General features: G+C 43.7%; 4 protein-coding genes across 9 annotated transcripts in view; 2 read left to right on the top strand and 2 right to left on the bottom strand.

Moving 5' to 3' along the window:
* mpped2a (metallophosphoesterase domain containing 2a) overlaps positions 1–8,339 on the top strand; it is a 52,812-nt gene extending 44,473 nt beyond the window's left edge. For all 5 annotated transcript variants that reach the window (XM_012827011.3, XM_031569142.2, XM_042708036.1 and 2 more), the window contains 3 exons: positions 4,539–4,654; positions 5,379–5,492; positions 7,010–8,339. In XM_012827011.3, coding sequence (XP_012682465.1) covers positions 4,539–4,654; positions 5,379–5,492; positions 7,010–7,128 — 349 coding nt within the window. In that variant the 3' untranslated portion in view covers positions 7,129–8,339. The remainder of the gene's footprint in view (positions 1–4,538; positions 4,655–5,378; positions 5,493–7,009) is intronic.
* An 18,853-nt stretch (positions 8,340–27,192) lies between these two features.
* Positions 27,193–37,585, top strand: zdhhc13 (zinc finger DHHC-type palmitoyltransferase 13). Its single transcript, XM_031569140.2, has 17 exons — positions 27,193–27,391; positions 28,151–28,371; positions 28,679–28,801; positions 29,150–29,227; positions 29,556–29,700; positions 29,812–29,876; positions 30,111–30,273; positions 31,890–32,015; positions 32,902–33,035; positions 33,386–33,486; positions 34,481–34,605; positions 34,776–34,838; positions 35,070–35,163; positions 35,270–35,353; positions 35,541–35,698; positions 36,348–36,445; positions 36,646–37,585. The coding sequence occupies exons 1-17, from the start codon at positions 27,368–27,370 to the stop codon at positions 36,788–36,790; spliced, it is 1,947 nt and encodes a 648-aa protein (XP_031425000.1). The 5' UTR covers positions 27,193–27,367; the 3' UTR covers positions 36,791–37,585.
* Positions 37,586–38,537: 952 nt separating this feature from the next.
* On the bottom strand, positions 38,538–47,727 carry csrp3 (cysteine and glycine-rich protein 3 (cardiac LIM protein)). Its single transcript, XM_012826995.3, has 6 exons — positions 47,573–47,727; positions 46,757–46,888; positions 40,890–41,061; positions 40,234–40,363; positions 39,765–39,858; positions 38,538–39,063 (listed from the first exon to the last, which is right to left on the bottom strand). Exons 2-6 carry the CDS (start codon positions 46,866–46,868, stop codon positions 38,990–38,992), a joined length of 582 nt encoding a protein of 193 aa, XP_012682449.1. The 5' UTR covers positions 46,869–46,888; positions 47,573–47,727; the 3' UTR covers positions 38,538–38,989.
* Positions 47,728–47,996: 269 nt separating this feature from the next.
* e2f8 (E2F transcription factor 8) lies at positions 47,997–55,412 on the bottom strand. 2 transcript variants are annotated; one of them, XM_031569139.1, is made up of 14 exons: positions 55,020–55,412; positions 53,628–53,712; positions 53,219–53,470; positions 52,929–53,094; positions 52,502–52,828; positions 52,168–52,329; positions 51,918–52,055; positions 51,566–51,778; positions 51,384–51,468; positions 50,723–51,239; positions 50,245–50,565; positions 49,962–50,094; positions 49,438–49,769; positions 47,997–49,039 (listed from the first exon to the last, which is right to left on the bottom strand). In XM_031569139.1, the coding sequence occupies exons 2-14, from the start codon at positions 53,703–53,705 to the stop codon at positions 48,887–48,889; spliced, it is 2,877 nt and encodes a 958-aa protein (XP_031424999.1). In that variant the 5' UTR covers positions 53,706–53,712; positions 55,020–55,412; the 3' UTR covers positions 47,997–48,886. The 2 variants fall into 2 exon arrangements, with proteins under 2 accessions (XP_031424999.1, XP_042563969.1); XM_042708035.1 differs by having other exon boundaries at positions 52,505–52,828.
* Positions 55,413–71,037: the final 15,625 nt, after the last annotated feature.

Below are 71,037 nucleotides of genomic sequence, written 5' to 3'. Positions count from 1 at the left end.
AGCTGTCTGCTTGGCACAGATAGTAGTGAGAGTCCACAGCATCCTCTCCCTCTTCCTCTCCTGCCCACTCCTAAGCCTTTTTCACATATGAAGCCCATTAACGTATCAGGTAAAAACAACATGGGATAGATAACACATTTTCATTCCCACTCAGTCTTCCATAACGGTAAAGTCATGGGAGTGGTGTATTCCCACCTGACTGTATTTGACACGATGCTACGGAGCGTGAAACCTCTACCAGACGTGTGAAACATGCATGGTCTCATACTAGTTAACCTAGCTATGAACTATCCTAGTTATCTCTAGCTTATGCCTGGTGCACATTAGATGATTTTCAAATCTTTTTACACAGATTTAACAGATTTTTAATATGTTAATCGTAAGAAAGCACACAACAGACAATTCCACGCTTGCTGTTTATTCTAAACAATTTCAGAGTGGGGATTCCAAGGACTTGGGATCTCACAAAAACTTGCATGATCAAATGGGACTTGGGGACCATCGTCGTCAGCTGGTTACACTAAATATGTGAATAAAAAAACGTGGATGAAGTCATGGCTGAGAAAACGGAATTAGCATTAAACATTAAATGCTATAAATGCATTAAATATTAAATGCTTAAACATTTTACAGTTGGAGCTGGGATGGTTTAATTGTTAGTCTCAAACAGGGCTACAGCAAACTACTGCTACTACTGCAACTACAAGCTAACATTATTGTTATTTGTACACAGGTGGAGGGGAGAGTGAGACCTGTGATCATTAGAAATGTGGTAATTTGTATATACTCTGACCTTCCACTGCCAGGGATATGACGTTCCATATTCATATTTTTTGGGCTCCGCTTCCCGTTCAGCTCGCTCTCCTTGGCAATTGCGGGTTTTTGATCAATATGCCATTGCTGTTCCTTTCACACTACATGATTTTAAGTCGTAAATATCGAACTTGTTTTCTACCGATCAAGTCAGTAACATTTAAGATCGTGTCTGTTAACCCCTTAAATTAAAGGATCATTTGAGCCGGGAACGCCCTTGGGATTGTTGTGAGGAGCGAATCAGACTCAAGATCTGTGCAAAAATCCTCAAGTGTGGGGCAAACACACAGTTGGTAGTTGCTAGGGTGTGTTAATAGTTCATGGAATTTTGTAATGTCTCTATGGGTGCGAATTTTGCCATTAATTACATGGCCCATAGTGTAAACGCATCAGGAGCTTTAACCCTGGTGCATGTTTCTGGGCTGAAGGCCAACCGTGTAAACGAAGCTATTATGAACTAATTAGCTGCTAAGTTAAATGTATATATTTGGGGGCCAAGCAGTGAAGCTGCACATGCACCCTGAGGGTTTCTACCTTTTTTCTATTATAATTTAAAACTTACAAGCTTCTGTATTTACCAGACTATAAACCGCACCGTATAAACCGCATTACAGTATTTTATGTACCTTTTATAAAACAAACCCGCGTCAATGTTAAATCGTCCTGTCACGTAAAACTAAATTCCATGTAGTTGTGGTGTGATCGCTACTGGCCATTTAAAAGTTGAAGCCATTTAACATTATCACTCTGATCTTAACCACAACCATGTAATGTGAACTGATGTTAATATGAAGAGAATATGAACTCATGTAAATATGAAGCTACACAGGCACCCAGAGTGTTTCTACCTATCGTAGCTTTTTAACTATCCTAGCTATCTCGTACTTGGGGAACCATCTTCACACTTGGCAGCTGCTAGAGTGTGTTAATATGAACTCATGTTGATATGAATTTGACTTCAAAGCTGCAAAGGCATCCTGAGGGTTTTGCGGAGACTGTAGCATCAACTAGATAACTAGCTATCATGTCATGCAAATTGCACTCTAGCATTCTCATAGCGGTTAGCTAGCATACCAACTAGGCAACCAACCCACTGGAGGAGCCATGATAGAAAAGATTATCGTTAATGTAACTACGTCACCGGGGATAAGGCTATAACTTTACCGTTTTCCTCCCATTCCCACACGACACCGCAACAGTAGAATTGTTATAAATAAATGAGTCAGTGTGAGTGAGAATAAGGTACTACTAGGGTCGTCGTCCCCCCCCCCCCCTCCACCACCTCTGTCCTCTCTGCCTCGCCACGAGCCCAGTTCTCTCACTAATGATCAAGATTACCCTGCATCATTAGAAGGTGCAGAGAGGTGTGTGTGTCTGTCTCCCTCTCTCTCTTTCTCTTTCTCTTTCTCTCTCTGTGTGTGAGTGTGAGTGTGTGTGTGTGTGTGTGTGTGTGTGTGTGTGTGTGTGTGGACGGGGTGTTGAGGATGTGGTGAATATGCGCTGCTCTAATTGAATATTGACATTCTGCATAGGAGGCTAAATGGGTTCTGTCAAACACATAACTCGCAGGCAAAGTGCTTCTTTTAACCCACTCTGCCAGCAACTTCAAGCTATTTGCCGGAATCTGTCGCCATGGCAGCAAGGTCTGCTCCGATGTTTGTTTGTTTGTTTATTTATTTATTATTATTTATTTTCTCTCCTTACTAATTCCCCCTGCCCTGCACAGACAGCATTTCCTATAACTTTGGGACCCTGTGATGCGGTGTGGCCATTAAGTTCCTGGGCTGACACAAGGTGTGTGTTTAATGGCTGGTTAATAGGGTCGCTCTCCCCTGCCCTGCCCTGCCCTGCCCCGGCACAGCCCGGCTACTACACGGTGCTTCCCTACGACACTGTCCAGATGGCCGGGGAGTCAGCCCGTTATCTAATCTGGCTCCGAGGCCGAGGGGCTGGGGGCGATTGCCAGTGAGCATCACACACACACACACACACACACACACACACACACACACACACGCACACACACTCACAGTCCAGGCTGCAGCACCAGAGCTGGATAATAAGACCTGTGTGTGTGTGTGCACACAGACCCTTGGAGGAAACAAGCCTTCCTTTATGTGACGGGGATGTCATTAATCTTTATGGAGGTTAACAAATGCACTCGCATGGAAGGTATATTTCATACACAGACACCGACAATGGCGCCTTTGTACCAGACGGCCACAGCTCCCCATCCCCCTCACCTCCCCTCAGCTCGTACACCACTGCCGCCGAATTCCAGCCGCATTGCACACTAGGGGTTGTGTTCTGTTTATTTTCCTCAGGTGTGTGTGTGTGTGTGTGTGTGTCTGTGTCTGTGTGTGGACGTGAGATTGTATATGAAAATGTTGTCTTGTGCCCCCCCCCCCCTTTCACTCACAACAGTACTGTGTATTTGCACAGTCTTTAAAATATTTTTGTCCAGATAGATTGGATGTAGTGCTTTTTCATTCCAATATTGCTGAAGGTTTTATTTTTTGTGAGGTCCAATAAAATGGAATATCCATGTATAACAAATCGCTAGCGTAGGGCTCTTGATTTATGAACCCTTCCACAGATATAGACTAGAACCTTCTCTTTCTATTCCTCAAATGCTGGCACCTGCACTGAATCATTTTCCCATACAGGGGATCACTGTAATTAACCAGTTATCAATGGCCCCGGTCCAAGAATATTCCATTTCTGTCCACCGATTGTACTGGTTGCAATTGTTTATTTATATATTTGTTTGTTTGGCTCGGTATATATATATTTTTTTCTTTTTCTCACTTCCTTCCCCAGGCTGATCGAAGGGCCTGCAGGAACCGTTTTATTTGTGTCAGAACTCACCTCCGCTCGGCACCGCTCGATACTTCATTCGTCGCTGTCGTCGTGGCAATTCCTCACTGTAACAAACCCTATTGATGTTTCTGAGCCTCGAATCCACCCCCTCCTCCGCCTCTACCCTTCTCACACACACACACACACACACACACTCACAGAGGCGCACACACACACACACACACACACACACACACACACACACACATTCTCAGTCAAGCCCGCTACAAAATACTGTGACTAAATGACTAAGAATAGCATCCCAGTGCCTCCTCACCAGCCAACCAGCCATCTATTTCACTTTCTGTCAGAGAGGCTGTGCTGCGTCTAGCTTTATCCACATGGCCTTAGGTCAGAGGCCAAAGTCCCTGAAGTCAGCATCTTTTGTAATTTCTACCATTGAACGGTCAAAGTGTTCATCATCCCCCCCCCCCTCTCTCTCTCTCTCGCGCGCTCTGTTTCTTCACCGCTCCCTCCGTTCATTTACTATGCAGAAGCCCCTGCAGTTTCCCTCCAGCACAGGGCTTGTCGTTTCTCTTGGTGTGTCCCCCGTTGCCAGCAGGAGGGCTGCGGGGTTGTGTTGTTTCTGTTAAACTCCCCATCAGAGACGAGCAGCAGTGTTAACCTGCAACTACCTGCAGTGCCTTCCCCTCCAGTCACATGTGAAGGATGGACTCTGTGGGGGGTGGAGGGAGGAAGGAAGGGAGGAAGGAAGGGAGGAAGGAAGGAAGGAAGGGAGGGAGAGAGAGAGGGAGGGAGGAAGAGAGGGAGAGAGAGGCTATCATTTTGATAGGATGAGACTGTCTCCACGTCTACTGTCAGCTGTCTATTCTAAGCGTGTGTGTGTGTTTTGTTTTCTCCCTCAGGACCCCCTGGTTTAATGGCTGGGGCTTTAACCTGCCGCGGGGACAGTCCCTGCTTGATAAATGGAACCTCATACCTGAGGGCATCGACATCCTCATGACCCACAACCCGCCCCTCGGTGAGTCTAACTAGACAGAAACATCCCACCATTAGCATACCTAATGAGGTACTGGCTCATGTAAATGTTGTGTGAATATAAATCACGTGTCCTCTCTCAGGAGAGGTCTAGTTTTTATTGTGGTTTGGCTTGAAGTCAAACAAACTCAGAAGTAAAGTGTGTCTTCTCATTTTAAAACTCAAATATTGAATTTGAATTGAAAATAAATATAAATTGAAATGTGAAAAATTCACAAAACCAACGTAACAGTGTCTTGATGTAATTGTATTATAAGTAGTGTGCCTTTACTGATTGCCACATTTTACCCAACCCATTTGCCATGCTTGCAATGGTCTTGGCTATGGCATAAAGGCATTAAACACTCTTTTTCCTGTTTAAATCCTTTTTTTCCTATTATTGGACCATAATATTGACACTTTAAGGTCTTTAGTGTCAAACTCCTGCTCTCCACTGAAGTACTGAGATTAATCGTCCTTTTAGCAGCATTCGTGTTGTGTTGTTTTGTTTTGTGGGCTCCATGATGTTCTCTCTCTGGTTCGCGTGATTGCTTTTCTTTTCCTTTCTGCAGGTTGTTACACACTTTTTTTTTTTATCTGGGATGTGAATCGAATCGAATGTGAACGTCATCTACTGAGCTGTTGATTTTCTAGGGAAAAGATTGATTTTCTAAAGGGTGACAGATTTTGATGTTTGTGTGTGCGTTTGTGTGTGTGTGTGTTTGCAGGGTTTCGGGACTGGGTTCCTAAAGAGCTCCAGAGGGTGGGTTGCGTGGAGCTGCTGAACACGGTGCAGAGGAGGGTCCGGCCCAAACTGCACGCCTTCGGGGGCATCCATGAAGGTAGAGCCTCCAGACTGCATCAGACACACCACAGACAGTAGTCATGCTCTACCACTCCAGATTCTCCTGTTGGTTTATATGCATTAGTAGCTTTGTTGTGATGGACGTGGAGCTGTGCTGTGAGGAGACATCAAGTTGAATCATTAGCAAAGTCACACCAGTTGCTGAAAATAATTGAAAAAGATCACTAACTAAAAAATATAATTGTGACAGTATAATATAATTGGGCAAGTATAAAAAAAAATTATCATTTAAATAAGACTGTTGGCTTATAGTTGAGTGTGTAACATAAGCCCTAAAAGTTGGATGTCACTAACTGAAACATGATTACAAGAATTTAAATGATAATGTGCCGCACTCCACTGAGCGAGTTTAATATGAATGAGAGCGTTGAGTTGCCGTTTTGTAGATACGTGCAGGCTCGGGAAGGAAAGTGGGCACCCATGGGTAGCAGTTGAAAGTTTGAGTTGACACACTGTCTTTTTTTATGTATCACTCACACAATGGACATGGCACGAGGGCTAGGGGTTAGTCATTTTATCTGTCCCTTATCTGTCCTCAGGGCTACAGTCTCTAGCATCTCTGCTCAGCAGATGTGGGCATGCCATTTGTCCTCCATCCCCCTAGATTTTTTTTTTTAATTAAACATGTTGAAGGAGAGGGGGAAAAACGATCTAGTTTCCAGCCTGAGGCTAATTAGACCAAGTATTCTCCGAGACGCGGGGGCTTGCAGTGTTCCGAGTGTTTATCGTGTATGGAGGGGGTTTTGTTTGTACAGCAGACTGGAGGTTTTTTTGCTGAACATGGTACAGCAAATGGGCAGAGCCATGGCACCAGCTTTCTCTACGAGAAAATAATATTCCTGGAGCCGGTTCCCTCCCTGGCTATAAAGAGGCATTGTGGGAAAGGGAAACTGCTTTACATTTAGTTATGTAGCAGATGTTTTCACCCCAACCCCACTCGCACTATGGGGAAGTAAACGTTTTTAGATGGTATCAGCATTTGTGGCCTGTGCGGATCAGAACACATGGCCCTGTCATCAGAGGCGCTGTTCTCTACCAAATGTACAAGAGTAGGAGCAAAGGTTCTTTTTTACTCATCATGTCATCTCAGGTTTGTTTTTTGGGGGGGGGTTTTGGTGTGGGGGGTCGCGTGTTATATGTTAGATTCACTCATGTCAGTAGTAATTCTACACAGCTGCAAATCTGCTGAAAAACAGCTTTCATTCATATTTTCTGAGTGACATTCGCGTTTTAGTTCCTGTGGTCTTATCATACTCAATCATTCCACATGATTATATTCTGTCATTGCTCTCTCCTGTTCCAGCTGCCCTACATGGCAGTTCCGTCTGTTTCGGTGACGTGTTGCCTATGCCACGTCCGCTACCAGCAGGCCTTGTCTTTAGCTCAATGTCACCGTCTCAATCAGAACACGTGTCCCTCCTGGTGCCTTTCTCTCTGCATCCTTGTAACGTTGACCATCCATCCATCCGTCCATCCTTTCCCCCATCTCCCCAGGTTACGGCCTCATGACGGACGGCTACACGACCTTCGTCAACGCCTCCGTCTGCACGGTCAGCTTCCAGCCCACCAACCCCCCCATCGTGTTCGACCTGCCCAACCCGAGCAGCTCGTGAGGGGCTCGTCGGAGCCAAGGACACCCTCCGTTTCTTTTAGTTTTTTTTAACAGTAATTCTTTTCTTGTGTTTTCTCTTTTCCAAAATATTAGTCTTTTTGTATACTGTCGTTGGAGGGTGGATAGTTTTTGGGAGTTATTGGGGATTGGGTCGGGGCAGGGGGGTGATATTGGAGAGGAGGAGAAGCTAAAACCTGAATCTGTAAGATAAAGAAGCATTGTGAATTTGTACAATTTGTTTGCTTTGCAACTTTTTTGCTGAATACATGAATAGTGGATGACGTTTGTTTTTATTAAATATGTTATTTCCTTTTTTTTCTTTTTTTTTTAAGGACAATTAAGCTTCCTTTTGGCTGACAGGGATACTGCCTTAAACTAGCTTTACATTTCCTAGCTAGAGCCCCCTTCTTTCTGCTAGCACAAAGAAAGCCTCGTATTTATTACCCGTGATTGATCCAAAAGGACTCGCATATAAGAGCAGTGAAGAACTCGAACGAATCTCACTCATCTGTGCTATAGTGTTTCACTCTGCAGATTTAATTGGACAAAAAAAATGTCTTAAAAAGTATAAATGTGTGTATTCTGTAAATTGTCTACTAAAATGTTTGTTCTGAACGTCTCCTAAATGAGAGATGGTTTTTCATTTTGCTTGTAAGTGATATATTATATATTATGTGCAAAATGCACAGGTGGTCTTTTTTGTTCTCATCAAAGTTTCCTCTAATGTTGATATAATGTAAGCCACCTCAATACCTGCCTGGCATTAATGCCGTTGTGTAAGACAGAATCAGCTCTTGGAATATAAGGTATTGGCAATCTGAAAGATTATGTTCTTCTATATAATTTTCCTCTCTTTCGCTCTTTCTCTCTCTCGCTCTCTGTCTGTCTATCCATATATCTCTGCAAGCCTGCCTAAAAAAGGTTTAGTTGTCCATCGGTATGTTAAATATGATAGTTTTTGTGTTTTTATTCCTTTGGTTTCTAATTTTTTGCACTGTGTGTAAATGCAATCTTGCTAGCACAAAAAAATGTTGCCAATAGTTTCAACTCCGCCATTGTAAATTGTCCCATGGCTCTCTGAGTTAGATTGTCTTGTTCAACATTGAAAGTTTAGAGCCGCTGTTTTTTTTTCCTCTTCTTCTTCTTCTTCCAGGTCATTGTGATATATCTAGCTGCCTTTATATGCAAATAAAATTGCAAGATTTTTACTTATTTTCAGTTTCATATAATTGTATCATTGAACACCTCAACCTACATTTGTTATCCAACATTTAACTCTTAAAATCACTTCAAATATGTGTTACCTTGCCCCTTAAATTCCCTTCCTGAGGCTTACTGCTATATCAGTAGTATTAGTGCCTCTCTTTGATTGGTTGTCCATTGGGGGCCAATCTAAAGGCTGTTTTGATCATGTCATTTGCACCCCCTGTGCTTATGGAGGGAACCAATCATCCAGGCACCTGAGTCTGTCGCCAGTTTTAAAACAGCCTTCCCTTTAGCCTATTGTAAGTAGACCCATATGCACGTTGTTGGCGGTATCAGTGATGTTCCGTTCGCCATGGAATTAATCACACCAAACATCTCCAAGTGGATGTGGGGGGAAAATGCATTGCTTAGTTAAACACAGGTTATAAAGTCTGTTATAACCTATATCTCACAGCCATCTTCATTCTGTTTGACAGAGGTGACTACCTATAATGCCTCGGAAATTGTAAAAACAAAAATGCAGAATAGGGGGAAAATATAATTTTCAGTTTCGTGTACCTTCATCCTTTCCATTTGACTACCTCCCAAGCCCCAAAATAAAATACATCTCACTGGGCGCCCCCTCTCTATCACACACACACACACAGATATACACATTCACATTCAACCTCCTTCGCTAAGCTGAGACATCAAAGGCACCAAACCAATTAACTCTCCCCCAAATGAGAGCAGAAAATATGGCTCCGAACCTGGCAGATTCTCTCTCCACATTATCATAATCCACACTAATCATATTAGCATAACCCCTCGAATCAATGTCAGCACAGCTACTTCTTCTCTCAAAAACATGCATGCAGAAGGGCGCACACGTGTGTGTGTGTGTATATCTGTACAGCATCATACCAGTTCGCCACAGAATAAAGAATATGCAAACATTTTTAGCTGTAAGCAGTGACACAAACATAAATACGTTTGGTGTATCACAACCTCGGGGATGAAGGCAACTTTTAAAGGCGGATCATTTTCCCCCAGATGTAGATCAGTCAATTTGTTGTTGACAAAAAATGAGCTTTTTTGGACTGCACCCATTTTTGGCTAGGTGGTGCGGAACGAGCCACCCGACGTCCCTGAACCCTCAAGCAACTGGTTCAGTGGATCACGTGTTGATGCTCCTATGCTGGCACTCAATCAAAGAGCTCCTCGCTCGCCCCACCCCTACTCACTCCCTATCACTCTGAAGCACCCACTGCAGTTCTTCCCAAACCTAATTTCACCAGACGGATGGAAAATGCTTCAGCACACATACACACACACACACGTGCGCGCACCCCCACTTTGCCAGCCTGTGGAGTGAATTTATCTGTGTATTAATGAAAAGAGCCCGGATGCTTGAGTTAGTGACAAGGTTCCCACTCTCTTCCATTTGTCTTTATTTCTCTCCCCCCATCTCTGTCTCTCCGCCCCCCCGCCATCTCTTTCTTCCTCTCCCTCGCCATCTCTTTCTTCCTCTCCCTCGCCCTTCTCATTTCTGTCCCTGTCACCATCTCTCCCCATCTCCCTCCCTTTTTTCCGATGCATGGCACGCGGACAGGGAGGGGAGGTGAAGCTGTCTGTCTGTCTGCGAAACCACTCCTCTTGCAGCACAGTGCAGTTGTGGCGGAGAGGGCGGGGGGGGGGCTTTATTGCTGTTCCAGATTGCAAAGTCTATTAATTACCCCTGCTCTGACACCAGCAGGCATTAATAGGTGCTCTTGACAGGGACGGCTATTACCCTCCAGTGCCCTGACAGCTGCTATTGATATTGGATATTTGTCAACTTAGCCTTCGCCTGGCTGTGATGGATGCCACATGGTTCGCTCTGAAGGCTAATACCCTCCGTCACCACCGGCTGTGTGTGTGTGTGTGTGTGTGTGTGTGTCTGAGTGTGTGAGTGTGTGTCGGTCTGTATGTGTAACGTTTAAATATGCAGATGGTGTGTTTGTGCTACAAATGTGCATGTGTACCATGGCGTGGTGGGGAGGATGAGAGCCTGTGCGTGCATACCTAGACTGGTGACTGTGTGTGTGTGTGTGTGTGTGAGTGTCTGTGTGAGGCTTAGTCTGGTGCCAGCAGCTCAGTGTGGAGTGTTTATGCTGTCTTAATTGCACCCAGCGTCAGTATTATTGTAATCTGGAGTTCATTTGGCCCCAGTTGAGTCGCAATGAAATAATGCAGGGAGGTGGTGCCAGGGAGAAAGTGTTGCTCTTTGCTTTCCATCTTCTCATCATTCCCATATGTTAGACATTATACCCCTTTATTAGCTGTATTATTTTATTACTTCAATTAAGATTAAGGGATTATCCGAGAGCAGTTTGGAAAAAAGGAGTAGCGAAAGCATTGTACTGTGATGTTAAAGCGCTCTTCAAACTTTCAATCCAGTGTTTTTTTTTTCTTTCATCAGTACAGTCCATGACCCCACAGCTTTTCAGAAGCAACAGTTTCTCCACTCATCATTTCATCATTTGGACTCAGTATATACCCCCTCGAAATGTTCTGTTTTTCTTTTGAGCATTAGGGTTAGATGGGACTAATTCAATTGTGTTTTGGAAGAAGTAGGCCATCTGGTTTTGAGTCACCAGACGTTTAGCCAGACATCTGAAAACTCCATAGCCCAGTGTCAAAAATACTACTAAATGATACAAACTCTGTCTTTTTTAATCAAATGACATTATTAAACTGTAATTTGCTCTTACTCAGCAACATTTAGAAAGAATAGATTAGTTTATGGCTTTCTTAATTAGGTACACACATGGCTTTTACGAATTAGGCTTTCAATATGGGATATTATTATAAGGCAACGATAGTACGAGCGTTCTGACATGTAATGGTCATGCCTCTCGCGTATCGCCCGCTCAGGGGCCTCAGTGTGAGAAGACTTGAGAAGACTTGAGAGGCGGCCACATCGCCGACTTTTGATTTTGCAAAGGAGAGAAAAATGGCATATAATAAACAACATACTAACCTCGACCGTTTTAATATTTCCCGGCATGACCTCATTCTCGCTTAGGAAGTAGTAAGTAGTTAGTATTATACCAGTACATAAAAATGATAAGAGCTGGTAGCCTCCATCCCCACAAATGTGTGCAGGCCTGAGGGGCACTGATATATCTATCAACATTTGATGCCACACTCCTTCAGAGATCAGGTCCCTTTTAAATATCAAATTTTCCTTAAAGTATATAATATCATATAATACTAAAGGTAGAACATGAAGTCAATATGGAATGCAAGCAGTCAGACTGATCTTTCCAAACAATTCTTTCATTTCCATAATTGTATATCTGGATCTGCCAGGTGAACTCCTACCCATCTGTTCAGTACCAGAATATTCAGTTATACATTAACCTTCTCTAGACTTGACTCGTCCAAGTGTGGCATGCCGCATACAACTCTCTCCCTAACCCTTACTGGGTCAGAACTCTATTGTGTGGATCATCAATCCCTCACTTCTTATCATCAACACCCTTCACGTTCTCTGTAAAACATACGTTTCTAGATCTTATCTAGAACTTTCAAAGCCCAACCCAAACCCTTTATCTGGATCACTCTCTCTTCCTCTCCCCATCTCTTTTATGGACTCCACACCTTTAAAAGAAACAGAAAACCCATCTTAACTTCAGGCGGACATTTTAACGATTAGTAGTTCTCTCTCCCCTTGCTTCTTTCTCGGCTCTTGTCTGTTTCCTACTCATATCTGACTGACTTTAAACCTGACATCGATATTCTCTGCGTGGTTCTTAGCAGGAGGTCGAATGTAACATTCAGTTGCTCTATGAAACTCAAACACTTCCTCCAGCGGCTGTCTGATACGCTGGATTCAAATCAATTCCCTTTCAGAGTAAAGTATTCATATTCAACTTTCAAATTTCAATGTCATTTTTTGTCCATATTTCTTTGATTGATATCTTTTCCCTCAATAGCTTAGGCATTTTTGTCACATTTTCACAATTCTTTCTTACCAATCACCATTAGTTTTTGCTGTACTTTCTCCCCGCCGAGTGCTTATTAATGCACTATAACATTGAAATACTGTACATACTTGCCCAGTCTTGTTTCGACACATCCGGCTGGGTTTCTGTGAGAAACAGTAAAGACGGAGGAGCATAAAACCTACACGTGGACCTGACCGTGAAGCTCCAGCACACAGGGGCAGCAGCCCAGAGCATTAGAGGCCTCAGCAGCTTTATCAGCGTACTGACACTTACTGCTTGAACTCTTCCCACCTGCTTCTTTTTTTACAAGCACAATCAATGGCAGAGAGAGGAAGCAGCGCTGCTGTCCACGGGGCCGGTGCTCCTCAAGAGGGAGAAGAGGGCAGGATGGACACCGCTTTGTGTTGGGTTCACTGGAGGGAGGAAGATCGTGATGACAGCCCGCCGCTCTCCCGCGGCGGTTGTCTCATGGTCGTGTAGAGGTCGCCCTGAGGTCGCCGAGAGGGGCCAACGGGTGCATGTCTCAGCAGCCCCCCGCTCATGAATCCAAACATGGCTTGGCCTCTCAAACATGCGCACACACTTAAATGCACACATGCAGGGACACAGGTCACACACGCACACGCGCACACACGCACACACACACACACACACACACACACACACACACACACACACACACACACACACACACACACACAGAACTCCACATACAAAAGGCTGCGTGCCTGAATTATTGACATCTCTATCTCTGTCTCTCTCTCTCTTCTTTTCCATCTTTCTTTCTCTTTCCCTCTTCTCTCTCCTCAGACAAGGACAAGCTGTACACATAACCAACTAAATGAAGACCACCGGGTTTTTAGGAATAACAAATGGGGGCCTCACACTGAGCCATCGTTTTGAAGCGTGTGTTTTCCTCATCTGTTGGCTATAGCCTAGCACATAGCCAACCATCCTCCTTGAACCCGCATGCATAGAAATCAACACCACCCACACATTCTCTCCAACATGCATGCCCTCACATGTAACAAAACATAATTTTCAATGTCTTAGTTTAAACAGGTATAATTAGAGCCTTAATTGTGTCTTTGAAACAGGACTGACTGAGCTTTACTTGAATTTGCCCTCATTCACTCTAAACTTGTTTTCACAACCTTGTTTTTTTCCCCCACTGATCAGTTTATTACAAGTTGATTACAAAGGTTGCGAGGTTGTACACTTTGTAATTATTCTATTCTGCTGCCTGGTTATCTCTGTCATGTGCAAGCTGTGTGCTAAACACCTTCCTCCTCAAGTGACAATTAAGAACATGGCTGAAGAATGGTTTCTGATGGCTTCCTGAATGTAGCAATCACACAATATCTGCAATAGAGAATGACTAAAGATTGACACTCTGAGGTGTCAAATGATGATTTACACGCAATTAACATTGTCAAAGATGATTCTAATCATAGGTTACATCAGTGATGCATTAGCAATACATTCTGAAAATCACAAACAAATATACTTATCAGATTCCCAATCAGACTCATCGTTAAATTCAATTAGTACTAGCAAATGCACACATTTTAACAACTTTTATCCTTAAACTTTATATTGTTCAATTTGTTTAGATGGGCTAACATGTATCCTTGTCTAAGAGATATTCAAGTTAATAAAATGTAGAATGTATGTTTACATTCACAAATAAGCTATATATCTATATCTATATATCACAAAAGGTATTTTTTGCAGATAAAATATTGTTTCTTTTAGATTACAAGTAAACATAAGGGGCGAGTTCATTGGTACCCTAATCATGGGAGGGTGTAAGTGATGGTACGGCCTACTGTAAAATTCAATACTGGATTTTTTCCCCCAATGTATTATTCAGTTGGTCTAAGCATGAACATTCATGACGTGAAAGTGAAGGATCCACAGGTGTTAGTCTGTATGCCAACAACTTTTTCAGCTCACCCGCTGTTAGCGTCCATCAGACACAAAATCATCTGTGGGATTCATTATTATGTTAGGCTCCTGAACAGGGGATTGGGGATGGGTCGCTTGTTCATTGGCAACAGCTTGTCCAATTTGCATCAAATAAATCAAAGTAAAGTCTGCAAATTTAGTGCAGTTCCTGTCTGTGTTGACAATTGCTGCGGCAGATAATGTAGCGATTTCCCCCCGTCTTGTGAATTATGGCAGTATATGGCGCCGGAGGCCCAATCCACTCTCTAGACTCAACAGCTGTACTTTCAGAACAAGATTTATAACATTAGAATAGTTGGTGCATCAGCTGCGTAGACTTCCGCAACAATATGCTTACCATGACCAGATGTGTCCTCATCCATGTATAGGTCGACTCGATGAGAACGCGCAGTAACGCATTATTGTGTCAGTTTCAGTTATTTCATAGTGACATGAAAATTGGGCACGGTGTCTGACTTGTTTTGTGCAGGCCAAATCTTCATAGGAGAGATCATTTACCATTGGTTTTCATTTGATAAAAAAAAAGATTAACATGCCATGTAGGCTTACCCAATATTGATCAGCAAGGGCATTGGCCCTTGGAGTTTTTGCCGAGGTTTAAGAGATGCCAATACATTTATCTTAGGCGCTTGTAAGTAGAATTGCATTCAGATACAAGCAATAGCCAGAAAACATAGCACGCCTCAATTTCAGTGCTCAGAATTAGGTCTGTCTAACAGTGGATCATTTGAGTAGCTATTACATTTTAAAAACAATTTAAACAACCTTATCTTTCACACTGATGGAGACCTCGAAATAAACAAATGTGTACAAATATGAAATGTCAACAGTAAAATGCTAAAGTTTTAATTAATAAATCATTAGGTCATGTTTTGTGTCAATAGTTCTAATTATGACAATGTTCCATTCAAGATGAGAGGTGACAATGCTATCGGAAGAGCTCAGTTACGACATGGTGATAGGGTTTTAATTGCCTCCGAATGCTCAGTCTCTTGCTGACCTTGTGGTGTCTTACCATTAGGAACCATGAAAGGTTACTGCACACGCTGAGTCCTACCGCTCTGTGTGCACCTGTCTGTTCCGCGTTCCAGCCAGTCAGCTCTTCGCACTCCCTCCCCTCTCCTACCTCTCCCTCTCATTCTGTCGCTGTCTTTGTTGACAGGTTGAAGGTTGATTCGTTTAATTAGCTGTAATTTATTTTCGCCGTGGTAGCGGATAGGTATGGAGGCCTCCTTTAATTGAATGACCTTCTCTGTAATTACAGTCATTGTGAACGTGTAGGGACAGCATACTGACTATCTTCTCGTTTCTTTTCTCAGGTTTTTTTTTTCAAGTCTTTCTCGTCCCTTTTTATAGGATAGAGTTTGAGCGCCTTTTTTGCGGTGCCTTTTTGTAGCTCCACCTGAGCTCATGAATATATTCAGCTATACACAGCAACAACCTGACGTCTCCTGGCACTTTCCTTCCGTGGATGCGACGGGCCCCTTTGAGTTCTCCCCCTCTCGGCGATTCCTGTCTCTCTGGAGGAATGGATTTTTAGTTTATGTGCTAGGTGCTCGAATGGCAGCAGTTAAACACTGCCACAATGCTGGTGTGTCATTCTGTTCCGTAGTCATTGTATGTGTATTTTTTCGCATGGTATGTGAAGGCTGGTGATGGTGTTGGTGCCGCAGCATTAGAAGTCAGTTGTCTGTCAGGAGAGCGGTGGCGGTGTTCTGGGTGGCAGAGGGGGTGGGGGAGGTGATTGTAATCTCCCTGCAGATGGATGTCACGTTCTCTTTGTTCTCCGACTAATTAAATCATTGCTAATCACATTGTGCCTGATGAAGCGTGGAGGGAGAGAGGAGGAGGAGGGCTGACCGGGAAGGAGCCCAGTGTTACCTGTACTTCCCACCGATAGCTCAAGTCCCCCCTCACAACCACCAATCAGGAGGATGTGATTACTCTGTTGGTGTCTCACTGAATAGTTTACAGATTTTTGTTTATGTTACGTTAGGGAAGTTGGTTCAAAAAACTACAACTGAGATTATTACGTCCGCCAAGGAGGTTACGGTTTCGGTTCGTTTTGTTTAGTCTGTCAGCAGGATTACAAAAAACATACTGGCCGATTTTCACGAAACTTGGTGGAGGGATGTAGCATGGGCCAAAGAAGAACCCGTTACATTTTGGGGCGGATCCGAATCACGTTCCAGATTCAGGAATTTATTTTCACTTTTGTTAGCATTACAAGATAATGCATTTGGCCTGGGCGGAGGTCTGCACTCTCTAAGTTCCTTTCTAATTGTTGTTGTAAACCTTATATTTACACTTTCTTAAAACCATCTTATGGCCATTGTATTTAAAAGAGTTTGTATTAAACTGTGATTGTATACTACCAGTAGGCCTCCTTGAGCAGTGTTATTTTATGACAACCCTCCTGCCAAAAATGGCCTTTATTTAGGGCAAAGACTGAACCCTTTGGTGTCTGTGAATGGCAACCCATCTCATCGCTGGGTGGAAGGAAGGAGGATGAGAGTAGGCGTGAATCTCTCTCACAAACGCCAGTGCCGTGTGTCAGCCCCCATAATCCTGTTGGTTTTGGCTCTTTCTCTCTCTCATCTCACTCTCTCTCTCTCTCTCTCTCTCTCTCTCTCTCTGTCTGTCTCTCGGGCCCTGCGAGTCCACATGTGGAGCATGCAGCACATGCAGACACTCTCCGTGTCCTAGCCTCACTCGCTCGGACTCCCCCGCCCCCAACCCTGCAGCCTCTCCCGTTCCAGCGGATCACCGTAATCAGAGTGAGACTCCGAGAGACAGCGGTGTACATAAAATCGCCTGATCCGGAGTGAGAGAGGGAGAAGGAGGGAAAAAGAGAGAGGCAGGGGGGCTTGATGAAATATGTACCCACATAAACTTTGAGGGCGCATCAGAAATGCTCAAGCTGTTCTGCGACATGCCAGGGAAGAAAAAAAAAGCGGCAGGCGTGGGCTGATCTCAAAGCAGTAATCCGCAGTCTGGGGGCTGAGGCAGACAAAGGCTACACGACGCCACCACCCTCACAGTCTTCAGTGAGAAAGACTGAAACATGGATTATCAGACACCTTAGGGTATGGAGTGTGGATGTGTCACACTTAAAGGTGGAGACAGCTTTTTCTCGGCACTGAAGTAAGTGCAACATTTAGAGAGTGCGACATGGTGGCTTGCAAGACTTTAAGTCTTACTTGACAAGCCCCCTGTAACCACAGATATGCTATGAGTGAGCGCAGCTCTGGGTAGCACTGTCAATCTCTCATAGCTGGTCTTAAAGCATGGCTAGGTCAAACTTAGACTACAGTTTCTCTAACATAATATCAGTATGTATCAACGCAGTGTATGGCAGCCGAGGTATTTTGCTCCCTGTAAACACTGAGGAAATGCTAATCCTCAGGTCTGGCCAGTCATTTCTGCGTCTGCTCTGTCTCTTGAATGGGGTGGTGGAGTTTTTTGGGTGAAGTAGGCTTGTCCCTCCAGCTGTTGCCATCCACCTGTTCCTCACGTTAACATCAGGGGGCAAGGTTAAGCAGCAGGATAGCCGGGCACAGCGTGAGACAGACTCATGTTTCAATTTGGATGCCAGATGCAGCGAAAATGGAGGTGCTGCGAATGTGTCTAATGCCACAGTCACATTACTAACCACATATGAAAAAAAGCATTTCAGAAGAATGTAATCATAATATCAAAGCCTTGTTCTTTATCAGTACATCCAGTGAACCCCATGATGCCAAGGAAAACCTATTCCCATTTCAGGAATGGGTGGAAATTCATAAATATTCACAAATATTCTCATCTTTTGCCTATTCATTAGGAATAATGCAGTAAGCATAGCAACACGACTCCAATAGTGACAGCAGGTATTTGTAGCGGGTGATTTGCATGCAGAGATTACAGGTATTGCTATTTCTTGAACTTCGGAGCACAAAAAATAAAGCCTTTTGTCAAAGCGTGCAAATTCTTCTTCGTACCTCACCCGTGCATCTGAAAGTGAATGGAAAACAACAGCCTTGAGTGACCAGCTTTGAGCACTTCATGTCTACTCTGCGTAGCTATACAATTCAAGGAAATTAAACACAAAGCGAATAAGTATCACTCAGTTATTTTCATTCCTTCACAGGCGCAAGAGCCTACCCATGGAGTGTGGACACTGGGAACGGTTGTTTGAGTTTTCTCTGTGAGGTATTTGCATCTGCATCCGTGGTCTTCATATTTTATTTCTGAATAACTGCCTGATGGAAGGACTCTGGAGCACCAAATTTGTCTGCCACTAGACCAGATGAAATGGCATCTGACAGCCCTGTGAAGCTCAGTGGCTATCTTCATCTGGATCTTGGCAGTCAACACAGCTTTACCCCCAGAGTCTCCTGCTCCTGTGGGACCCTTCATACGGACTGCTTGGGTCTCTGCAGTGGCCTGTGAAAAGATCCACATAGGACAACAATGGTAAGTGTCTGCCTGTGCTCTTTGTCTGTCTGAAAACTACACACACACACACACACACACACACACACACACACACACACACACACACACACACACATGCATTTACTCTCATTCACGGACACATATACAAAGAAAGGCCGGCTATGATCAAAAGCCAGTCAGAGTGGGATTTTTTTTTACATTTATTTTTATGGTGGTTTTATTGTCACAACTCATCCTGTGCTGCATGGCAACGCACTCTGGAGACCGATCCCTGATTTGCTGCCTGCCTTTGTTGCCAAGGGCAGCTCTCTGAGAAGCAGACCGAGCCCAGCTTGAAAGAAGAAGCCTGAAAAGGGAAAAAAGGGGAGAATAAAAAAAGAAAAGATGGAAAATAGCCAGGGCAGGGGGAAAACGGATTCATAAATGACAGAGAGTTCACCTCCTCGGAGTGGCTCTGCATCGGTAGAATTCACCTCAGGCTTTTAGGATTAATGCTGTAGAAAGCCATTGTGAAAGGAGCCCTTGCATTTGGGAGGGGGGTGAGATGCCCTGTTGCCAGAAGCTGCTGGCTTCTCTTAATGTATCCTGTGTATTGATTCAGCCCTCCCAACCCTACCACCCCTGTATGGGGTCGACATGCCTTTTCATTAAAGTAAGCAGCTGGTCAATAGTGCTAACCAGTAATGGGAATTGACTTTCGGCTAATTACCCAAACGCCTGCATTAATATGCCCCCTAATGGAAAATTAATGCTTAAGCCCAGACCAGACTCAAAAAACCTTGATCAATCTGGTTCTCTCTTTCTCTTTCTCTATTTAACTCTCTCTCTCTCTCTCTATTTCTCTCTCGCTCTCTCTGGCTCTCTCTCTCGCAGTCTCCAAAGACCATGACATGTCAGATGAAAAAAAATAACCTTAAAAAGATAAACGAACCTAATGAGGTAGAAGTTTTTCTCGTAATTGAAGAGCTGCTCTCAGACAGTGGTCCTGCGCTGCATTTTAAATGAAGATGCATGTGCAGGGAAAGCACTAGTGAGAGCCTGATCCCCAACCATGGACCATAGAGGGAGAGGGAGCAGGAGGTCTTGAGCATTCATGTGGCCCAAAGCCACAGGCATGCATGTCATCCCAGTGGAGTGGGGCCGAACATGGAAACTTAAGTGGAAGATGAATTATCACGTCAGGGTGTAGCTGTAGCTTTTTGCTCTTCGCTAAATAACTTACATGACTCCGGCTGAGAAGAGGATGCTGATTCATCATGCAACCAATGTAATTTTCAACATTTTGTCGAGATGAATTAAATGAATATCAGTCGCAACATGCTCTCAGCTGTCACCCATTACCTACATAGTTTTTGTAGTGTGTGTCTGCGTGTGTGTTTGTGTCTTTTTTAATGTTGCACACATATAGGTAGTAGTAGCAGTATGTGTGCTTGTATGTTTGTGGGTAGGAATAGTGGACACAAGCACACTAGACACTAAAGTGAGGAGTGCAAATTGGGCACATAATAAGTCACACTCATTGAAATGTGACCATAAAACCCGACCGACAAGAGGGAAATCGGGCTTTTAACCTGACTCTGGCTGAATACCCATGACCATTAAGGTCTAACAGCATCCCTCTGATTGGGATGGTGGCGGGAGATGAGAGACATACACTCAGATGCACGCAATGTTTGTGTGTCTTTGTCTGGCTCATTCAAATGTAAATTTGTCCCCTCTCCAATATGCCATCACGTGTGGAGCGACAGGGTGGGGGTGGGCAGTGGGGTGGAGATGGTATGAAAATTCCGTCTAAATTGAAATGTCAATAGTGATTTTGGGAGGTCTGTAAGGAAACATCTGAGAGTCAAGTGCTCCCTTGTAGGTGGAATATAAAGTAGAGTCAGACACACACACACACACACACACAGTGACAGAGAGAGAGGGTCGTTTGCTGTTGATGTCCGCCGGGAGAGAATGTCTTCATGATGGACATGCTAAAATACCAGAGGATACCACCTTCCTTAATGGGTTGATGAATGAGCTTCTCTTCTTCCACGCCCTCCCATTCTACACCACCCGTCCCAGCAGAAAAGGGAGGAGGGGGATGAAAAGGATGAGGTAGAGGACGGGTGACATTGGCCTCTCATCAGTCCAGCGCCCAGATTCCTGGGGCTTTCAGCCTCTGCTCTTGTTTCCTCCCAGCTATTCATGCCATTACCCCAATCAGTCCATAATTATAGTCGAGGAGGACAATCACCGCCGATTGTCCTGAGGCAATATAACCTGACATACAGTTAGAGAAGGGAGCAGGAGGAGGGGAAGGCTTGGGAAGGAATGGGCTAAGACAGGCACAGATCTGGCACGGCCGTTCCCCATAATATTGGGTGATATGAGACAGTACTGTAAGTAGAAGGAACAAAGAGGCATTGTGCATTGTTTTGGAGTCCAGACCCCCTGCCCTCTGATACTTCTGGTATCCTGATCCCACTGGGGGTAAGCCGGTGTCTGCTGTGTAACAGGCTGCAGCAGGGGCTCGAGAAACAGGTTGGGCCTGGGCTTGATCAGGATTACTGACAGATGGCATATTTAAGACAAAACAGAGCTGGGCTAATGGAAGTTTACTCCACACACATTATATGTTGATAAACAATGATGAAAAGGTTTAGAAAGGAGGAGAAAATGTAATATGTGTGTGTGTGTGAGTGAGTGTCAAAGTACACGGGGAGAATTTTTGTCCTATATAGTTCAATTATTTATATCTAAGTTGATGCATTCATTCCTGACAGGCCATACTTATTGGATTTGGAGCTAAAGTATTAAGGGTGCTAAAGTATTTTTCACAATGTTATGGAAGGTCTGTCTTTCTTTATTGCCACAAAACTTCTTAAGAGTATTTTTCAAACTTCAGGTCAAAGAGAGTGCATGTTTTGATTGCACTGTCCCATAATGTGGCAGCAGCATTACGCATTGCGTCTTTTATCAAAAATGTCAGCCAGTGACTCATATATTCTTCAGCTTTCGTCCAAACAAGCTGTGGTGCTTAGGAGGTTTATGGAGCGGTTGAAGAGGCAAGGCAGGTTATACTGCCCATGATCAAGGACAGATGCATGGCAACATTGTGCCCGTTTTGAATTTTTTATCTATTTTTTGTTATGACACAAATCCCCAGCATGTCCCACTCCCTAATAAACCACCCCGTCATCAACCTTGACACCAGCTCACACCGTCATTGTTTGGTTAAAGAGGCAGATTCATACACTTTTGATGTGGCTTGTATGCAAACCCACCCCATTCCGTCACAGTTTTAGTCACAGAATGCTTTGTGACAAGCAATCTCCCTGCCACTCTCTCATCTTGACCCTCATCAGGGTTTCTGGCCGGCTGACGAACCCCACCCCACCCCACCGGGTCTTATTGACTGGTCGCCTCCAGAGCCACACTCTGAGCCAGACGTGAACCTGCTTCACAGCCAAGACGTCAATGCAGAGCTCTACTCAGCCCACGCTGTAAGCAAAGCATGTTATAGTGGCATCGTAATGTGCCGGGGGAAAAAAAGAGGAATCTGTAAGGAATGGAGGGGACTGTCTGTTATCAGATGGGACAGAATGTAAAAACAATGTGAATGTTATAGGGATTTATGCATGTGCTGCGAAGAAGAGACTCTTCCTTTTTTCTCTCTCTCGTAGGCTCTGTCCTTTCCTGCTATCTCATTGGAAGTTTTATGGGTATGGTTTTCATTTGGATTTTGTAATCTAAAACCTCAGGGATCAGAAACAATATGGCAGCAAACTCACATATCTGAAGCCATGAGCAGTAGAAACCACATCTACAAAAAGTATACCCAGTAGACGGCTTTGGTATGTTTCCCATTTATCTATTTTTTAACAATAACAAAATGTGCTTGATCCATAGAGGCTCTTCTCAGTGCTCTGTTCATTAAGCTCAGTCAATTTACTTTCTTTCTTTGGTAAGTTAAACATATACAAGTCAGGTGAATAAAAAATGCAAATTGTTAATCTTTTCAGGACTAAGAAATTCTGATCACTGATCTCTTGCGCACTAGCGGCCTGGAGCCAAAGGGAATGGTCTGATAGTACTTTCAGTGACAGGCCATGTGTGATCGTGAAATCCAGTAAATACAACAATAACTGCACCAAATACTTTTTGTATTCTGTAAAATTTGCTCCAAATCTGTTGTAAACTCCTGTAAGTCTGTAAATCTGAAGTCCACTGTTCTTAGGTTGTGTAACTGAATATGTGCCAGACAGTGCTGGAAACCATTGCAAACTAAGATCTGTCCAGTCCAGTCCAGCAACAGCACATGTTTCAGCAAATCCTCCCCACAGGGAACCACAAGTGTCTGTCTGTCTGTCTGTCTGTCTGTCTGTCTGTCTGTCTTTGTCTGTCTGTTTCCTCACAGGCCTCCGTGCTCATCTGCCTTAACTCCCCACCTGCTTGGACCTCTCTCCCTGATCCCTCCCCAGCCAGCGAGCTTGGCTGTGTCACATTAATCCATTCTTTCTGCTTGTTTGCCTGTCATTCTTTAACAAAACAAAACAAGAAAGCCTCAGTCTGTGTCTTAACTCAATCAAATGTAACGGCACGCCATTCGTTTTTGCAGCTCGGTGTGAACGCATCCAACATCTGATAAACTTTTAGGTCACAGCAATTGCACAGAAATCCCCGTGCTGCGCATGGAAAACTCATTTGAATGCGGTTAAGAGTATAGATTATTAATGGGTGCCAGCCCGTCGTGATTTACATTATGGGATGGATTACATGTAATATGGTTTGTAGGGTATGACCGAATCTGTTGGCATCCCAACTGGAGCTCTGCCATCACCTTCGTTTTTTATCGTGGGTATCCGATTAGCCAGGGAGTCCAGTGGACGCTGGCTGCCCGACTACTCTCTCTCTCTCTCTCTCTCTCTCTCTCCCTCTCGCTCTCTCTCTCTCTCTCTCTCTCTCTCTCTCTCTGGAGAAGCAACCCTCTGTCGCCCATCCAAAGCTCTGTTTTGCAAACGCTCGGCTCAGTCGGAGTAGGGAGGAGAGAAAATGGGAAGCAAGAGAAAATAAGGTTAGAAGAGAGAGAAAGATGGAGGGAGTAGAGAGGTGGGGAGGAAAAGAAGTTGAAGGGGAAAGGAGAGAACGAGAGCGCATCCCTGGCATGGCGGGGTAATTCTCACAGAGATCTTACCGTGCTTAAAATACTTCAGCTCCGCGGGGATGGAGGAAGATGGAGGTGTGTGGGAGAGATTGAGGAACAGAGAGCGAGGAAGAATGACAAAAATGCCATTGTGGTAAGAGGAATTAAGAGGAGAATAAGACAGGGACTGAGGCAGACAGGGAAAAGAGGGGGAGGTGGAGAGGCAGAGAAGAAAGGAGAGAGAGAGAGAGAGAGAGAGAGCAGGTACAAGAAAGAAGAAAGGAAGTGAGAGCAAGAAGCCGTGAGAGAGACAGAGTGTGAGAGAGGGATGTGTGTGTGAGAGAAAGGAGAGGTTAATAAAAGGACTCAGACAGTGGTCTGTTGGAGGTGGAATAAGGTCAATCTGCTACCCCTCCTGCTCACCCTGCCACCTCACATCTGTGCCAGAAGGGACCTCATGAATTACATGACCTCTCATGATAACACACACACACACACACACACACACACACACACACACACACACACACACACACACACACACACACATTCTCACTCTTTCACACACTCAGGCACACATATGATCCATGACCCTTCACAGAGATTTGCATATGCACATGTACATGCACTCTTACACACGCACACCCACACCCACACACACACAGACAGACAAACCACCACCACCACCAACACCAACACCCTTCTCACACACTCACTTGGGACAGAAGGGGCCAGGGCATTTGCATCAATGCACCAGATTGTCTTTAACCCTTCCATGTTGTTATTAAAACCTAATGAGATTAACTAGACTGCAGGTTTGGACATAGTGTGGTGGAGGGGGAGGGGATGGTGAGAAGGGAGAATGAGCTGGAAAATACAGCATGTCTAAAAAGGATTAATGAAACAGAACGAGCATTTATCCCGAGAAGGCTGCTCTCCAGCAAAATCTCTCGGAGACCATTTGATTTCGCTCCTGAGTGGGGTCAGCATGCTTGTTTTTCATTTGTTTTGCAAGTCACACTCAAACGCTCTTTTTTTTTTTTTTTTTACAGAAATGTACCCCTTTGCAGTGGCGAGAAGGAGATCCCGCACAATTTTCAAATCACATTGTTGGACAATTCCAAAATAGTGTGGAGAGTGACTTCATTGGTCTGGCCAATTTCATGGCTCCCTATGGAGACGGGTATAGGATGAAGAGGACCTCCTGCAGACCGGAATTAATTATTCTAATAGAGCGTTTGTTTCCTAAAGGCACGTGTGATGAGATAGGGCTAGTCTTTTCAGTCTGGGAAACACAGCCGGTTATGTAACCAAGATATGTCAGTCTATACCCCATGTTCTGGTTCCGTGAAATTGTAAGTGTAGAAACTCACTGATTAGGAATGTTGTCATTCACCTCGTGGGTGATGGTAGGATTTAATTTTAGTGTAGTTATTGCAACACATTGAACAGTGCAGAACATGGCAACATTCTATGAACATAATGCATGAATACAAAAAGTACAAAACTCCCATCACTCTGTTCATTATTTGAAAATATAATTATAATTTAATACTGAAAACAAAACAACCCTCTCTAATTAATGCTTAAAGATCCATTTGATGATGAGATTCGATCATAATGGTTGTTATTAGTAAAATACTGTCAGTGTAGACAGCTTCTATCACACTTTTATCTAAAGCAACTCACAGTGCAGTCCAGATGTGCATTTTCAACAGTATGTGGAGCTCCATAGGACCCGAACTCATGACCTTGGTTTTGTTAGCACCTTGGTCTACCAGTGGAGCTACAGGAGCCTTCTTTTTTTTTGTTCTTCCTTTCTCTCCCAAGATCATTCTTTGTCTCTCCCTCTTACTTTCAGGAAGCCCCAGCTGCTCCTATTGGCTTACATATCGTCTCTGCTTGGCTCCAGTCATGCTTTTACACTATACAGGTGCCTCTCCCAGCTAACGCTATGCAGAGAGCTTCACAGAACTGTGTTTCAGTAATACCTACTATGGACTAAACTTTGTATTATAATTCATGATCATTATATGGGTCTGTTTTAGTCTTTGTTCACTCCAAAGTGACTTCACATGAAGCATCTTTTGTCATAGGCTATTCGATGGTGAAAGATTAACAAATGATGGATTCTTCTTCTTCACATTCAGTTTATGGCTTCCTTATTCATTTGCAGCTTTGTGGACTTGTTGATTAATTAAAAAAAAAGATGCTTAAAAGAGGGATCAGGATCTTAACATTAAATTAACAATGTGAAGAGAAATGCAACGTAATTTGATCAGTGCTGTCCAAACGCTGGTTGCTGTTACAACAAGCTGGTGGCACACGCAAGCAAACAGAGAACATTTCATTGATTATACTGCCATCATCTGACATAGTTATGTTATTACATCCCCTCACATCCAAATCTTAAATTATTGAAGAATGCAAATATTTTCAACATATTAAAACATTGCGAAACAGATCTTTCTCTCTCTCCTTCTCTCCATCCCCTTATGATGAATCTTATAATGACTCGGTCTCTGTCCATTGCCATGCTCTGACTATTTACTAGAAATGTCAGGCAAATACAGACCGAAGCACCCATTCCATCTGTGTAAAGGGTGACCCAGCGTGGTGAACAACAGACTTGCAGACAGTGGGCAAGTCCTGTATCACTACTAGAACAATAAGTCTGATGTAGGCTGCAACCTACATTTTCTGACATGACCAATATCTCCCTCTCCTGGATCTACAAGGTAGAGCGTAGGCTATAATTATGGACTGATTTCTTTCATTTTGTTTATGTTCACTTATTCTTTGCTTTAATTTGAATGGACATCGTGTATGTCTGGTGTGAAAAGTAGCCCTGCAATCATCGTATGCTACTTTACAGTGACTTTGTGTCTGACACAGTTTGCATGACCATGCTAGCAAAATCACTCCTCGTACCCACCTCACATATCGCAAAACTTTCAGTATAATTAGACAAAATACTCACTACTAAAATACCTACTACTCACATACATAACATTTTGCATGCAGAGGCAACGATTGCCTTGCCCAGTGCCCCATGCTACAGTTCTAGGACCCCATGCCCAGTAATGATTTTTCCTCAGGTCGAGCTGGCCGGTTAGGGAAACCTAACCTACAAGCCATTAAAGAGACAATAATTAAACGACATCAAATTGTAAATTTGTAAACATTAAACGCCTCCAGCATTTGTTGTCACCTTGTGTAAAGCATTGGGAATCTTTTGGATTCCACATATGTGGTGCTTAGGGCCGTTGCCAAGGAAACTCTAGCCCGTATCCTCTTTGCTCTATCAATGTGCCACAAGCCATAGACATAGTATACTATGTCTATGCCACAAGCCTGGGCGCATGTTCTGAGCCAATCAACGAAAGACTTGGGGTTGGTATCCAGGAAGTTCAGGGAAAAGGGAGGTCCGCAAAAGTGAACGTGAATGTAGCCAGATAGTTTCACTTTCAACAACAGATTAGGCTGGCTCACCGACTCTTTTAACATACCTCAACTGACAGACCATCGCAATGGACTGGGAAGAGAGCAATGAAGTAAGTTAAGTCACTTGTTGGGAAATCTTTGCAATGTTGGTGTTGTGCTGCTAGCTAGCTAGCTAACAGGGCGTATTATTCAGTTAAACGGTTGGCTAGAGTGAACTCGTTTGCATATGTGCTAGCTAGCTGTAAACTAATAAGATTATATGATGAAATTGTTGTTCGCTAACTCATTTTATTGTACACTCTAATCAGAATACAGGAACATATGTGTTCTAACTAGGATAAGTAGCTAGTTGGCACATTTATGGTGGTTTGCTGACCATGGCATGAGCGCTAAAGCTAGCTAGATAGATAGATAGTTAGCTAAACCCCCTATTCTTAACGGCAACGTAATGGGTGTGACTGCCAGTGACAATTGTCATGCTGTTGCGGAACAACCAGGGCTAACCGTTAAGAAGTGTTCCACACCTCAACGATAACTATTGTTACCTAGCTGCCTGATTTATCTGGCTAAGTAGGTAACGTTAGCTGGTGTAACGTTAGCAATTGGTAGTAAAACAAATAGCATCAAGTATCCACTATCACAATGGGTAACGTCAGTTTTTTGCCTTCACCTCACGTATAATAAACAAATGAATTATGACTTTATAATGTCAATATTATGTTGCGTAGATAACTGTTAACACAACGCTGGGCAAGATTAATCTACTGTGTGGGTACCTATCATTTCAATACATTCTGCTGTTCTTGTTTATAGTCAATGGTTAGGAAGGAAATGTATGGTTTCTAAATTATCTATTTCAAATTGTACAGTCTCATGGTCATGATGGCTGCCACGGACATGGTGGGCAAGGACATGGCCATAGTCACGGTCCGGGAGGGCACAACTTCGGTGGGATGGTCCATGGGTTCATGCCTGGTCCTCCCGGTCAGTTTGCTCAAAGGGGTGAAGCCTTGACGGACCCAACACAACAACCCAAGAAGCGCTCCCACATGGATGACAGCAGCAGCTGGGATATAGTCAAAGCAACACAGTAAGTTCAGTTATGTGATTTAGAGCAACCATGTTTTTTCCTTGTTATCTCACTGTCAGATTTCACAGATATGACGAAATGTGAATGAATGGTCGTTTTGTTGCTCTACCATTGTGTTGACACATCTATAGGGAGGTTAAAGGTTAAATTCCACCAAACCATTTACACATTTAAACTGTTGAGGTTCAATCTCAAAGGTAACTTAAAGTGCGGTCTTTATCAGTAATGTACACACTTCAGCACTTCAGTTACTTTACATGGACGTTTAAGATCCCAGAAAGCAAACAGGTATTGTTCTGTTTTACAGGTTTGGAATCCTGGACAGGTGTAAAGAACTGGTTGAAGCAGGGTATGATGTGAGACAACCGGACAAAGAGAATGTTTCATTGCTGCATTGGGCAGCCATAAACAACCGCTTGGAATTGATCAAGTATGTGTCTTTTGCGTCTTTACACGCCTTGTTTTTTCTTTAATGTAGCAACTGTTAAAGATTTTGAAAACAGGAGAAGCAAAGAAAGAAATATCTACCTGTGCTCGTGCAGAATCAGTAGATATCATGAAACCTGTCTGGTCACATTTTTCACATGCTTAACAGTGTGTTATATAGACATGCATTGTGGCTCAGTATGCAGCTATACACGTGTCTCTAAAGCAAAGTTGGCATGAACCGGTCGGTTTGAAATGCTCAGCCATCAAATCCCAATGTCATATTAATGCCTGTGCATTAGTAGTTTAGGGCACTTGCAATTTCAGGAGTTAAATCACATTTCTTTTTAAGGTTCTACATCTCTAAAGGAGCTGCCATCGACCAGCTTGGGGGGGATCTAAACTCAACACCACTGCACTGGGCCATAAGGTAATGGAAACAGCTTTATAACACAGTAACATTGCCTCATGCTGATTTGTGATCCCATTACTTTTTTGTGACTGACATTCTGATCCACTCATCTCAGTTGAGCTTTATTTTCATGTTTTTTAAAAAACTGTGTACATGATTATGTGTTCGCTGAATTATGTAGGTACGTATTTGTTTTATGGATGCAAACTAATGCATGGCCGGTCTGTAACACACACACAGAAAAAATGTGTTCATGAAATGAACTTGAACATGAAATGGCACGTCACAATGTATGTTGCTAACCTGTATTTCTCTTTCTGTTTGGCCATTTGACCTCTTCTCTAAGGCAAGGCCATCTGGCCATGGTGATCCAACTGATGCGCTATGGTGCAGACCCCACCCAGGCTGATGGGGAGGGCTACCGGGCCCTGCATCTGGCTGTGCTCTTCCAGCACATGCCCATCGCTGCATACCTCATGGCCAAAGGACAGGTAAGAGAGACACAGAGCAGGTGTTGCTCATCTGTCACACAAACCATCTTGTTGAGAGAATTGTATGAGAGGCTTGCGATAAAACACGTGTCTTTGATTGTTTTGCTTTAGGAAGTGGATGTACCAGACCAAAATGAACAAACCTCTTTGATGTTGGCTGCTCAGAAAATCATTGGGTACATAATTGCGTTCTTTTTTCTGACCATTATAATTGGGTATCTATGAAAATAGTGTATGGCTTGATTGCAATTGGAATAGCAACTTTCACGATGAGCTGTTCTCTAAAGAAATGAACTTGTCTATGTATAAATTGTATTCAAGTCTCTGTGCTTTGAAGAAACTCTGTTCTGTGTTGTTTATCCATTTAGTTCACACACTTATATCCAAATGTGTCTTATTCCCAATCATAGGCCTGAGCCCACAAACTTTCTCCTGAAGTGTAATGCCTCTGTGAATGCTGTGGATAAGGTGAACAGGAACTCGCCGCTGCACTGTGCCGTGCTGGCAGGGAATGTGGATGCTGTCCACATCCTGTTGGAGGCAGGAGCCAGTGTGGACCTAGAGAATGCCAATGTAAGGGCTAATGCATACACAGCCTTGACCTATCTGATTTAGCCAGAGCACAGTCATCTCATTGACTACCTAACTGGCTGATGGGCTCATCTGACTGGCTAGCTGACGTGTGTGTGTGTGTGTGTGTGTGTGTGTGTGTGTGTGTGTGTGTGTGTGTGTGTGTGTGTGTGTGTGTGTGTGTGTGTGTGTGTGTGTGTGTGTGTGTGTGTGTGTGTGTGTGTGTGTGTGTGTGTGTGTGTGATTCACGCTCACATTTCGATGAGATCCAGGAATGTGTGAATGCGTCTTACTGTCTGTTGCCTTGGTATGGCTGCCGTTGAACAGGTATCATATACAGGATGGTCTGGTTGTTGCCTTTGAGGTCTGAGTAAAGTTGCGAATAGAATGTATTGCAATCCCTGTTCCTGGCAGTCGCATAGTTATGTTTCGTGAACTTGCCAACATAGATCTGACTGATATTTTCTCGACTTCGAGAAAGACACAGGTTACAGTTCTTAGTAGGGTAGCATCCCTAATCAGTGTAATGTTAATGCTGATCTTGTGGTTTGTGATATCTGATCCACAATATATGGGAGCTCACACTCAACGTAGAAGTAGAGGCTTTTGTCGTTGAGTGTTGTGTTGGTGTCTGTTTGTTTTGGTTTGTCGGTTGGTTGATGTGTTTGGCTAGCTAACATCGTATTTTGGTTAGTTAATCAGAGGTCTTGTTTGGAACTGATGGAGATAATTTCCAAACACTGTTAATGACTTAAGAATATAATAATCAAGTGCCTTGTATTATTAATTACCTTATGTGAATCATGTACTTATGTAAGCAGGAACATGGCTTTTCTGTGTTTCTGCGTGTGTGTAACTTAGAATATTAGGTGCCACTTAGTCTGCATATGTACAAGAGCATGTTTAGACCAGAGGTGATAAGAAGGTTCGAACTGTGCTTCTTCCGACCTTGCAAAACTTCCATCCTTGCCACAAGCGTCAGAAATCCACCACGTGGTTTTCCCTGCTGAGCGCTCAACTTCTGTCTATATAAACCTTGCGCGATGTGTTTATCATGGCTTCACTTTCAGCCTTGTGCTGGGAGTGAGCCCGATTGCAATTGTTGTTTGTCTAATAAATATACTTATATGCAGCTCCGGAGTCCTGAGGTAACTAGGGTGAATTTTCACCTATCAGGAACCAGCTTTGTAAAATTGTGTGTTGTGCAGTGGAATATTTTTTTTAGCTGCCCAGCTGAATGCTCTTGCAGTGATTTGTTCTTCCCTCACCTGTTTGTTGACGCCTGACTGACTCCATATGTGGCATAGTCAGTTTAAAATGCTAAAATTGGTTGGGTTTGGAATACCATATGATATGTTTTTTATTTTTTTATTTGTTGAGCTGGTTTCTGTCGGTCAGAACACTTATACACACTCGCTGTGGAGTATAGAGGTTCTACTGGAGATGTAGATGTAGAACTTGAACTGAAATGACATTGACATGAACTGTTATGTCATGTTCATTCACATTTTATGGGAGGTTCTTGTGTGTGGGGGCACCACTGCATTTGAGTAGAGAAACATGATCTGTTAGTTCTGTTCCTATGTGTAACTGTAACCCTTTCTTGTGTCCTCTTGCAGGGTCACACGCCGATCGAACTGGCACACCAGGTGCACAGCCCCCTTCTTATTCACATGCTCAACCACATCAAACAAGAGAGGATCAAATCCAACTCCACGTGCCTCAAAGTCTTCACCAAGTACAGGGTACGGGATCTGCCACTGTATCTCATCATACATGTTAGAGGACAGACAGACAGACAGACAGACAGACAGTGTGGGTCACACTAAGTCTTAATAAGGCAAAATTTAATCTCTGACTACCCGTGTCCTTCGCTAAGTACCGCACCACTCTTAAGACATTTTCTTTGTCTAATTTCTGGCAGTAAATAGAAAATATACCACAGCAGGAGGTGTGATTATGCACTGCTGTGGAGGGAAGTCATTGGGGAATAATTAACCTTGTATTAAAGCAGTAAAGCAGAAGCCATTTTCACACACTTTTTTGTTTGTGAAGCCCTTGAGAGAGCGATGGAAAAAGAGAAGGAGAAAGAGAGAGAGAGTGTGTGTGTGTGTGAGAGAGTGTGTGAGAGAGAGCGCGTGTGAGAGAGAGCGCGTGTGAGAGAGAGCGCGTGTGAGAGAGAGCGCGTGTGAGAGAGAGAGCGTGTGTGAGAGAGAGCGTGTGTGAGAGAGAGCGTGTGAGAGAGAGAGCGTGTGTGAGAGAGAGCGTGTTTGAGAGAGAGAAAGAGAACGAGAAAGGAAAAGGGAAAGCACCCGCAGCTCACGCCGTTTTATTTAGTTCAGCAAATGGCCTTCAATTATTCAATCTCTATGACCTACATTACAGAGTTCATTGATTTTTTTTATATGAATATTTACCCCAGTTTGCCCCCTCTAAAATGTTTTGTTTAGAGAAATCTTTGGAGTTCATACCGAGAAAATACTTCTACTTCCATACTATGGAAAAATGTGAAGCGGTAGAAGGTAATTTGTGCATGTAGCAGTCGTGCAGCCCATGTCATCTGTATGCACATTTGGGTGTGTGTGTTTGCTGTGATTTTCATGTGTGGTGTTGTGGTAATTGCCCTTGCAGGTGTGCCTGCAGCTGCTGTTCTGTGTGCTGATGACGTGGGCTGTCGGGGCCATAGTGGACATGAGCTCTGAGTCCTGGCTGCTGAAGGGAGTCCTGCTGGCCTGTGTGTTTGCAGTGATCAACCTCGCCTTACGGTAACAACGCACAATGGAGGGGTTCCTCTGTCAGCCATTGCGATGCATCTGCTACTGAGATGTGGTGACTAGGACCTGTAGGAGATAGTCAGAGAAGTCTTATTGAAACTAGTTATTATTAGTAGAGTAACACTGCTTTCTGTGAAACACTTGATTGGAACCTGACTTCATTTGAGTTCTAGACATTATGAAGAAGACATTCAGAATGCCTGCAAAGTCCAGTGGGAATTGTGTTAGAGATTTTGTGTTTCTGTGAAATTGGTTATACTACTTAACATCACCACAGGGTGCCACTGTTGTGTCAAGTGTGTTAAAGTCTGTGGTCTGCTTTGTTTTGTTTACCTGCACAGACAAACATCAGGTTACAATGTCCGAAGCCAGATCCCTTCCATGGTTCTCATCGCATCTATATTCTGGATGCTCTTCACGTGGTTCATGTATTTCATTCCTGATATCCTTGCCTATGGCCAGTGATCCAAATGGGCTTTGTGCAATGTGTGTATTTTTCATCAGTTTAATACTTGACTTGTTCACAGAAAGGTTGTATTCATTTGGGGCTTGTGTAATATTTGTGCTGATGTTTGGTTTGTGTCTTGCAAGCACAAAAAACGACTTAGAGAGGGTTCTCACTAGGGTTTTCTAATACAGTACAGTGATGTCCTTTTAAAATAACATTGCCACCTTCAGTTTTGCCCATCACTGCTGCACCGAAACATTTCTAAGCTACTTTCTTTGATTGGTTTGAGGGGGAATAACCTGATTGTCTCCTGGTATTAATTGGCATGGAAGGAACAGGAGGAGACTGCATGCAGGTTTTGCGTACCACCTTGTTCTGAAATGGAAATGAACCAGCGGATGGAGAGATAGGGGAAGGCTTTAATTCTCTCTGACTTGCTTCTCCCCCTTTTTTTATTAACCCGCTGTGTAATTTGATTTGGCCATTTACTCTCTGAAGCAAGCAGTCATGGCAGCGGTTGTGTGATACTGAGGGGTGCTATGATCTGCATTAAAAGATGTCGGGCGCCTCATTGCACAGCCATTTTCCCATTTCCCATTTCAGATGAACTGATAAGCACCCCCTTTTATGCGCGCCTCATCTGACAAATTGCACTGTACAAAAGATACGTGTCATTTTTATGCAGATGAGGATAACATGACCACAATCATCATGTTAATTCACTGGTCCGAAACACAGGCATATAGTGAGCCATGTAGTAATTATGCTAAAGTGGTGTTGAATGTGTGTGTGTTTATGACTGAGTCCTTTTGTATTTGTATTTGTATGTGTGCTTTTTTATGTGTGTGGGAAGATGCTTTGGTTCAGATCATTTTTACATTACATTAGACTAATGGCTACTAATACAGAGGTGTGCGTTCGTGTATGTGAGAGTGTGTGTGTGTGAGAGTAAAAGAGCGATTAATATTCCTTAACCCACTGTCCTCACATGGCCCAAGTGCGACGATGCAGGTGCTGTTCACCATCAACGTGACTGCCCTGCTCTACTACTACTTCCGCTGTGGCAGAACCGACCCTGGCGTCATCAAAGCCACGGAGCAGGAGAAGAAGAAGGTCCACACACACACACTCACTCACACTCACATATACATACCCCCCCCCCCCCCACACACACACACACACACACACACAGAAAGACACACACACAGCTGTCTGATATTAATCTATGTGGTGGTGCAGAGACTATGAATGAGCATTGAGTATGTGCTTGGTGTCCCCTGCAGAATGTGGTGGTGTTGGCTGAGGCTGGCTGCCTGGATCCCAGAATCTTCTGCACTTCCTGCATGGTGAGAGGGACCGATCAAAAACTCTCTTCATAATGTAGAAATTTAGAAAAGATGCTTTTTTGTAGTGATCTGATAGTAATAAATAAGGACAGCCTTTAAGGAATGTTCTTGGTATGTATTCTTGTAGAACAGTGTTTGTTCTATTCCTCAAACCTGCAGTCAGGGCCTGACGTGCACAGTAATACCATTTAACACCAAGTTAACCGTAGGTCATTGTTTTGTGCATCACAGATGAGAAAGCCAATGAGAGCCAATCACTGCCTTACCTGTGACGCCTGCGTCGCTAAGCAAGACCACCACTCAATCTGGATTAACGGTTGCATTGGTGAGCTCTGCTCTAAGACAGCGCTCTAATACAGACCTCCTGGAGTTTAACAACACTAACATCTACCCTGCTTGCTGTTTTTTGTCCTTGTATTGTGTGTGTGTAGGTGCCAGGAATCATCACTACTTCGTCCTCTTCCTGCTCTCCCTCTCCCTCCTGTGTATCTGGATGTTCTACGGAAGCCTTGTTTGTAAGTAATGATTCGTAACCCGTGCTCAACCTTTTGTTTCAACGACAAAACAGCAAGATCTGTCTTCTGTGAACACGGCTCAAGTAACAGTATACTTAACCATCACCCTAGTGCCAGTAGGGTTCTCTGGCCTCCCGTGTGTTGTTCTATGCTCGACTAAGCAGCACTGCTCCCTCTGTGTCATCAGACTATTCCAGGAACTGCCCACTGCACTACTCTGAAGAGGGGCTGTGGGCGGCCATCACTGGCCTGGTAGGATGCTCCCCCTGGGTGCTCTACATCTTCAGCATGGCCTTCTTCCACCTGACCTGGGCCTCTATCCTCTTCCTGGTGCAGATTTTCCAGGTACACCTCCAGAAAAGGCACCATGTGATTTGAATAGGCATGTTAGGGGGCTCAGATGTGTTTACTCCTGTTGTAAGAGGGATTCTGTCCCGCCAACATTGGCTTGGTGTTTTGCAGATGGGAATTAAGCTAAAAGCATGGCACTTGTCCTTTTAAGCTGTTGTTTTATATGCTGATGCGTTTGTTGTTAGTGTTGTTCAGTATTTAACCTTTGGTCAGTTGTTTTCCAAATCGCCATCTGCCCTATTTGCTATGTTGTTTGTGTACTTGTCAGTCACTGCTGATATCATGCATACATTGGCCTATCACCTAGCCCCGATTAGAATTCATACATGCTTTTGCTCCTGTTTTGCATTTTGTTGCTATGTTTAGATAGTTCTGTTTATTGCAGTTACAGTTATTTGTCTCCTCTGATGTACTGTGCCGTGCTTGTTGAATTATGCAGGGCTGCGTGATTTTCATCTTCCGTGCGGTTGTGTCTGGGACTCCCAATCCCCACCCCTCTACATCCTAGCCCGCCCCCCCTGCAGAGAGTTCAGTCTCGCTCGTTGTCATGCCGTGTCTGCCGTCGCAGGTCCTTAGGAAACACGAAGTCTCATCCCCTGTGTTCGAATTAACACGATTTTCCATGTTCTCTGTCCCGCTCTAGGTTGCGTACTTGGGGCTGACTACTGCGGAGAGGGCCAACCTCATGATGCGACAGAGGAAGCTCCCGCAAGGCACGTCTCTGAGGCAGAATCCCTACAAGTAAGACTCATCAGCCACACGAGCGACCAGCTCACCACCACAAAACTACTGAGAAGGATGCTTGTAGTTACCAAACATGGCTCTGATTCACGCCTATGTCTCTCTATCTTCTCTTCTCTTCTCTTCTCTTCTCTTCTCTTCTCTTCTCTTCTCTTCTCTTCTCTTCTCTTCTCTTCTCTGTTTCTGTTTCTGTTCTCTAGTTTTGGGGTGCTGCGGAACCTGGTGAACTTCTTCCAGCTGCGCTGCTGTGGCCTGTGCAAGCCCGTGGTGGTGGACTGGACGCAGCAGTACTCTCTGGGTCTGGGGCGGGATAGCCCCATGTTCAATGGCTCCGATGCGGTCTGACCACCCTTTCTCCCTCGCCCGGCTAAATGGTTAAGACTGGCCCTAGACTCGTAGAGAAGGAGCCTGTCAACCTGTGGATCTGTTTACCATCAGATGGATTTATTTATTATGTTTTTTAAATTTTTGTAAACAATTGGAGGGAACTCTAAAAGAGAAAACAAAATGGAGAGAAAAGGGATGAATGGGAAGACGGCTGCTTTCGTCATATTTGTTTGGATATCTGCCTTACACTGTAAAATGAAAAGGAAAAATGTACATACACATCAAGGGTATATAATCTTAAGTTGCCTTATAATGGCTTTGAATATATTTGAATATATACAAATTGATTATTGTTTTTATATGTATTGAAATAGTTCTATTTTGATCTTTGTAAGATGCAGAACAATCTTTAAATGGTATATATTTTACACCTTTTTTGAAATTCTTTTTTTTTTTTATATGTGTATTGAACGGTATTGTATGCTTTTTAAATCTTGCCTGTTGAAAGTTGCGCGCACTCTGCACAGTCTTTGGGGATGTGTGTGTCTGCATCTTGTCGAGATGAATGCCTTCTCCCCCCACATTCCACAGCATGTTTATGAAGGAGCCCAGTTCATTTTGTTACAAATGTTGTAGACAAGCAATGCACATGCTGCCCATATAAACCACTAATCTTCTCTACTGGTGTGTATCAGCTTCTGTTCAGCATTCCCTATTCCCCCTTTTGTGAACCTGCACATACAGCGAGTTCATCAGCTGCCATTGCACACTCTGAGCTTGAGTTGGCAGACAATACAGTACTCTTATCAGTGATAACTTTGTGGTTTGTAAGGCATGCTGTGAATCCTGTCATGAACACTTCTCAGAAATGGTCAGTCTAGGGGCGGTTTGAAGTACAGTAAAGATGTCTTATACAGATATTAAAGCAATGGTAGGCTTTGTGTTGAGAAGAGAGAGGGTGATTGTTATGGTACTGGAGATGAGGATCATGTGGTTGTCAACGGTATGGTCTGCAGTTTTATTTTAAGGACTGGTATATTTACATAGGGTTGGTTGATCTTAGCTTATTCATGTGTTCACGTGTTACTTTACAGTCAAGCCGCAAAGTCTGCACACCCCTTTCACCTTCTCCTTGTTTTATTACGTTACAGACATATTCTACAATATATTGAGTTCATTTTTTGTCTCAAAATTCTACACCAAATAGCCAATAATGACAGAGTAAAAACAGGTTTTTAGACATCTGTGCTAATTTATTTAAAATCTAAATGTAAAATATCATATGTTCGCAAGTGTGCGCAGCCTTTGATATGTCACCCAAAAGTGAGCTGAGGGGCATTTTGTTTCCACTGATACCTTGAGATGTTCCTATAACTTAATTGGAGTCCACCTGTGGTAAATTCAATTGATTGGACATGATTGGGTGTTGCCAACACCTGCCTATATAAGGTCCCACAGTTGACAGTGCATGTCAGAGCAAACTCCAAGCCATGGGGTCGGCTTGACTGTAGCTCAGCGAGGTTGGTACTAGATATGCCTTCCATTGGTCCCAATTCCAAGGTGCTTGAAGAAGTAGCCATTCTCTTTTTTTTTTAAGGACAAAAAAAATACTGCTCAAATATTGATGAAGTTTATGCAAATAGCCTTGTTATCCTTCTGTATTTTTTTTGCATGTTTTTAATTACAAAACATTTCTGCTTGGTCACCCAGGGAATGATCGAGAACAAATGAAATGGTTTAGGATAGACACAAACAGATGCAGCAGTAATGAGAAGGACTTTGTTTATTTAAATGTTCACAGGCTGAGTTATGAGCACAGACTAATTAATAAAGAATGAACACAGATGGGACATATGCAAATCAACATCAACAACCCCTGATTCAATCTTTGATATAATGATTTGTTCACATTGTTTCATGGCACTTCTGATACAGACTGGCAGGCAAGTGCTCTCTGTTAACATATGTGATTACTGTCGATGAAGATGTTCTTTAGATGTCTTGTTTTACAATTACCAGTTTGCACATTTTTAAGCACTTTTTGTTTCTCTTTGACCTCATTTCCTATCAAACTGTTGTATCCTCCCCAGATCCGCCACTCCTGTATATTTGAGATGCATTTGGTATCAGTATAATTTAAAATGAGGCTTTTTGATACAAACATAAAAGTAAAAACATAAACGTAATATTTTCTCTCTCAGCAGTCAGAGGCGACCTTCAGTCCCTGTCCTCCAGGACTCCCATGTTTCCCAGACCTCTCCCTTTTGGACCAAAGTTTTTGGCGTAGCACACTAGAACGACCAACAAATACATGCATTAGCACCTCTGTACAGGTTTATCCACATTTTTCCTTTTCTCTGAGACATGAATATAGATACTGAGAAGAGTTGATTCTGTGACCTGCTCCCAGTATAACTAGTCATGTTTTCCTCATGTGTTTGAAATACCATGATTGCACTTGATTTTCCTCTTTAGAAGGGTCAGCTCAAGTAGGTTGTAACCAATATTCTAGTCACACACTGTGAATAGTGTCTTCATTTGCAAACCTTTCTTTTAACATTGTGCCCTAGTTATTTTCTAATATCCTCCTGTATGCAGTATATACGTAGTCTGCGTGGCCATGTGGATCCTGCCAAGTCAGGTGACTGTAGCCATTTCTATCTCTGGGATGAGAGAATGAACCTTCACTATCTATCAAGGTAAGTGGGTGCAAATGTATTGTGGCCCTGATCAGATGCTGAATGGATCATCAGTGCACATGAGGCCTTCAGTGGAACCATTTGTCTGTGGTCCATCTAGACTAGAGTGTAATCAGTGGCAATCAGTCTCCTCAGATAGGGACTGGGCTGATTGAATCTTGATGAAGGATCGCTTCCAGTGCATAGGGACACTGGGTTTCCTCCCAAATTATATGAAACGAAATAAACCTTTGTGAGCATATCTGCATGCAAGGATGCACAGTTGGTTTGCCATGTATAATATGTAATGTTACCTTTGCAGTACAGTTCTCCGTCTTTGTCAGTCACTGTTGTGGACTCCAGGCTCTTACCACACATGGCACAGCGGAAGCAGGTTTTATGCCAGGGCTACGGTCACAGCAACAACATATCACATTAAATAAGCAGCACTGTAGGTGTTTTACTTGAAAAGTCTGAAGAGATTATAAAGGACGTGTTAAAGGCCATTAACACATTTGACACCTTGTCTATTCCCCCCCCCCCAATTCACACGCTTGTTCTCATCAATCAGGATGAAACAAGAAATAGCCGAGAGGTGGGGGTAGATGTGCACCTGTAGCTGTTGGGTATGGAGTGCTAATCTGTGTCACAGGAAGGACTTTCTTATACAAACAGTTGTCCAGAAATGATATGTGATGTTCAAACAGATCCAATATATACACATACACAAACAAAATTGTAGGTTTGTCAGGAGTTCAGATTTGGGTTTTAGAGAGGTCTTACCTTTCCTGCACTCATGACCTTTTCTGCAGCATAAACAGCTTTTGAGCATCGAGGGCAGCGATCACTGCTGCCAAATTTTTGGGCAAACTTGTTCGAGTTAGAGTTGGTGGACGATGGCCGAGCCTCGGAGCTGCGCAAATGAGTGAGGACAAAACAGCGAATATGGTCAATTGACGCAATATAGATAGATATAATAGTGAAAATGTAATGATGCTTGAGTTTCTGTGGTGATATTTTATCAAGGGCATTTTTGTTTTCCTGTTTGTGTTAATTGCTCTGCAACTAATTATGTTCTTTCCTCCATCTTGGCTTTTAGACTCATTTGTTTCAGGCATTTTAATTAAAACGCTTTTATTCCACATCACTGCTGAAAGTAATTAGGATGATCGCTACTTCAAACTGAACTGTAGTCACCCATAGAATATGCCATTTCAGCAGCCATAGCCATATGTCAGGTTGTTGCCATCATATTTGTCCTAATGTTTATTGTCAGTATAAGCAGCGCATTCCATCATCTGTAGCTATTCTAATCGCTGTGACTTTCTCATTTATCATCACACATTATTTGCAGTGCCATTATTTACATTGTCCCAACAGTCAGGTTGCTTGAGGCTGATGTACATTATGAGTGTGTGGTGCGCCTGTGTTCAGCTTACTTTTGAGATTTGACGTTCAGGACTGGATCGACTGGATCTGAGCTTAGCGCTCCTGCTCCCTGCCCATATCCGTAGCCTTTTGGGCCATATTTCTTGCCATAGCATGATTTGCAGTAGATCTCTGATTCGTGTGCTGCCATAGTAGTGCTGTCCAGACCCTTTCTGCAGGCCACTAGATTAAATCAAAATAAATCGGGTGAGATACTTTCAAGAACAAAAGGACGGACTAGACAAGTTATGACGACACTACAAAAAATGGAGAGTGAAATCTTATCTGTGCATCTGTGTAAGAGCCGGCTTTTTAAAGATGGTCTTCGTGTAAGTTACAATGTTTTGAACGTAAAAGCTATGCACAAATACAGATTTGATCGGTGGAACTCCTAGCATTTTAACTTTTGGAACAGCTTCACTTCTGAGTGAGGTCCAGAGTACCGTACCCCTGGTGAGTCAATGACCTCATGTGTGTATCATCTAAGCCCTCTCATCCCCTCCCAGTAGCTCGCCAGCTGTCCAGCCACCTCCTCCACTAATAGTAGGCCTGGGTGCCCCATGATGCCCCGTGATGCCATAGGCGGAGATCCCGGGGGGGGCGTGTTGTCCCCCCCAACAATCATTGAAAAAAATATATATATATATTTTTTTGAATTTTAAAAAAAAAACAAAAATACGACGACACAAGCGGTGCTAATTATAGACGTAAAAAAAAATGTTTTTTAAGTGTTGAAAAATCATGTTCCCCCTATTCCTCAAAGTGGTTTGGTTCACATGCTGTTTCCAACGGGCAGGGCTACCGGCAGCTCCGTGTTTCAGTTAATCAGCCCAGTAGCACACGGTCAGATTGTCAGACTGTTTACTCCTCTCTCCCCTGTCGCTGCCGCTATGATACAAGATATGTAAAGAGATCTACCTCATTCTCGAACGCAGTAAGAACATGTAAAGAAGAAGTTTTTTTTTCTAAACTCCATTTACGAAGTTCCAATCCGATATGCACAAGTATACATAAGTTTATTAATGGTTTGGCATGACAACGTGAACGTTTGCCGATAACACACTCATGCCGGTAATTAACACAGTTAAGATAGCTAGCCAGACAGTCTAGGACACTGTCCTGTCAGGGCAGGTTCATGCTAGTTAATAAACGTAGGTCTACATCTCAGTGCCTCTCCAAATTTGTTAAATTATCTTAAGTTAAATTAATGTCATCTTTTTCTGTCGTGGATGAACTATGCTGGTATTGTACTATGAAATGACAGTGGCGCAGGAGGTAGAGAAGTCGTATTGTAATCAAAAGGTTGCTAGTTCGATTCCCTCACGAGCTGTTTTATAACTTATTTTGAGCATCAAGTTCTCTTGAACTTTGGACATTATTTGTCTGTGAATAGATATTTCGTGTTAGAACATTTAATGCTGTTTAGATAATTCTAAAAGAGAATTCGGTATTTAGCAGTTTATGCTAGCTCTCGTGAAAGCAATTTTTTCATGTCCCCCCCCCCGGAATTACACTCTGAAATTTGACCATGTATTGTCCCCCCCCACAATGAAATGGGATCTCCGCCCCTGCGTGATGCATGCCCTTATTTTGGGAGGATGGAGACGGACTTAACGGGGAGACGCTCCGCCAACTGCGGCAGATGGAGTTGCAGCCTCTGAATTACATGGTAGTTAGCAGTCCCTGTGGCCCTATCCACCTATCACCATCCCGTAGGCAAAGGCCACTCTCAATTAATGAGGTGGGATTGAAATATAGTTATTTGTTTGAAACAGATGTCTTGGGTGTTGTTTTGGCGCTAGATGATAAGACTGGGTGTATAGAGTGCACCCCCATTAAGCTTTGGCCTGGCTGGACTATAAAATCCTTCCTCATCGGGTTTCTACCGCAGCATAGTTCAGTGGTCAACTTCAAGAAAAACAATCTTTGTTACCATACATTTGTCCTGTCAGCAGTGGCAGCTGTATGGTTAACATGAGTGCAGGAGCGGCGCCGGGGGGGGGGGGGGGGGGGGGCAAGGGGGTGCTCTAGCTCTCCCTGGATTAACCATAGCACCCCCAAGAAAATAATGGTTTATTTATTATTGTTATTTAATTTCATTCTGCGTTATTTATTGTGTGATAATAATATTTAACTCACAAAAGAAAATAATAACAAATTGTTTTAGACACAGAGGAATCATTCTGTCATAACCGTTGACCCAACTTTCACGTCGCACGCTTGAATGTTGACGTTACCGGAAAGTTGAAGGAGAAAGCGAGCTAGTGCGTTGTAGTTTTAAGTGAATATCAACAATGCATCGGTTTTTGCTACCTAAATGCCCATGTTTGGAAGAACGATTAAGAAACAAGAGTGACGTAGAAGAAGAAGAAATGCCAGGGGTATCTGGTGTGGATTTTTAAGGAGAGGAACGTTGTGGTCAAGGAGGTCAATGTAACAAATACATCTCACAGGATGTCTTTTTGCTGCCTTTTTTTTGCACTACCATAACCTCACTTTAAAGGAAACTTATGCTGCTGTACATGTATCTGAATGTTTATAACTATATGTATATGTATATCTATATGTCTTGTCTTATCTGTTGTTGTGCGTGTGCACTTATATGTTTCACCGTGGGAGAGTGGGAAACGTTTTTTTCGATTCCTTTGTATGTCTTAACATGCAAAGTAATTGACAATAAAGCTACTTTGACTTTTGACTTTCAACCCTCCACCACTACTGAGGGTGCTAACCATGATGCTAGCAGCATCAGTGACATTAGCATGAACGCTCAGGATGGTCCGAGAAGACCAAAACTCCAGAAATATCCACCTTGCATGTTTGGAGTCCAACATAGGAGTTTTTGTAAAAGCTGGTTGGAACAGTTTGCGTGGTTGGAGAACAATGTAACTAAGGTATTGTTAGCTGTGTAACATTAATGAAAGCTGTCTGATTTGTTGCATGCATTGATTGCCCTGTGTCGCTGAAGACTCGTTTCGGTTGAATAGCAACGAAGATGCCCTTTTTTGCCGAAGATTTTAACTTTTTGCCTTTTTCCTCTTTTTTGGATTTTTTTGGAGCCGCCTTAAAAAAAATCAGAGACTCTTTAGCCTAAGACAAGCAGTCTGTAAATAAGGTTCTATGTGATTACTGATGATTGTGAACTGAAATAATATATACCTTTTTAACGCATTTCTGACTCTGACTGTTTTAGTTAATTCTATCTGCTATTCCAAGATTCATTTCACTCCATCTGACATGGTAGTGGTCACCTGTCGCCCAACCTTAATCCTCACTACCACAAGTGTTTTAAAGTGAGTTAGGTATTTGGGATTGCGGACTCTATAACATGCTGTTTTGTCAGTGACCGTCGCAGATGTGCGCGTCTGTCGGAAGAAGCCTAGATAATGATAATAATAATAATAATAATACAATCGGTTTGTTTAGCGCTTTTCATGGACCCCAAAGACGCTTCAGAGAGCAAACATGTAAAGTTGTTGTAGTAGAGAACCATGTGACACATGAGGCTATCATTCTCATTTCATAGCACCCTCACTAAAACGCCGAGCTCCCCCATAGCACCTGCAGAAAAAAATGTCTGGCGCCGCCACTGCATGAGTGTGATATTAGACAAGCCTTATCCAAACAGTGGAATAACATCTGAAGTTGATCAGGAACAGGAATAAATCCTCGAGATTGAACCCAGAAGAAAAGAAAAATCTAAAAAGAGATCTCCTTATTATCTCCTTAGTTTCTCCTAGACAACATTGACATTAAATGGAATTAAAAGTTGGATTTAGTCTTAAATCTAATGCTTCTCAGATTTCTGTATGGATCAAATTTCTCTTAAGGAGTTAAAGAAGAGATTTCAACAGGGTCACAAATCATGCTTAGTTTTTACTAAATGTTTATACATCCCGATATTACCTCTTTTGTTTCTCCTGCAAGCAGGGGCGTCGTTAGGCCTATTTTAGGGGGGCTGAAGCCCCCCTAAAATGTTCTTCAGCCCCCCCAAATCATTTGGCATTATTGGCTTAAAAAAAAATTAAATAAAAAAAATGAAACTATTGTTTCTCACACGGACAAGTTAATTATAACTCTAACATGCTACTTATATGCGTGCGTTCTGGTTTGTATGTTTACTCCCCCTTCAAATTATACTCCAATAGCCTTTCATCATACTTTACGATATAAACCCCGGGCACTAGTACCGTCTCTCGTCAACGACAGCCAGTATTATAGACAAGGAGTTCAAAGTAAATTATGCACGGAGTGAAATTGTAAGTACAAGAAGTTATAGAATGTGGCTATCTGTAGTTGTTAACGAGTGTTACCTGCTTTAGGTTTACTTGATATGAGGCAAATGAAAGCGAATATTGTAGTGGGCTATGTTAAAACTAAGCTACTTTGTTAGAAACTGTCACCAGTTAGCAAGAGTGTGAACGAGCGAATTCGAAATACAAGAAATAACTATCGACATCTCTCTATTCTTTGCATTGATATATCTCTCTAGTATTTCAAAACAATATTATCAGTCCCTATAGAATGTTGTTATTTATAATCAGTTAATGCTAGTGAAAACTAAATGTCATAGTGTCCCTCATAACGCTATTGTACCGGTATATCATCCAATTCATTGACCAGATGGATATAAGAACATTCTTTAGGAGAGGTGGTAGCTCCGCCCAGTCAGATGAGAGAGAGAAGCAGGAGATTGACAGGGCTGAAGGAGCCGGTGTGATGGAGGTTAGTGGTCTACAGGTCTAGAAGGAAATGAGTGGAGTTTTTTTAATTTTCTTCTACTGTGGTAGAAATGTATAGGCATTTGTTGTCAGGCCTAGGCTACTCCAAGGGTTAGCCTAAACTAGATTATTACATGATATTTTTATGCCAAGTCATAAAATTGGCTTCTGGATTTCGATCAGTTAATGTTTCAATGTTTGAACTTATCTTAAAGGGTCATGCAGAAGGAGAGGCTGAGGCAGAGAGTCAGAGAGAGGAAGAGACAGACCAAGCAGCTGCAGCAACTAATGATTTAGGTGAAAAAGACACAGGGCCCAGACAGGTTAAGCTGAAGAGCTACCCACAGGACAGCTTTGGTGCTCAGAACAGGTCATTTCACCACAGCTGGTATATTTGTGTTGTCAAATTTCACTATGACCCTGTCATTCTGTCTCTTGTGTTATACTGAATGCAAGCAAAACTACAGAGCAAAATCACACTCTTTCTGATTAAACCAATCTATGAACTGTCTGAAACAATGGATATCCGCGGCCCCAAATGGCCCTTAAAAAAAAAAATTGCAGCGCGCAAACATGCCACTCCCCTTGGGGCTAAGCCCCCCCTTTCTTTGAATCCTAGAAACGCCCCTGCCTGCAAGACAACTTTGGTATTTGGGAGTGGCCTCAAATTTTCATAATACAGTACATTTAACTAGCTTATGACAAGAAGACGGTTGAAAACTATTGTGGAGAGGGATAGCCAAGAGATTTTTTTTTGTCAATTATGGTAAATTAAAAATATCTGTGATTAAACTGATACATCAATGAAACAATAATGAGAGTCACATCTAGGTATCCTGAGCTATCAAAGGTGGGAATGGGAAGATCCGATTGGAAAAACAAAAGAAAATTCATATTTTTCCACATTGTGAATAAGCCTAGGTTAAAAAAGGAAAGTGTCTCTTTTTAAATTTAATTTTGTCCATATTACAATCAGTATTTTAGAGCAAAAGTTCTGAATTTGTATTGTTTGCAAACCACACATCAAGTAAAATGGCATCAATAACAAACAGCCTATTTACCCAGTAGCCTGCTGTTTGACACTTTAATTGAAGTGTAATTTTAGTTAGTGGTTAATTTCAGGTACTTGCAGCATTCATCATTTTGAGTGCACTTACTACAGATGAAGCAGGTTTTGTGGAAGCTCCTTCCATTGCACTGGATTTCCTCTGCGTGATAAACAGTCTTCTCACAGGCTGCACACTTGGTTCCTCCACCCCAGTTTGGCATCCTTAGTACTAAAGATTGCTCTTCAAAATAATAAGCCGGTCAAGATAAATGTGCAGCCACATATGAAAACAATGCATACTGTTCACTTAATTTACCAACTGAATCATTTTGAATGTATCGTTTAAACATTTGTATTACAAAATACCATGATCCATACTGTGGTTCACAGTCATACTTTCTATCAGAAATAAATCAAGTAAGCCAAATTGTCAGTCACACACTGTTTACATAAAAGATAGGACATTTATGTCTGGGATCATTTTCCATACAGTAAATTTAGATCCTGAGGCAGATGTCCATTCCCAATCTCTGTTATTCCAACAGTGTTTGGGGAAGTGCTTGCCTCACTGGGCCGGAATGTGATAAGAGTCCAGGAATAGCTTTTTAATACAGACTATCCAGTAATCACGGTGCATGTCAGGCTGCCTGATATTACTTTCAGGAAAAAATGCCGTCAACTCAGCTAAAGGTCAAACACCACAATGTATCTTTATAGAAACAATTATCAATGAAAAGTAGTGTGGAAAGAAAAACATAGTTTTACTTCCTTTCCCTTTCATATTCTTACTGTTGTCTTACCTACTTGTCATCTGTCTTCATCAAAGTGGATTCTTCAAGCCCATATCTCAGCCTTCTACAGACCAGTTATGACGTACTATAACATATTATGTATACAAGAAAAAAAAAACATAAATAATACTTACTTAGGGCCTCCGATATGTCCTGTTGTCTTCCTCCTTCACTCACGGAGCCTAACTTTGATAACCAGACGGGATGAGGGCCCTTAAATAGTGTCCATCTTTCACTCACAGCCCTTCTGGACCACAGGCACCGGGGTCTTTCCAGTTAAACCATCATCCAGAAATAGCCCCTGACAGGAGGGGGTAGGGGGAAAGAGCCACCAGGGTTCCGGTCAGTCCATTTGCTCATGAATTATATCGGTATGTTACCCTGGCATGGAGGAAAATTCCAGAAGGACTAGAGGTATTTTATGATGGGTGAAGGGGTGTAAAGAAAGGGCTGTTGTTTAGGGAGTGGCAGCTGTCAAAATGTTGTGATTCTTTCATGAGGGTGTGTGTATGTGTAAACTATGAAGACAGAAAAACTTGAGACAAGCTGTTTCCCCAATTATTTAAAATATTTATTACATTTCTGAATGAAAAAGTGTCACTTATTAATATTAGAGTTGCCTGATTTCATCTAAAACAAGGGTAATTTCTTTCGGTTCTATCACAGACAAATTTTAAGGGGTAACATTCAAAATGTACAGTGTGCAAAGTTGTAGTCCTATTCTATGTTTTATTAACACATACATTACAGTATTATCTACAATACTTTCATTTCACTTTTTTTTTTCAGTCGCACGGCCCTTTTCTTGAAACAGAAATAATAACCACAGACCACAGTTTTTGGTTTCCTAAGGTTCCATGGCACTTTGAGATAGATGATTGATATAAGGTCACCCTCCCTTCTTGACATCAGTTTCAACACATTTATACTTCTCCATCCGACACAGCTGTCATTTCATGACATTCATTGAGATTTCTATGTAAATAAAACCCTCTGACAAATTAAATTCAAGTTATACCTCATTATAACACTTGCATTTTAAGAAAATAAAACATTACAACAAAAATACTTTTGAATAAAACAGCAAAGCCAACTGACTGCCGTTGGTTTAAAAAGGCATGTGGTTTCGGGTTCAACCTGCAACTGTGTTTTGTCCCCCTGGGGCGGGAGAGTCACATTTGAATAGCACCATGTCCAAATGCTTTGCAGCTACTACAAGACGACATACCCTGAGCATTAGTACACGACAAAAGCATTATGCACGCACAGTATGAAATTAATGCATTATCATCAATGCTACAGTACATCACCACTGCCAAACACCTTCTCTGTCCATACGCTCAAGCAGACACACACACACACACACACACACTGGCTCATGGTTGCAAGGGTGTTTAGCAGCAGAGAGACGTCTGACCCTGGCCATTCTTTCACGAAGGCATCTTTTTTTAGGGGGCCTCGGGACTGACTTCTAGTTTCCTCTGGGGGATGTAGAGGGTTTTGGTGGCCACTTCCGTGGTCATGGTGGTCAGGGAGGGCACAGGAGTGTGGAAGAGACTGTGCTGGACAGAGGGGGAGCCTTTTGGTGTGGCCATGAGAGGCTGCAGGGGGAAAAGACAACAAAGAGAGTGTGAAAACCCCACCCAAATGGACTCAATTACTTCAAGACTACACCCGTTAAGATCCTCTTTCAAAGGGACCGAAAAGACAAATACTTCTAAAGTTGTCAGTTGTTTGGTAGGATTGCTGAAGCTATTACTTTAATGGTGATCACTAAGAGAATTGTAATGGTAATAACAATGTAATTGTTTAGTCAATACTGTTAAAACACTTTGATTACATTAAATGGGGAAATTATCTCATTCAAGTTATACGAGTTAATAGAGAGCATCAAGTATGATGTGAAACCTGCTAAACCACTGGTCAAAGCAAAGAGAAATAATCTCAATCTCATAATCTCCTCAATTGCTACTGATGATTTGTGAGCTGTGAGTCTTACCTGTGCTAAACTAAAGAGAGTCAGGGGCTGACTGGACGGTGGGTGTTGGAGCGCTCCAGCAGAGGACATGGGTTTGACGAAGATCATCCCCCTGTGAGGGAGCCCAATGTGGGCCGTGGGCAGGGGGCTGGCATGCTCAACGGTCATGGGGCTGGAGGTGCCGCCCGCTACGCCGGCAGCCGTAGGGATGAGGCCGATGTTCTGTAAGGTGAAGTTGAGGATGGCCGGGCTAGGGCTGTGGGTCCGTTGCATGGTGAAAGGTGAGACCGAAGGGGCCGGGTGGACAGACAGGCTTGTGGGGGTAAACTCCTGAGGGTGGAAGGGTCTGGAACCTGTCGCAGGGTGGGGCAGATTTGGCCATGAGATTACAGATGATTCACAGTTGTAACACATAATACCAAACATTAACCTGTGGGTGTTATGGTCATCTGTGTTACAGGATAAAGGGCATTACTTCATACAGTGCCATGGCTCGAGTGCCCTGGAGCTCTTGAAGGTATTCTAAGCCAACATGAGGTGCCTACCTGCTGTGGGGGTTTTGTAGATATTCGTAGGTGTTGAGGCTTTGCCAGTTTCGCCGTTGATTCCATGGGAATCTTTGTAGCTGAACAGGGACTGAGGTGTAATAGGGATCAGGTAGCCTGTGGGGATCAGAGTCTAGAACACACAGAGGAAAACATCAAGACTTTTTTCCCCAATGTCCAAATCAAACCTCACATTATCATATGAATGTCTGAATGAAAGATCTGAACAATAATAGGATTAATGTAATCCAGTTAGGATGACATATGCTGTCCCAATGCCCACCTCTGTGTGTCCGGCGGACAGCATCAGCTCGTGCAGCAGGATGCCCTGGTTCTGGTTATGGCTCTGCACCTGAGTGGGGTGAAGCGGGGTGAGCATGGCCTCACTGTCAGAGGCCGCAGCCCTCTCTTCCTTCTCCAGGAAGGTCTCCACGCTGTGCTCCAGAGTCTGGCTGTTGGCGGAGGGAGAGGCCTGGTTCTCGGGGGGTTTGGTGAACTCCGGGTCCAGGTGCAGCGCTCTGGAGGAGGGCCGGCTGGACACCAGGGCCCCTCGGCGTGCCTTCAGCCTGGCCTGCAGGATCTCACACAGCTTAGGGGACACGCCCTAGCAAAAAAAAAACCCACCATACATCCAGAGGTCAGTGAACACCACAATATGTCAATCGAATGTGTGCAACCACTATGTACACTTCCTGTCAGCTAACAGTTTACACAAAACTACTCATGATCATGATAGCTTGTGAATAACCATGTACACTCACCTCTGAAGTACCATTGACTTTCTTGATCTTGGAGGGACTGCGGTCCGAGCATGTCTTGTCCCCACATTTTCTCTTCAGTGCAGAGGGGCTGCCCGACTCGCTGCTGGACGTAAAAGCCCTCTGAATGCTCGAGTTCACCGGCATCGGGGATCGGTCGGCACCATCTCCGGGGCTCTCAAACGTCATGGAGCGCACGGCCAGGCTGGTGGGTGCTGGCCTGGTCGAGGCGTGGGGCCTGAGGGAGGCCGGGTGCATGTAGACGGCAATGGGGCCTCCCATCTGGTGCTGAGGTAGCAGGACGGGGATGAGGGAAGAACACGTAGCTGGGAGATGGGACAGCGGCGATGGGGTTAGAAGAGATAGTGGCACCCCAGTGCTGTCTTTGACGTGGGCCTCGGAGGACAGTGGTGTTGAGCCAGCCGCTGGCTTCTCTTCTGCTGGTTTGGCAGCAGTTTTTTCTGATTTTGCACTACTGAGTTCCTCTTGGGAACATCCTTTAGCTTCTTTGTTGGGGTTCCTGAAAATTGACATCACATACTTGAGACTTATACAATAACGACAATTGTAACAGCACCAACAATTATACCAGTGATTTTTGTGGCATGCCTACATTACAAATGTTTCACTCTGACCCATAGTGAAACGACCAAACTGAACTTACTTTGACTGTTGGTCCAACTGTTTCTTGCAGATAGCGGCTAGCTGGGCCATCTTACTCGGAAGGAACACTGAGTTTGATAAATCATCTACAAAAGATCAAATGGCAGAGATGAGCTTACTCTGTCTGAATACTCTCAGGGGATCTCTCTGACACTCTATATATAACTGAGATCCTTGACTCACTGGAGGTGGCTCTGATGGGGCTGGAAGGCGCGGAGTTGATCTTCCGGCGGTCATCCTGGATGCTCTTCACCATTTTGACCAGGGAGGGGTGCCGGGTGAACCCTCTCTTTCCACCAGGGGATGAGAAGAGGTTTTTGGCACAGTTCTCAATAGATGATCGAGACTCCAAAATTCTCGTTGATGCAGTGGTGGAAAATGTGGTCCTGGGCACTTCTAAATTAGGAACAAATTAAAATGGAGGTCGCGCATGAAAAATTGTATTCCAAATATGCCACGGCATAGAATTTTGGTCACCGCCGCAAACTTTACACAAATAAAAAAAATAGATGCACAGGTTGTTGTGGTTGCTCACCCTTAGGAGATGGTAGGTCTTCAGGCCCAGCCCATTTGAAAGCAGTCTTCCTCCCCCTCTCCTCAGTCACGTGGACTTTCTTGATCAGCTCCAGGCTGCTCAGGACGTTAGCAATGTCATACAGCCTCCGGATCTTGGCTAAAAATAATTAACAACACAGAAAATGAAGGTCAGATTTAAACCTTTCACCAAAATACCCAGGCATAAAAAAAAAACGAGCACTTAAAAATAGGTAGGTGGTAATACTCACTCTTAAACTTGCATTTGTTGATGTCCTCAACCTGATCCTCCCCAATAAGGATTTTGGCAGCCACCTCCAAACTCACCACACGTGGAGTGGTCACCAGGAACAACATGACAAACTTCTGACTCATCACCCTCAGAGACTTATCCTTGCGACTGTTGACTGAGGCTGGGCAAGGAAAGAAGAAATGTTGTTTATAAATTCAACATAACATTCTCTGTGAGATAATTTTCCTGTCAAATACATATTTATTGATTTACACAAACATCCAACATGCAGGAAAAAGCTTTTCGAGTTTATGGCAACTGATTGGAGGATAAACATTTTTTTGTCAACTCACCACCTTTGAACTCCAATCCAGGGAGTTCCACAAAGCACATCTCCTTCTGCCCATTCTCTCCGTCTGTCTCCTGCAGAAACGCCTCATCGTTTTCCTTCTCCTCCCCGTCAAGGTCAAACTCGCGGTCCTCTCGCTCCAGGTTCCACTGGCGGATCTGCTGCACCTGCTGGCCGTACTGCTGCTCCTCGCCCACCCTGCGCAGCATGGCCAGCGTCTGGGGAAGGTTGGACCGCCCATGCCATGTGTACCTGTTCTTTGCCAGGCGGCTAACCATGTGAAGGCTTTCTAGAACATTCATGATGTCGTAGATGCGCCGTCGTTCCACATCTGAAAGAAAGGTATTGTGTTATTGTGTACAGTCACATCACAGAATGGTACAACTAAGAATATTTTGTTAAAACTACTTTCAAAAGAAACTGTGACCTACTCAGTTCACCAGCCACATCGTCGAGGCAGATATCATTGTTGACTGCGGTGTTTGGGTAATCTGGGTACCGTGCAAGGAATTTGTGACAGAGGAGGCCCAAGCTCTTCTCTTTTCGACTAATCTGAAGCTTCTCTGCTTCTTCCCCGAGTCCTGGTTCCTGTTCAATCTGATCAACAGTTCATATTAATGATTTTATTTCAACATGTACGTGTAAAATGACGGACATAAACATACAGACTGTTCATAATGGTACGACCTCATGAAATTCTGCAATCCTTTTTTTCTCTTACCTGTGTTAAATATTCAGAGTCCCCTCCTTCAGTGCCCTCCTTGCAAAGCTCTCTTTCACGGTTGCGGATTTCTGGGCTGGCCGCACTGATGAGCATCTTCAGGTTTGAGGTAGGAGTCCAGGGCTCACAGGGTAGGGAGCCATTGCCCTTTGTGGGGGTTGTCAGTGGCCCCATGTTCTGCTGGCACTCAGAATATGAGGAGACCTTCCTCGGTGTTTTAATCAGTAAGTTTGGCTCTGCAAACACATCCCCCTAAAAACAAACCCACAACATCTGTCAGAATATTCCTTCAGAGGCATTTTCAACAATGAGATAAAATAATAAAAATGTGCCACTGGGTCAGACGAGTAGCAAATACTTTGGATATTAATTAAGTCTACTCTGCACAAAAACGTGATAACACACTGACCTTATGATCTGGTGCTGGTTGCACACGAGTTTGTGGTTTCTGATTGAGATTTTGGAGTTCCTGCAGAGCACTAGACATTTTCCACCTTTCAAAAAACACAGTCGGTTAAACTTCGACATACGTCTTGAAAACACTGGCCATATAGCTTGTTATACATTGCTAGCTAACGATATCAAAATACATCTGACTAACCAACCTTGCCTAAGTTATCTAACATTTCGGGAAAATCTTTAAATCATGGCAAATACAGATAAACACACCTTTTCTTCACAGCATTATACATTCGCGGAGAAAGCATAATTGAGTAGGCTGATCTGTCAATCTGGCGTATATGAAGTTTGTAGCCACTGTTCAGTGAATATAAAGCTGGCTACATTTCGTGCTAAACAATGTCAAAAGTAACAAGATAATTCAAACCTCACTTCCCAACGTTTGGCGGTAACTGCCAACTATTCTATGGAACTACAGTAGAACTCATGGAAGGCCGCGCCCCCTATCCTTATCAACCAATAATAGTAAAGCGGGAGAAGGAAGTGTAGACTGTCCCGCGCAGGTACATATTTTTTAAAATCTTGGCGCGGAATCCGCTACGCACATTCTAAGGACACAACCCGGAAATCAGAAAACTTGCTAGCATAGTGAAAAGGGAAATTAACAATCAGATATATGCACGACTTTCTAAGGCATTTTAGCTAAACGCTTCATATTTGGCGCGTATAACAAACAAACAAACAACTACCCTGAAAACCATGTTTGTTAATTTGCCAACGAAAGTGCTTTGATCCATTGACATGCTACGAGATTCCAACTCAACATCTACCACACTGAGCTATGCGACCAAATAATGTATTTTATGTGCAGTCTAAGTTGCACTAACGTCACTGTTGTTTCCATGAATACACAACATTTTACTAGACTTACATATTGTATTTACAGATGTTTCCATTCTATGTCGATAACAAGCCGGGCTGAGTGAGCGCGAATTAACTGCTTCAGTGCTAGTTTGAATTTAGCGCTACGCTCCTGGTTCACTGTGTAAACATTAGCTTGAGATGCATTACCCTTACCATGTTCAGAATATACTTACGGAGGTCAATTTATATACACATCATCCTCTTTTTAATAGAGTTTTTGTGTTAAGTTTCAGATTCTCCAGCAGAATTAATATGATCGTGGACTGCAGCGTAACGTTAACATTACAGTAAATTCGATAGCGTGCTAACCCTAACAACGTATACGTTAGTTAATTTAGCTAGCAGCGTTGAGACTGACTTTACCCGGGCATTCTTATAGACCGCCGGGTATTTCTACATAACTGATTTATAACAGAATACCTCGACCTTGCCATTCTATCAACATGTATGTATGCGTGTAATCACATGAGAAACTTACCAGTTCGAGTCGATATCTACAACTTCTCTCCAACGCAGATTTTCACTCCCGTGTGCAATCCATGGACAGGTCTAAAGTTCAACAGACCCCCAAACCTTAAATGTTTAGTTCCTAAAGACTATGAGGTATATCGACCAACAGATATCAGTGTAAACGCAATTATGCCACTCGAAGTTAGCTGTACATAAAAAATATACGAAATTAAAGCGGAAATCACCAGTAATTCAAGTGGTAGTGTTAACCATAATAACCATGATGGTATTACACGTACACTACGGGTCACCCTAAAGTTGCTATGTACTTTCGAGTAAATACAAATATATTCTTCGGACCAAATAGAAATTGATTATATGGTCCTGATCATTGGTCAGCGGGTCAGTCAAGTATTCCAGAGAGGCAAATGTAAGTTTATACGACCAACTAGTCCATTTGTCCCGCCCAGGCCTGTGTGCATATAGCGCGCCTTAATCCGCCCCACCTTTACTTGCCTCCAGCCAACCACAGTATAGCCGGGATTACAACAGAGGAGGGGTCAGGCAATTGTAACTGTTATCATTTGTTTTAACGCTTAGTCATCAATTATAGTTGATCAAACAGTTACCAAACGGGCCTGACAAATCAACTATGTACATACCGGTACAAACTGTAAACAAATGCTATAGTATAACAAACGATTCATAGGGCAACAAAAACTTTGCAATCTGGACCAACGCAATTGCATGAGGCAACAACACCACATTGCAAATTGCTTTGTGTACTACCTGTATTGTGCATTAAATAAAACGTATTACTTACCCATCGATGTTAAAAGAACGATGTGTGTCTGCTTCAAACAACGGATATTGTTTGCATCTCCACGTACACAAAATGTAGAAGCTACCAATATATTTCATTTAAAGCATAACGTTACAGTGTATGGGGTTAAGTTTCCATAAAGACGCCCCATGCGAAGTGCCATCCGCAGACCATTTTTACTCCACGAACCACATTTCCAGGCTATTTTGTAGTGACTAAGGTTAGATGTATCATGTCTGGACATGTGAAAAGAAGGCGTGGTGGGTGGATCACCATTTGTAAATGAAAACCATTGTGTTTAGCTGTAGAATTTACGTACAAATTGGTGGAAGTGCAAATCTGAAAATTCGACACTAGATGGCAACAAATTCATTCTCGCAGCAAGTTACCATGGAAACCGAACGCGGAAAAAAAATCGGGGTAGACAGAGCGCGGAGCAGTGACGTAATGTGATCGATTGAAAGTAGTGGGGCTCGGTGGTGAGAGAGAATCGCATGCGCTGGCTGCAACTGCTGCACGACTCAGCTAGTGAACAGAGAGGAAGGAGTGTGGAGGAGCATCCAATCCACGAGTGGATCCTGAACAGTTGTTTTTTTGGGTGAGTAAACTGCATGCTCTTATTTTACAAGTACGGGTTTAATGTGCTCAGTATCACATTAAACAACAACAGTCCGGTTGTAAGATGCTTTGCGAACTGTTTTTTTGGGGGGAGAAATCAGTTGTCATTTAGTCAGAGAAGTAGCGAATGAGAATCCTGCAGGACTGCTTCAGCCACCCCAAGCGTATTAGGAATCTTGTGCTCAGTAGAGTGTGGGCTGTCTCTAGCAAATCCTGAATAAGACAGACTAATACAAAAGAGAATGACTAAAATATTCGGTAGATTAAATTCGTCAGGACCTTTTTTAGAAAGTATCTTGAATTAGGCAACCGTAGATGTTGGCTTTGTTATCAGTTTGGGTTTAGGTTTTCAAAACGGCAATAACAACTCAGTGGCGCAGTGGCGTGCACCTGCTCAGGGAACTCGTTCGCTTTCCGAAAATTACCCTGCAACGCTTTAAGGTATCAACTGTGTTTTGTGGCATTATTTCTGATCATTATCGAGATTATGTGGCACAAATCTTATTTTTCACAGAAGCATGCTTGTTTGTATAAATAATACTTCATTTCAATATTCATAATTGGCGTATGTAATAAACTTGAATATGATCAAATAGACACCGATCCGTCCTTGTTGAGTAATCAGCTGCATTGATATACCTTACATATTCATTTTCATTCTAACCCGGGATGGCTTGGCACAGGATCAGCTCGAATAGTTCAGCTGGTGTTATTCTAAGATAGTCTATATTGAAGTTCATAACCCCATCTTAGGTGGCAAATGTCTTTAATTGCATATTGCCTTTATGTCTTCTGTACAGGCGTAGTGGTGGTGTCAAGAAGATTGTCTGGAGCACAAGTCGTGAGAGAGAAACACTGTCTTTTATGTATCCGGATGTTTTTTTTGTGCCAGCCAATAAAGATCAGAGATGTAGAATATCAGAGTAAATGGAGTCATGTTGACTGGATGTCCCCCATGGTTTAGAAACTCTTGCTCTACATGAAGGTGATGGATCATGGGGCATCATGAAGGAGGGCCTGCTGGTCTCAGTGACCCCATCTCCCCCTGATGTCTGCCACATGCCAGCCTCTCTGGACCATAGCTGAAGATAAGCACCATGGTCTGACCTCACCTTTGACTGAGTCTCATCACACTGCTACTCAGTGGGACAGGTGCCTGTGTTTGGAAAGGTGATGCTTTGAGAGTTTTGGAAGAAAGAGTATGGGGTCCTGAGGGAGTTTGGTTTGGGGGAGTTTTAGTTTGTTTAAGAGAGGGTCTTTTTTTTTTTTTTTGCCTGGTTGGATATTTGTTTTCGAAGAAGGTAATTGTGGATATCAATGAACAAGATGGAGTCAGGAGCCGAGGCCCCACTACCCCAGCAGCAGAGGAGGAAGCCAGTGATGCATGGCTTGGATGACCAGAAGAAGGTCAGTCCTGGATTTAAAATGCAGTTTTCATCTTTTGTTGGTTTTCATCTTTGTTCACAGAATAATGAAAAAGTTCAAAATCATATTGTTTTTCGCAGACCATTGTGCCATTGACATTACTTTCATAAACTTTTTGATACTTATTGTGCAGTTATGTTTTTACATCACTTTACAAAACCATATTTTTTAGGTCCTCTCTTATCCAAATCTGCGTTCTCTTCACATTCCTAGTAGGCTGAAGCCGGCTGAGTACCATTCCCTGCCATGTGCCTCACATTTAGTGCTTTGATTTATGATTGGTTGTGGTCTAGTGTATCCTGTGCCATATGGCCCAGTGGTGAGGTATCAGGTGCAGTGGCTGCTTAATTGACTTGTGTGCTGAGATGAATGTGTCATTTATGGGTGCTCTCAGATGCATGAGGGGACTGTATTGATTGGACCAACGGGTTACATTACACTGCTAAAAAGTGACCTTGTTTGTGTGATGTGTATGATTTATGCTGTATTTACATTTTGGGTGTTAGAGACTGTGAGGTCAAAATAAGCTAAAAGGGGAGACAGTCTTAGGCAAGCATTATGATGAATGATTGTGTTAATGGTCACTCTGAGGATGCTGGCAGTGACATTAGTATGCAGTGGTTGTCACGGGTTTCGGGGTTACAGCGGGAGCCCATCTGTTCTGGCCCTGGACCAGTGAGAGAGGGTGGCATCTGGGGGTGGCATGATTTCACAATGGTAGCTCAAGCATTCCTCGAAAATCATGGGTACTGCCGTGCTGAAGCGCCATGAATTTACACCATGTGGGACCTCTGTTTGGCAGTGTAGAACTTCAGATTTAGAACTGTGAAGTGTTCTGTAAGAAGTATCTCATAATCATGTAACTATTTAGGATTCTAACTAATTTGTGCATGCGTGGGGTTTGAGGAGAAGGCCAACTGTGCCCAAGACAATATATTGTGTCTTTCCACCTCCAGACTGGGCACCCGTGGTCAGAGTCTTTTTGTATGCAGCAGACTTGCTGTCTTTGTGAAGTATTTTTCCTTTTGCTTCTTGGGTTCCGTGGGATAGATTTGTTAGGTAAGTGGATCTCCCCATGTGACCAAAATGTCTCTTAAACACTGAAGTGTTTTCCTCAGATTAAGCATGTAAGCCATGCAGTCAGGATGGTTTAGTAGCGCTGTTGCCTATGTGGTTTTTCTTTAGGCTTGCTTGGCTCTTTGCCAAACTGTGGAAAAAAATGTTATTTTTTTTCTGTTACTCTGATACATGGAGACAGTTTTGGCGCATTGGGGATGTTCAAAGGCATGCCTTGGTGAATCCTCCTCCCCCCAATATACTGTATTGCCATCTTGCTAAATTATTGATTTGGTCAGGTAGCCTATGTTAAATTGATCACCTGGGATTTCCTAAAGCATGAATATTAATTGTTGTATCAAACATCCCAGCTGCTGTTTTCTAGTTTTCCACAGAAGGGATTCCTTCAGAGGATGCAGACACCTAAAGCTACTGAAAACCAGATAGGATCAGCGGTAATTAAGAATTGGTGGCTGAGGAAAACTTTCAGGCTTGCCGATTTTTGGCTTGCTGACTTGTTTGTGAAGATGTTCCATGTTGTGCCTCTTCTCTTGTGTACTGAAATATTCCTGCTGATACCATGCAAAAAAGTAGTGTAATTACACCGGCTATACATATGAATAATGTGTATTTAAGTCCTTGTCTGACAGCATCTAAATTCTGTTCCTTGTGTTGTGTTTGAGGATAAATAAAGTCTTGCTACGCTAACAAACAAGCCACAGCACACTTCTGCAGATTTCTGCCCGTGCACATGCCCCACATTAATAGCTACGACAGTCTTCAGCTGTGTGGCGCTCAAGGTTGCCGTCTCCTGCCTTTCATATAGAGGGTTTGCCTTTAAGTCAGCATTGGTTTCAAACTTTGACATCATTACCGTGGGAGGCTTTCAATGCTCAGGGGGGGAAGACAGCAAGACTGTTGTCTCTGCTCTGGGCTACGGTTGATCCTTAATAAACTGAAGCACTCTTAAGGTGGTGATGTGACTGGAGGGGGAAGTCGTTGTGGAACAGTGTTGCCTTCTGTAGAATCGGTTGCAGGCAGCACTCCCCAATTACCTAGCAGTGGATAGATTTTCCAGATACTCGTGGTCTACACGGATTGCACGGGGTTGCGGAAGTAATTGGAATACGTCTGTTTGTAATTTATTTTCTTTAGATGTTCAGATGATTGTCATTCAGTGAACACCAATATGATGGAGGGTACTCTAGAAATTAATTTGCTGAAGCGAGTATACAATGTGTCTGCCTGATAAAATAAATGACATTACACACAGTAGCCTAAGCACTGAATTCCACAACCCCCTATGGGGTATTGTTATTCGTCAATTGAAATTCAATGTAAGATTGGGTTCTTTCTAACACAACGGAGTCAGTTATAGATTCCCTGTGAATTAAAGGAGGACATTGTGTTATGGGAGTGTAGGAAAAATCGCTCTTACTCTGTGGTCACTTGAGAATGCTGTGTAGCTATCGAGATATCATCATTTTCATATGTACCCTACTGTGGTTTAGTGTTATTATACCCTATTTAGGCATAGTTATTCAGTTAGTCAGTGTCCGGATGGCTTTTGAGGGGACCCAGTGAAATGCCAACGTGGATATTATACTTGGCCTGTCACTATGGAGTTACCTGATGTCTGAGCGCTGATGTGCAGTTGCCAAATTTTCGGTTTATTTGCTCAGTACTTTCACATGAATTTTGATGGGGTTCAACTGGGATATGAAAATGAGGTTGCAGGTAATAAAAATACCCCCGCGTCTCACTCTGCACCTTGTGATTGCAGTTCAGCAGTTGGCCCCGATGGGAAGATGAAGACTCTACCCCTGTGTGTGTGTGTGTCAGCCGCTAAAAGCCTTTGAACTGACACATCCCTCCAACTAACTTTGCACTTCGCGCCGCCTTCATCTATTTTTGGTACAGCCCCTGGTGCCGAAGCTCAAGTCCTGCCTTCATGAGGTGCTGACGATTAAACAGGGGTGTCGGAAGGTTCACAGGAAGTCCAGTCAGAACTGAGCTGTGTTTGCACAGGGCCATGGTTTATTAGGATTCTGGCAAAGCATTCAATTAAAGATATGCTGTTCTTTCAGCAGTAATAGTTGATGGCTTGCTCATTTATTTTAAGTATTGTTTCCAGGTCTAGGTAAAGACCAAATAATGAATTATAAAGGCAAGGGTGTGTGAATGTATGACTTGATCTATGATTTGACCTCCTACCAGGTTGCCATGGATACAGTTTGATTAATATCGCCCGTCATACTGCAGAGAAACTCTAGACTGTGTTTACTTTGCTTTGCATACAGTTCAAAAGGAGAAAAATAATGTAAATGAAACATACTGGTTTGAAAATGAAAAAATGAGGTACATTTGTTAAAAAAAGGACTTTACATTTAGTAGACGCTTTTATCCAAAGCGACTTACATATGTGCAACTTACAATGTATACACATTTTACATTTACACTGATGGCACACTGCACATCAGGAGCAATTAGGGGTTCAGTGTCTTGCTCAAGGACGCTTCGACAGGGAATCGAACTAGCAACCTTCTGATTACTAGACGACTTCTCTACCTCCTGTACCACTATCGCCCAGTGTTGACTTGTTTGAGGTTACTTTCTATATTACCTATGAAGAGAGAGGTCATTTCTATTTGTTACAATGTGTTATCCTAGCTACTGTAGCGTCATGAACTTTGCAGCTTAAAAGTTAAAATGCTATTTTACTACGGCCCTGAAAGACTGCAACATGGGAAATGAAAATGCTGAGGGTCCAAGGGAAGATTAACAGGAAAATGAATGACTTTAATTTTTGGAATGAAGCCCAATGAATTCCCATTCCCTCATTGAAACTGGGGTGGATCCCACGGTATATGTGTAGTGTGTAAGCATGAGGGTTTAATTGAATGCACCTCCTGAAAAAAGCTTAATAAGGACTATTTAGATCATGCAAGCTGTGGCGGTAGTGCTTTTGTCTGAGGGCAATTGCTAAATCCATTGACTGCTACACCTATTCATTTGTGAGCTGGTCTCACTACAGTAACATGAGTGCTTCCGTTAAAATACCTTTTGTACATTAATGAGGAGTATTGCAGATGCTATTGTATGCCATGTTTTTAGCTCCTTCTGTAGTCTAGTGTAAAGCATCCCTGTTACAGTGTTGTGTGCTACTGTTGTCTGTCATGGGACAATTGTGTCTCTGTCCTAGCATATGGCAACAGTCATTTAGGCTGTTTACACTCATCAGGTTTTCAAACCTGCTGTTCACTTGGGTAACAGCATCTGTGCTAATGATGCTTTTAACCTCTAGAGATTTCCTTGGTCGACATGTCACTGATACGACCATCAGGCAGCACTGCAGTAATGTCATTTTAACAATGTGACATTGTGAATTTGTCATTTAGAGCTCGTCTCGTCTCGTTTGTGCCTTATCACATTGAACTCCTAGATGGGTAGTGCTGATAGGTCTTGTATTCAGTGATGAAGTGCTTCTCTGACATTGAATATCAACCGGACTTTTAGATCTCCATTAAACAGAGTAATCGCCGTTTGCGAGTATGCTCCCTCCTCTGTAAGAAATATAATGCAACCCTGGCACGCTTCCCAGAAAGAAAGAGAGCTATGTTTTGGTGTTGACAACTTTGATTGATTGCATATGCCACAGGCCTCTACTACTCATATCTGAAGACTAGCGAACATAATATCTGTGCGGCTCGGCCTTTGATTATATACAGCAAACTGTTTAGGAATTGATTGAGACTTAATGCCTTCAAGGCCTTGTTGTGATTGTGAAAGGGAGTGTAAATGCAAGAGGACCTTGTAGATTTAGGCAGGTGTTTGTTTCCCACATGCCGTTGTATTATGGCGTAGATGTATGTATAGTTGGTACATCTCTGCTTGAATTTTCCATGAACTAAATATACACACGCTTTCATTAAGCTGTTAGTATTCATCATAGATTTGAGTCATGGCACTCTACACTGTCTTCCATATATGAACCCACTGAAGCAGGTAGCCTAATCGACATCTGCAGGGTACCGTGAGCAGTAAGCAAAGGAGCAAGCCGTTTTTGAAGGAGGGGAGCAGGGGGGGTGGCGGGCACAGAGATTGTGCCTGTCCACCCAGGCGGCACTGATAAGCTGTGGATTTGGGGGTTTGGGTATACGGGTCAGAGGGTGGGGCTGCCAGCCCAGGCCGCTGGTAGGCTCCAAGCACCATCTGTCAGACCCACTCTCCCCAAGCACCACGGCCGGCCTAGGACAGGTGGCCAGGCTGGTTGGATGGCCATGCTTAGGCCATGGGAGACCAGGGCTGCTAGTTTGCTTTTCTTACACCTTAGCTTCACCCAACCTCCATCTTTACTGTCTCTGAGTCAGGAGGGATGACAGGATCTGGTCTTTGCTGAAAAAATTCAAATGCCCATGGCTATGCTTAATAGCTATACACTAAATGATAATTGCTATTTGCTGTGTTCTTTTGCTTTGGCCACGTGAGGTTACCTGCTTGCCCTGTACATTCTGTGTTTTAATGTGTCTTTCCATTCTACAGCGCATGTTAGCATGTGCTCAACATTTACGAGGTCTTGCCTCTCATTGTGGGTCATTGGTCTTGATCTGGTAGTGTCTGGATCGGTGGCCATGGCTTGGCAGTGAGCAGGTGTGAAGACTCATTCCCGCAGTGATGGGATTTATGACTGGCGCCTAGCCCATCTCCAGTTTGTCCTTTAGTTGGAGGCTCACCACATATAGACTATTGCTATACCATACAGATACACTCTAAGTCTGTTTTGCTCAATATGGAAACAAATTAAACTTTAATGGGAATTATAAGAATAATACTAAAATTAAAATAATACAAAATTAAAATAGAGTTTTTGGTTTGTTGAAGTGAATGTTCTATTTTTAGTTTTTAGCCTCCTTTGTCTCTATCTTCCATTCCTCGTGAATGTGCTCATATGTTTCACAGTGCATTTGTGAAGTACTGAATGAGAGCACTGACTTGTGAATCATTTCAATTATCACCTTTCAGTTCAGCTAGTAAATGAGAATTCAGCTGGCAGGGAGTCATTTGAATAATTTGGTTTGAAAGGAGAGATTATGTCTTTTAATCTGTCTGCTTCTAATAGCCCTGTCTCCTCTGTATTATGGGTCTTATCATAGTAATAAGTCAGATTTGCTCATTTAATGTAGTCAATTTGCACATATTTCTACTGCTCTATTAATTATTACCATATTGTCCCCGTGACGTGAAAAGATGAAAAATGGGCAGTTGCTAAGGGTAATGCTGCAGGCTTTCGATGTCAGACATGGGATAGTGTGTGCATGCAAATAAATAAACAAATGCATAAATTAGTAGATAAAAGTCAAGCTCTCAGAATGACAAATCGCCTGTCTCCAAGTTATTTATTACTGAGAAGAGTAAGGGGAGCGACACAGCCTGGCTTCGTGGAGCAAGAGACCCCCTCAGCTACCCCCACAACCCCACTACCCATGATGCTCTGTGCCTCCTCGTTATAATTAAGTGAGTTCCCACTATGCCTGGAGCTGTTGAGAAATAGCTGTGGTATTTATCTGCAGGCTCCAGTCAGTGTTGGGAAGAGGGTTTGGAGATGTAATGCTCCAGTATTACATGCTCTCGCCTTCCCCATTCTTTCTCCTCATGTTTTCCTCCACGCTGCTGTCGAGCAAGAGCCCGCCAGAATTCAATTTTACACTCCAGGAATTCTCCCACTGATAAGCTGGGATAAGGCGAAAATGGGCCTCGCTTACTCTCTCTCTCCTTCTCTCTCCCTCTTTCTCTCTCTCTTTTCTCAATCGTACCCTGGAGTGTGAGATGGGAGTTTTCCTGGATTCCCTCCCCCTGTTTTTCGGGAAGCCTCCAAAGGGAAGCTTAATCACCAAGGCACCAGACATGGGTCCCAGACAAAGAGGGCTGGAGAGGCTGGAGGAGAGCATGGCAAACCTGAGGGAATTCCAACACGGATTTTTGTCACTTGAAATGGAAAAATGTGAAATGTGCGTGTATTGTGATGGATGTCTCTTGAAAAAAGCAAACAAACTAGACAACTCCAGTGCCTGTGGCGGTATAGGAATGAGTTCGGTGAAGGTGACCATGAGAAATGGTACTAGTTTCTTGCCCTTTCACTTGGTAGGGAAACAAGTACACTTTGTTTTTTCCATCACCCAAAACCTTGTATGGATTTTCCTATAGAGTTACAAATATTGATTTTGTGCTCTCAAAGGCTGCATGTAGTTTTCCAGGGATGTCATGTGAACACCTGCTTTGATAGCAGAGAAAAAAATGTATCTGTTGCTACTGTTTTTATTGTGTATCATTTACAAACAATCTTTTAAAGTGAAGAGCAAGTAAAAACATGCTATAGAACATTTGCAGTTTGTTCAAGACTCCTCGATGATCCAATTTTTATTTCTTTGTTTTTGTCATTCTAGCATTTTAGTGAAAGGTATTCTTACTCATGTACAGAAATATGTTTTTCAAAAAAGGACCTAAAGATTGAACTGATTCTGACTCCTGCTGTTGAGCTGTAATTTAGTCCAGTTCCCCAGCTGTCTTGAATTGAAACCAACCATTGTGTTTTTTACTACCCCTTGTCCTGTGCATGGATTTCCATATATGCTTTCCCTCAATGCAATCAGTTGAGAATGAGCCGGAATGAATCACTGAATGATTTACTGTCACCCATTGGCCTTACCAATGTGCAGGTGAGCATGCTGCATTACAATGTGGCTACGTCTGGTGGGTGGGGGAGGTTATGGTGTGTGTGTGTGTGTGTGTGTGTGTGTGTGTGTGTGTTTCATTGTGCTGCCATGAGCAGGTGGAGAACCTGCTTGAGCACAGAAGGCAATATCGGGCAGAGAAAGAAGAATCTGGAATGATGTTGAGCAGAAAATACCCGTGAGGCGTTGGCTTAGGTGTGTGTGACTTTGAGTGAGATGGCTGCTGAAACCTCTGATGGGATGTCATGTTTCAGTATCCCCTCAGGAAGAGTTTTAGCTGCTCTGTAATTGTGTCATTTAGTTCCTGTGTGGTAATTGGAGCTTTTAGCAGGAACATGTGGTATTAATGCTCCCTTGGCTTTGAGCATCCCCACAAGGCAGACTTCTCCATAATCAATGTATGTGAATAGTAGTGGAAGCACTGGTGGACCTAAATAGGCTTTCTGTTCAGTGTTAGATATGAACAGAAATGCAACCGTTGAAGGGGATTAACATGATGTGTAATAGCTTTGGGCTTTAATATCGGATATCAGACACCTGAGCTGGTTCCTGTCAGGTGACAGTCTCCCAGGGGGTTTTCCGTCTGCACGTGGATCAGGAGAACGGCATATGCTTCCAGTCTCCCCACTGAAGGAACGTGGTGTTTGGAGTCTGTTGACAGCCAATGACATCATATGGGGAGTGGGAGGAAGAGGTTATCCTCACATATGGAATTACCAGCGCCGGGGACTAATTAGCTATTCCCATCACCCCTGTCACCACCCCCACACTACCACCCCCGTGCCACTAGCGTTACTATATTCTCATTAACCCACCTCAGCCCACAGACCTCCCCCTCCCTGAACACGCCTTCCCCCCTTGCATACCACCCCGCCATAAAACTCACCAGTCTCATAAAATGTACACACGTAATCAATACCTGCATTCTGCTGCTATTGATCCCGGCTCCAGTCCCTTGCCAGGAGAGAGTGGCTCTTTCTGGGGAGTGTTTCTCACATCCTCCCCCTTCTGCTGTCTTCATGCCTGGTTTATGTCTATAGAAGGTTTCCCGGACTGCAGCAACCTCCTGGAAATACTCAAAAAAGAATTTGAGTTTCTGTGTCTTGACAAGCTGTTTGGCACTTTAGTGCAGCAGACAAATTGTTACCAGTTGTAGGTGCTTACTATATAACATAAGAGGATTCTAAGTGAAATCATGGCTCTGCTTTTTATTGGCTGTCCAATGAAACCACAGCCAACACAAAGCAGATGACGAATGCTTAAATGTCTCATTTTCATGGGCAATTACTTTAGTCTCTTCTGATTTACATGTAATGAAACAAGTCAGGATAATCTTTAAATTAAGTACACTCTATTAAAGTGACTGCACTGCAATAACATTACACTACACACACTCCGCCTTCTTAGCATGTCCTTAGCAGTGTCCAGAACAGGGTCCTTAGCCTAGTGTTACACAAGGACTGCATGGCTGCAGCTGGCATCCTGCTACTGTCTTCCTCCCAGTGAAGGCACCAGGGCTGCTGAGCTCGGCCTGGAGGGTGATGGTGGTGTGTGACAGCTGTGTAGGGGATACGGATGGTGTCATCAGTGGTAGGGTGGATGAGAGAGAAGAGGGTGAGAGATGGTGCTTGCATGTCTAGCCAGGGGGAAGAATGTCTGTGTGTTTGGGTGTGCGTGTGTGTGTGTGTGTGTGTGTGTGTGTGTGTGTGTGTGTGTGTGTGTGTGTGTGCACTTGTCTGAATGTGTGTGAGTTGTTTCATCATAGCACCGTGAGCCTGACGGGCAGCCTGTTCTCCTTGCAGTTCTGAGTAGCTTTGATGTTGAGTGAAGGCCTTGCGTGTGTGCATCAGCCCGGCTGGACTCGGCCAAAGTTCCTTCCCCAGAATCACCCCCACCATCCAACTCCCAAAGCTACAGAATTATGTCTGGAGTTGAACACAGAACGATGGCTACTCATCCTCCACAAAAAACAGCCTTTATTCTAGCCTTTCCTCCACTTCCACTAGCCTCCTGGACAGTCCCTCCCTGATAAGAATAGAGGGATAATGGTGGCGGTGGTGCCGGTGGTGCCGGCGGCGGAGGGATGTCAGGGTTTTAAAAGGTTAAATGTATTCTGTCTTGTACCCTTACACCTTCCTCTTGAGCTGTTAACAATGGGCTTTTGACGCTAGCAATTTGGGAAAACAAGATCACTCCTCCTCCTTCTCACCCTAATCTCGTCTATTTTCCACAGAGAAGTGCTTGTCCCAGCACAAAGGGGAGGGCCGTCCTGCACAGGGGGCTCAAGGACATTGCAGCGGTGTAATCGTAACCGTTAATAGCCCCTCTGCAAGTGTGTGAGAGAGAGAGAGAGAGAGAGAGCGAGAGAGCGAGCGATATAGAGAGAGCGAGAGAGCGAGCGACAGAGAGAGAGTGAGAGAGACAGAGAGAGAGATAGAGACAGACAGAGAGAGAGAGAGAGAGAGAGTGCGAGAGCGAGAGCGAGAGAGAGAGAGAGAGTGCGAGAGCGAGAGAGAGAGCGCGAGGAGGGGGTCAGAGGATGCGGGAAGCCTGGTAACCTCATCTCCATTACTGTACATAGAGGCCAGCAATGAATGAAATCATGTGCAGGGGCAGCCGCCATAGTCAAATGCCCATTTAATTACCCCAGTATCAGGGGTGGCTTTTAAGGCCGTGTTTCTGGCAGGGCAAGCACGGCGTAATTGCCCTGAACTGCCCGCTCGCATCTGTAATGCTGGCAATGATGTCTTCTTAAGCACGCGTCATAGCATCCGAGGCACCAGCCTGCAGGGGGCTCAGATTGACAAGCCGTCTGCTGAAGATCAGTCGAGATTAAGTGCAGCGATCGGCTCCGCAGTAGAGGACCCTGATCAATACCATAACGAAGGGGTAATGGAGGCGATCAATGCGCACCCAGGACATTGGGACTGACTGGCCGCGTTCTGCGCTAATCAAATATTTATCGAGAGGGAGGGCCGGGGGGGGGGGGGGGGGGGGCGAGCGACAGCTTGTCTGTCTGTCTGTCTGGAGACGCTCTGGGCTCCGGGTGTCGATTAAAGCTTCTGAGGGGTCTAAAAGGATACAAGGCCTTTTCATTAAAAATGAATCCAAAGCAAATGCCGGCTCTGCCAGGAGACTGCAGAAAGGGGAAGTCGGATTGTCGCTGTCGGCAGACGGATGGGTCTCACTGAAAATATGATGTGGCTCTGCGGAGGAAGGCCTGCCATGATTCATGCTAATTGAATGTAAAATCATGTTAATTTATTGGCTGTTGGGAGCTGGGCCGGCGTCTTGTCTTTGTAAACATTTATCAGACTATTATGGGGAAATCTGGGAGAGAGGTCCGATTATGCTGTCAGTTGAATGAACTATTTCACTATGTTTCTCTCTGTTTCTCTCTCCTTGTCTTCCTCTCTCTCTCTTTCTCTCACAATCTCTCTCTCTCTCTGAGTGTGTGTGTGTGTGTGTGTGTGTGTTTGTGTGCGTGTGTCTATAAGGCAGAAAGAGTGGGAGACGTTCAGAATATGTCTGTATCAGAGCGAGAGCGTGAGAACAAATACGATTTGTTAGTGTGAGATGTGTGCGCTGCCTGCTTATCAGGAAGAGAGATGTTTATTCCGTCGCCACAGACCCGGTTGACCCCCGAGAGCGGGCCTCTCCGAAGCGTGCGGGCGGCGTGGCGCTTCCTCTTGTTAGTGGAGTGCGGTCCTCTTCACACCCATCACAGCTCGGTCGCATTTGTGAGTTAACCTGCTGCCCCCCCCCCCCCCATTTTCTTTCTCATTTCACATCTCCTTACAGGCCCGTGGCCACAACCGAGACATGGAAGGACTACTTCTCCCCTTCTCCCTTCCTCACTCTGTTCTGCCCTTTTTACACTCTCTCTCTCTCTCTCTTTCTCTCTCGCTCCCTCTTTTTCCAACCCTCCGGAGTAGAGGGGTGTGTGTGTGTGTATGGGGGAGGGCAGGACAGGACTGTGTGTGGGTAGAAGCCCCCTGTAGCTGCGCTGATAAGGGAATGATAGTGTCTGTGACTCCTGCAGTGGATGGCGGCAGCTGGATGCTGCGTGCTGGGCCCTGATAAGGGATTGACTCACCTCTTTCTCTCTTTCTTTCTCCCTCCCTCCTCTCTGCTTCCTCTCTTTTGTACACTCCTCTGCTGTCCATTGCACTTGTGTCTTCCCTCCTTCTATCTTTACTTTTTCATGTATCTCTTCTTCTCTCTCTTTCACTCACTCACTCTCACACATGGTATACATGAATAGTGTTGCTGGCAAAAAGGATGGTATCCTTGGTGTGTTTTTTGATACCATGATTGAGCACGCATTGTGGGCATTCGTTTTCAAAATCTCATGTGTAGCATCCGCTGATACCAGATATTACAATGCTGCATTCTCAGCACCACGCAGTATTGTCACAGTTTGCACCAGTCCTAGAAGCAATCTGATACAATCCTACAGCAGCTGATACACAGTGCTAGCCCATACGCATGGTCTCTAATGCAGGCGGTGCCACAGTTCCTGCTCTCATGCCCACAGAGACCTATTGACTGCTGCCGAGAGCCAGGCGCCTCACTGCAGTGCTGGCTGGCTTTGGCCTGAGTGGAGTGGCCCGGGATAGGGGAGAGGGAGACAGGAAGTGTGTCTTTGTGTTTGTGTGTGGGGGGTAGGGTGGGGGGTGGGGGGTTATCAGAGCCTGGGGGTCACCTTCGAGCTCTGCTGAACGGACCCTCTCGCTGGGACGCCTACTGTAATCGTTTCCTCCTCTTTTCCTTCCTCCTTCTTCCTCTCCTCCTGTCATCTATCTGTTCTCCTGTGCCTGAGAGGCGTGTAAAATGGCAAACCAACAAACCAACGTTCCACTCGATTCATGTGTGCACTCCTTTCCCAGAGATCCCATTGCTGGGAATAGCATTACAGCCACACGTGTGATTCTATTTCACAGAGCTTTTAGGCCGGCAGAAGCGAGGGGGCTCATTCCTTTTGATCTGTGGGTACGGCAGCGCCCCTCCACTGCAGCAGGCAGTGCGAGGCGAGCCGAGAGCAGGCCGGGCCATCCTCCGAGGTTACCTCAGGACAACTCTCTGAGAGCTGCAGGGCTTTGGCAGCCTTCGTCTCCTCCAGCGTATTTGTGTCATTTTTCATCAAGACCTGCCTTGGCTGTTGTGTGTGTGTGTGTGTGTGCGGGCTAAGGTTTCACTCCCGTTGACGCACAAACTTCCGATCTCCCGGCACTCACCTTTCGACTTTGACTGTCCAGTCTAGCGTTTTTGTGACTAGTGCTTTTTCCGGTCCACCTTTTTACACACTGCTGTTCTATTATTTAATGCTAACCCGTGCAGCCCTCCGCAGGACCTGCCATCTCTAGTTGGCAAGCCCTATCAGAGCAGTGTGA

Source organism: Clupea harengus, chromosome 6 (assembly GCF_900700415.2).
Source record: "Clupea harengus chromosome 6, Ch_v2.0.2, whole genome shotgun sequence".
Classification (NCBI taxonomy): Eukaryota; Metazoa; Chordata; class Actinopteri; order Clupeiformes; family Clupeidae; genus Clupea; species Clupea harengus.
This window is presented reverse-complemented; position numbering and strand designations above follow the sequence as displayed.

Coding starts and splice junctions, on each gene's coding strand:
- zdhhc13 (XM_031569140.2), top strand. CDS start 27,368: ATGGACTGGGAAGAGAGCAATGAA. Junction 28,372..28,678: donor GATATAGTCAAAGCAACACA/GTAAGTTCAGTT, acceptor TCTGTTTTACAG/GTTTGGAATCCTGGACAGGT. Junction 29,701..29,811: donor ACCTCATGGCCAAAGGACAG/GTAAGAGAGACA, acceptor GTTTTGCTTTAG/GAAGTGGATGTACCAGACCA.
- csrp3 (XM_012826995.3), bottom strand. CDS start 46,868: ATGCCAAACTGGGGTGGAGGAACCAAGTGTGCAGCCTGTGAGAAGACT. Junction 39,859..40,233: donor AGGTCATGAGTGCAGGAAAG/GTAAGACCTCTC, acceptor CTGTGACCGTAG/CCCTGGCATAAAACCTGCTT. Junction 39,064..39,764: donor CGGAGAACTGTACTGCAAAG/GTAACATTACAT, acceptor TGGTCGTTCTAG/TGTGCTACGCCAAAAACTTT.
- e2f8 (XM_031569139.1), bottom strand. CDS start 53,705: ATGTCTAGTGCTCTGCAGGAACTCCAAAATCTCAATCAGAAACCACAA. Junction 52,056..52,167: donor CAACAAATGCAAGTTTAAGA/GTGAGTATTACC, acceptor AATTATTTTTAG/CCAAGATCCGGAGGCTGTAT. Junction 51,240..51,383: donor CAGTTGGACCAACAGTCAAA/GTAAGTTCAGTT, acceptor GTCAATTTTCAG/GAACCCCAACAAAGAAGCTA.